This window comes from Triticum aestivum, chromosome 2A, assembly GCF_018294505.1.
Source record: "Triticum aestivum cultivar Chinese Spring chromosome 2A, IWGSC CS RefSeq v2.1, whole genome shotgun sequence".
Lineage (NCBI taxonomy): Eukaryota > Viridiplantae > Streptophyta > Magnoliopsida > Poales > Poaceae > Triticum > Triticum aestivum.
The window spans coordinates 171,417,532-171,489,620 of NC_057797.1; positions in this window are offsets into that span (position 1 = coordinate 171,417,532).

The window sequence follows — 72,089 nt, forward strand, 5'->3', positions numbered from 1 at the left end:
GACTCTTGGTCATCCGGCCCATAACATAGCCTTCGAGTCCTTTGAGCTTGCCCTCCAAGATCGTCAAACCATCGTGCGATAGCCCCACAGTGGGCGCCACTGTCGTGGATTTGTCACGGCAGATGTCCTAGCGAAAGGACTTAGTCGTGGAGCCATCGCTACGAGTTTACTTGAAGGGGTTAAAGCGGACACAAAGACACGTGGGGTTTATACTAGTTCGGCCCCTTCGATGAAGGTAAAAGCCTACGTCTAGTTGTGATGGAATTGATGTGGTCTCGATGGCTAGGGAGCAAACAAGCTTCGCCTAGGCCCGAGTTGTGGTTGTCCCCCTTGAACCGCCGCCGGGCCGTCCCCTTATATACACGGGTGACGCCCGTCGGTCCATAGAGTCCCAGCCGGTTCATATTCGTATCCCGGTCGGTATCTCTCTATTCCTAACTTACAATACAAGTTATACATCAGGTCGGTTTTATAGCTACAGATTCTAAACCGACTATAGGCCTTGGGCCTTCACCTGCTTATACCACTATGAAGTTAACCCGGCCCAAGTAGGCCGGTTTTACACCCAGTGGTAATATCCCCAACACTTACAGTTACGACGCTCGGGCGGGTGACGACGCTACCTCTTTGAATTTGTTTTTCGGGCTCTGATCCCTCTTGAGTTTGTCCATCTGAATATAGTCGATGGAGATCTGGTGTAGAATCTTGATGTCTCCTTGTGTGTGCATGATGACGAAATTTGATGTCAGTTGCTTCGGGTATTCAGGGGTTCAACAATTACGTTGGTCCTCACGGGCACTGGCGAAGGACCCTAGTGGGCAAGGTGTGGCGGCTGCCATAACTTGATTGGGTGCAAATAATTTTTTAGACCTAGCATAATGTGTGATCGGTTGGGTAGGCTCGCTGCAATCGTTTGCAAATGTCTGTTGCTGAAGAGGCCGTTTGCTTACAAATAAGTCACGGTGCCACACAAATGTAGGCTCATGAACCAATTAGAAGAACCGATCACCCCAGACCCATGACGCATGAAACTATCCAGCTAGCCAGACCCATACGCACAATGCACACGCACATAGTGAGCCTATCCAGCCGTGCCATCTTTCAGGACGACTTAGCAGTACGTGTGAAAGGATCGATATAGTTGACTAGAGGGGAGAAGGGTTGAGGGTGAATAGGCAACTAGCAAATTTTAGCTTTTCTTTAACAATTTAAATTTTGCATCAAAGTAGGTTGTCTAGATATGCAACTAGGTGAGCAACCTATATGATGCAACAACAATAAGCACACAAGCAAGCAAGGGATGCAACACAAAGTAAACTTACACAAGTAAATGTACGAGATAACCAAGAGTGTGTAACATCCCAAATTTTCAATTTAGAATGTTATACATAGATCATTCTTGCATATCATATTTTATTGCATTTTGTCTCGCAATCCTCGAAATCCTAAGTAACTAAAGGACCCTCGGAGAGAGTTGGGGATTTCCACGATTTTCAAAATTGATTTTATCAAATTTTGAAACGAGGATTTTGGTTTTAATTATTTTTCTCTCTGAAAATATTTCATAATAAAAAATATAAGAGGAAATAATATGACTTCTCCAAGATAATTGAAATATTGGAGGAAAAAAATTAAAATCAAATATTTGTCTTTATTTGGATTTTATTGCAATTTTGTTTGCATTAGAAAAATTGCATTTTAGGGCCAAGAAAATGTTCATCTCGTTCTAAATATTTCATTTAGACGGTGAAAATTTATTTTGGCATTTTTAGATTTTTATTTTATTTTCTAGGATTTTTTTCTGTTCGGCGAAATTATTTAATAAAAAAAATGTTGCGCAGTGGCTAACTCGGCCGAAGCCCAGCCGCCGGCCCGCCTCCCCCGCGACGCCGTCTCCCTCCAGGAGACCGACGCCGCCACGCCGCCTCGGACCGGGAGTCCGGCCAGGACTCCGCCTCCGCCGCCCCTCGCCCCCTCCGCAAGTCACCCCCTCCCCTCTTAAATACCCAGCCCCCCCACCGCCACCACCACCCGCCACCGCCGCCCGCAGCCCCGTCCGCTGTCGTGCCCCACCTCGCCGCTGCCGCGCCTCGCCATCGCCTTGCCCCGCCGTCGCCGCCCTGTCTCGCCGGACCGACAAGGTAGCCGTTGCCGCCAGTTTTTTAAAAGAAAACCGATTTGTTTTTTTTAAGAAAACCCTAGTTCGTTTTTTTTCGGTTCACCGGTTTTTTTCCTAGTTTTTCTTAGCGGATGTTCGTCTGTACGCCATTTTAATGAACGGTTTTCGCTCGTTAGTAACAGACAATGGATGCTCGTTCATTAGCCTGTTTGTCAGTCTTCTTTTATCGGATTTTTCTGCGGTTATTTCTGATCGTGATTTCTGATCCGATTTTCGTTCTAGCTTATCTTTTTGCTCGTTTGTCGGAATCAGGCGATTCAAGCGCCTAGATCTTCGTCTCGAGACCCTCTTTTTGTTTAATCAACTTAAACAAGATTTTTCTACTGTAAAATTTGACCTAGGTCCAGATTAGTAAACATATCTTGTTTCTTTAGCCGTTTGAGTTTCGTTGCTCCGTTCGATTTGATTCTTTTTGCAAACCGGTTCTTAAGTTGAACTTTCTGGTTAGATCTTCTTATTTGAGATTTACCCGTGCTTCTTTGCTTGATTGCTTATGTATGCTATTGTTTGTTTGCGATAGAATTCCCGGAGTGCGAAGCGTGTTATTTGGAGTCCTAGTCCCTAGGTTTTGCGGATCATCAGCAAGGCAAGTAACCTTTGATCATACCCCTTTATCACCCAGTTTTTATGCATTAGTTCCAATCCTCAAACATTGCATGGTTAGGATGCGATTAACATGTAGGTTGGGAAGTAGTTGATGAGGTAGAACCTATTGCCCTGTTACATTCAAACCCTTGGGAGTTACTTCTATGTATTGCTTATATTGCTATGCTATGCTCGTAGACGTGGTTTGGGAGAGTGAAATCCATGACAGATGTGAGATTGTTAAATAATGGTTTAACTTAAGGTGGCAACTTAAATACACATCTGGGTGGATTGAGGCACCTGGAGTACCCAGTCTTGCCTGTATTTTTTGGAAATCCTGGGGTTCCGTGTGATTTTCCTATGGACCGCCACCCAGGCTCAAAGGGAACTGAGATGATTCATGCTAGAAACTTCCGTGTGCAGCCACAAGCTATTATGGGCTCTAGCATAGTTGAGTAAGTTACGTGAAGCTCTTGAAGAGGTGGATCAGCAGGTAGTGGGTTGTAGGTTTGGTATGGTCTGCCCGGAGTAGAGAGTTAATGTTTCCGAAAGACCGTGTCTCGCTCATCCATTTCTCAAACATCATGCAGTGCGAGAAATCCAACGGAGGCGATCGAGTCTTGTGGGGAAAAGTGCGCAAACCTCTGCAGAGTGTACAAACTAATCATGGTTAGCCGTGTCCCCAGTTATGGACATCTTGAGTATCTAGTACTTGGAGTATCTTAAGTATCTCATCACTCTAAATTAAATGTTGTTGGGTTGTTAATTACTTTAATTGGGATTGAGTTGGAGGAACCTTCTCAATGATGTTTCAACTACCATGATAGTTAAATAAAATCTATTCCTTTGTTGTAGGGAAAAATTGGCTTCTCGCAAAAACTATAACCATAGAGCTTTCCACCAGCCAAATATGCATGTAGTGATAGCATTATTCTGTTCTTGCTCTACTGTGTTACTTTGCTAGCATATTCCATGTGCTGACCCGTTTTTGGGCTGCAACGTATTATGTTACAGACTTTTCAGACGAGGAGTAAGGTTCGTTAGGTCGTTGTCGTGCAGCTCAGCTATGCCGTTGGAGTTGATGGACTCTGTTGGGGATATTACTACTGGACATAAACCGGCTAGGAGTGGCCGGGTTAAATCTATAAAGGCTAGGAGCCCAGGAAGATGTGAGGATGGAGGCGCTTTAAGAAGGCCCAAGGCCCAAAGGCGAGTTAAGGCCTGTAGAGGTAAACAGACTTTATCATGTAACTTGTATTGTAAGTAGAAGGAATAGAGAGCGAGCCGAACACGTTTATGATCTGGCCTCGGGACTCTGTAAACCGGCGGGCGTCAACCTGTGTATATAAAGGGATGACCCGGCAGCAGTTTAGGGACGGACAACAACCCGAGAGCCAGGCAAAGCGGATTTGCTCCCTGGTCATTGAAACCCTAGCAATACCAATCACAACTAGATGTAGGCTTTTACCTTCATCAAAGGGGCCGAACTAGTATAAAAACCCTCGTGTCCTCTTGTCCAGTTTAATCCCTTTAAGCTAACCCGTAGCGATGGCTCCACGACTAAGTCCTTTCACGAGGACATCTGCCGTGACAAACCCACGCCAGTTGGCGCCCACCGTGGGGCTATCGCATGATGGTTTCAAGTTCTTGAAGGGCAGCTTTGATGGACTCAAGGGATACGCCGTGGGCCGGATGACGAAGAGTCGTCGCGGCAAGCTCTACATCGACAATGCAGGATGGGGCCCCGAGGCCGATTCAATCGAATACGGGTACCGGGTCCCCTTTGGTGGGATTCACGTCTTCATCGGCAAGATTGGCGAACCGGGCCCTGAGCCGGACACCTGCACTGACATCATCGAGACGGCTCAGCGTGCAAGCCCTTCCCCGGTTCAGCCCGTGGCAAGGCATGTTTTTGTAGGTGTCATCCATGGAGCAGAATCTGAGGACGGACTGGCATCCGATGGAGAAACCGTTGTATGCTCCGACGACGAGTCTTCTGGAGAAACCGAATCGCTATATCAGGATGGCCGGATTAATGGAGGTTCCGAGGGTAACAGTATTCCGGACTCCCTTGATCTGCCAAGCCGGGTCGCTATCTTCATGGCCGGTACACAATCAGCGCCCCGCTCATCAACCGCCGCAGCAATGCTCTCCGGTTCAGCAACAGCCACGCCGGCGGGGGCAGGGGGCTCTGCGCCGCCTCCGGCTCAAGTTCTGTCTGACTTGTTTGATGCTTTGGCAACATTGATGGCCGCGGAGGTGGACGCGGCAGCCCGGGGTCAGCATAACGCGGAGATCGCAAAGGTGAAAGATCAGATAACTCAGGCTAAAGCGGACCTAGCGGCAGAGAACGCTACGATGGCTACAGAACGGGTCGAGTTGGACACTCAGGCCTACCGGCTTAGGCTGGATCAGAATGCCTCAGAGGAAGTCATGAGAAGAAGACACCAATCACATCTCCCGCCGAGTTATGAGCCAAGAAATCTCTTCAACACGCCAGGAGCAGGAACTAGTAACCAGCCAGTATTAAACCGGACGGAGGCACCGGGGATAGGAGCTCCGGTTCAGCCGCGCACGATGGACCAGCCTCGTCAGAACAACATTGTGCCACAGTATGTTCCAACACCCCCAGGGCATTACTCCAACCCATTGGACAACATTGTGGCTGCCACTTCACGATTGGCAGCCCTCCCAACCGACGGCGAATCACCAGTTGCGATCGAAGCACGACGGGCCAGAGAGCTCCTTCAAATAGTGTTAAACCAGCAGCAGGCTTATTCACATAGTCGTGAGAGGATTCATTCGACCCCCCGACCAAGCCGGAGCTACAGCAGGCACGTTGAGGATGAACCGGCCATATCAAGCAGTGCACGTCGCCGTAACTCACCGCGAGGGCACAACCCGGCCGGGGGAGGTGCTAATGCGCAGGATGTGGTGGATCATGGTCGCGCACGTCAAGAGGCCGAGTTAGCAGGTCTGCACGGAGCCCGTCAACCTACTACGGTTCACCCTACCGCTTCAGTAGAGCCAAGCGTGGTATCCAGTTCCTTAGGGGTGCCATGTCTCACCCCCGCTTTGCGTAATGTACGACTGCCCAAGGATTTTAAAGGCCCTCGTAAGGTATCCAATTACACCACCGATCTGTAGCCGGAGGCATGGGTTGAAAGCTACGAGATGGCAATGGAGATGTTAGATGTGGATGAAGCAGTATGTGCTAAATACTTCACCATGATGTTGGAAGGTACAACTCGTACTTGGTTGAAGAGATTACCAACTAACTCTGTCGGATCATGGGCCGAGTTGAAGCACCGGTTTATCCAGAACTTCAAAGATACCTGTAAGCAGCCTATGTCAATTGTGGATCTGGCCGCTTGTGTCCAAGAGGATGGGGAGTCCACGACCCATTGGGTAAAGCGGGTCTCAGCTATTTTGCATTCATTGGATCGTATCAATGCAGATACCGCAGTGCTAACGTTGGAGGGCAATTGCCGTTTTCTGCCGCTCAAACAGAAGTTAGGAAGGCTCAAACGTCACTGCAATGATATGTCAACACTTATGGCCGCTTTGGTTAAGTATGCCGATTCAGATAATACCAAAGACCCTGATTCAGAGGAGGACAAACCGGGGAAAGGGAAAAAGAACGACAACACCAAGGGTCAACAGCATAATCCGGCAGGCCATGAGAATAATGGTAAGCGCAAGGCCGACAACAGTTTGGACTTTGTGGCTAACACCAATGCTCAGGAGAATGGTCAGCGCCGTAAGGGCAAGCAGCCCCAGAGGGGCGGAGGTTCAGGCCCCAATTTAGAGCGTCTGTTAAATCAACCCTGTCCAAAGCATGGATCAAAGGAGAAGCCATCATCACATCTTTGGAAGGATTGTTACATCATGTGAGATTTCAAGAACTCCAATATGTTTACGATAATGGCCCGCCCGGCGGTTCAGGAGGTGGTTTCCACGGGCCGGGTTACGAGGGTGGCAGCTCCGGTTCAGGATTTCAGGGCAATCAAACCGGACACAGTAATCAAGGGAACCAGGGCAACCAGGGAGGTTATAACCATCAAGGGAACCAACAACAGCAGCAACAGTCGGGTTATCAGAGCAATCCGAAGCAGTTAAATAGTGGGCAGTATCATGTCTTCACCACTAGATTGTGTAAGCATGATCAGAAGCTTCACAACAGGGTTGTGAACTCTGTTGAACCGGCTGTGCCTCAGTACTCGCGCTGGTCTGAGCAGCCTATTTTATGGAGTAGAGAGGATCACCCGCCCCGGGTTGACAATCCGGGTCATCTGGCCTTAGTGGTGGCTCCTCAAGTTGGGGGGTATAAGTTCACCAAGGTACTCATGGATGGGGGAAGCAGTATCAACATTCTGTATTATGATACCTTCCGTCGTATGGGGTTGACAGACAAGAATCTTAAACCGTCAAACACCGTTTTCCATGGTGTGGTGCCCGATAAGTCTGCATATCCAGTGGGCAAGATAGCCTTAGAGGTGGCTTATGGAGATGATCATGATTCAAGGTCAGAAACATTGACTTTTGAGGTGGTAAAAATCAAAAGTCCATATCATGCTCTGTTTGGGAGACCAGCTTACGCTAAGTTCATGGCGAGGCCGTGTTATGTTTATCTGCAGCTTAAAATGCCAGGTCATAAGGGGACCATCACAGTACATGGGAGCAAGAAGATCACATTGGAATGTGAAGAAGGTGATGCGGCTTATGCTGAGTCGGTTTGTGCCACAGAAGAGCTAAAGGTTTACAAAGACAAGGTTGATCCGACATATATGACTTCTTTGAAAAAGCCAACTACGGAACACGATCCGACGTTGAAGTTTAAGTCGGCCACAGATACTAAGATGGTTGATTTTGTTCCTGGTGATTCATCCAAGCAGTTCAGCATCAGCGCTAACCTGGATCCCAAATAGGAAAGCGCGCTCATCGAGTTCATCCATGAGAACCGGGACATCTTTGCATGGAAGCCTTCTGACATGCCAGGTGTACCAAGGGAACTCGCTGAGCACACACTTAACATTGATCCTAAGTTTAAACCGGTACGACAATTCCTCCGCCGCTTCAATGAAGAAAGGCGTAAGGCTATTGGTGAAGAGGTAGCTCGGTTGTTGGCCGCAAGATTTATCGTGGAGGTCTTTCACCCAGAGTGGTTGGCTAATCCGGTGCTGGTTCTCAAGAAAAATGACACTTGGCGTATGTGTGTAGATTACACAGACTTGAACAAAGCTTGCCCAGCAGATCCCTTTGCCCTCCCTCGTATTGATCAGATTATTGATGCTACGGCGGGTTGTGACCGTTTGTGTTTTTTGGACGCTTATTATGGTTAGCATTAGATCAAAATGGCAGTTAAGGACCAGGAGAAGACAGCTTTTATAACTCCTTTTGGAGCCTTCTGCTATGTATCCATGCCCTTTGGGCTCAAGAGTGCCCAGGCGACTTATCAACGCTGTGTTTAGAATTGTCTTCATAAGCAGATTGGGCGCAATGTTCATGCATGTGTGGATGATATTGTGATAAAGTCCAGGAAGGAGGAAACATTGATAGATGACCTGAGAGAAACCTTTGACAACCTCCGGGTTTACAAGATGATGCTCAATCCAGACAAATGTGTTTTTGGTGTCCCGGCAGGCAAACTCCTGGGTTTTCTGGTATCAAACCGGGGCATTGAGGCTAATCCAGAAAAAAATTCAGCAATTACATCTTTGGCTAAACCGGCGTGTATCAATGACGTACAACGTTTGGCCGGCCGAATTGCGGCTTTGAGCCGGTTTATTAGTCGTCTTGGGGAGAAGGCTATCCCTTTATATTAGATGCTAAAGAAAACAGATAATTTTGTCTGGAGCGAGGCGACTGACAAAGCATTTGAGGATCTGAAGAGGCAGTTAGCTGAACCGCTTGTGCTTGCAGCTCCGATCGATAAAGAGCCCTTATTGCTGTATGTGGCTGCTAATGCTCGAGCTGTTAGCGTGGCTATTATGGTGGAGCACAAGGAAGCTGGAAAAGAATATCCGGTTCAACGGCCGGTTTATTATATTAGTGTGGTGCTCATTGAATCAAAGCAGAGGTATCCACATTGGCAGAAACTGGTGTATGGAGTGTTCATGGCAAGCCGGAAGCTCAAACATTATTTCCAGGGTCATCCTATCACAGTGGTCAGTTCAGCCCCTCTGGGAGATATCATTCAAAACAGAGAAGCAACTGGCTGGATTGCCAAGTGGGCTATTGAGCTTGGACCCCACGGGCTCAAATACACACCTCACACGGCAATTAAATCCCAAGCACTTGTGGACTTCATCAACGATTGGACAGAGTTGCAGGCACCAGAGGAAAAGCCAGATAACACGTATTGGACTATTCACTTTGATGGATCCAGACGGTTGGAGGGCTCGTGGGCTGGAGTCATACTAACTTCCCCACGAGGTGATAAGTTTTGTTATGTCCTCCGTTTAATGTTCCCTTGTACTAACAATGCAGCTGAGTACGAGGCCTTGCTCCACGGTCTTCGGATGGCAAAGGAGATGAACTTAAGCTGGGTTAAGTGTTTTGGTGACTCGGATCTGGTGGCTCAACAGGTGTCTGGCACTTGGGATTCTAAAGACCCACTCATGGCTGCATATCGATGAGAGGTGGACACGGTAGCTGGTCATTTTAAGGGTTATCAAGTTGACCATATAGACCGGCGAAAGAATGAAGCGGCGGACGCTTTAAGACGCCTTGGTTCTCAGCGTAAACCGGTCCCACCAAATGTCTTCCTTGATGTACTGCATAATCTGTTGGTTAAGATACCAACAGAGGAGTTGGCTATTCCTGACCCGGAGGCTCAATTGGTGGCAGCTTTGCATATCATACCGGATTGGACAATCCGTACTTGGCTTACATGAACCGGGGCGAGTTACCTGAGGATGAAACCTTGGCCCGACAGGTAATCCGGCGTTCCAAGTCAATGACCATAATCAACGGGGAGTTGCATTGTTACAGCGTCACAAGGGCAATTTAGCGTTGTGTCTCTCCTCAGGAGGGTTGTGAGATTTTGCGAGAAATCCATGAAGGGGATTGTGGTCACCACGCCGGTTCAAAGTCTTTGGTGGCTAAAGCTTTTCGTCATGGTTTTTATTGGTTAACAGCTCACGCTGATGCTGAGGATTTAGTTAAACGATGTGATGGTTGTCAAAAATTCGCACGCCGTGCTCATATTCTGGCTCAGGAGTTGAGGATGATTCCAATAACTTGGCCGTTTGCGACTTAGGGGCTTGATATGGTTGGACCTTTTAAGCGGTCCAAGGACAAAATGACCCACTTATTAGTGGCAGTTAACAAGTTTACCAAATGGGCGGAAGCAGAGCCAGTCAGTAAGTGTGATGCGGCCACGACGGTTCAATTCATCAAAAAGGTGATATTTCGGTTTTGTTTTCCACACAATATTATAACTGATAATGGTACTAATTTGTCAAAGGGAGAGATGGAGGAGTTTTGCCAACATGAGCACATCCGGCTTGATATAGCATCGGTGGCTCACCCCCAATCTAATGGCCAAGCGGAGAGGGCAAATCAAGAAATTTTGAGAGGTATTAAACCCCGGCTCATGGTTCCTTTGAAGCGGACACCGGGGTGTTGGGTTGAGGAGTTGCCTTCTGTGTTATGGAGCATTAACACCACACCTAGCAGATCTACGGGCTACCCGCCTTTCTTCATGGTTTATGGAGCAGAGGCAGTTCCTCCGAGTGACATCCGTCACGACTCGCCCCATGTGCCAGCTTATATTGAAGCTGATAATGGGACAGCACGTCAGGACTCACTGGACCTGTTAGATGAGGAGCGTGATCTCGCAGCAGCACGTTCGGCGATTTATCAACAAGATCTCCGGCGTTATCACAGCCGCCGGGTTAAGACCAGAACATTTCAAGAGGGCGATCTGGTGCTCCGGCTCATCTAGGATCAGACTGATATGCATAAGTTATCCCCACCTTGGGAAGGACCCTTTGTGGTCAGCAAGAATCTGCACAACGGGTCATACTACCTCATTGATGTTCGAGAGCACAAAGACTCACGTAAATCAGAGAAGGAGACCAAGCAGCCGTGGAATATAGCTCTTCTTCGGCCTTACTATACTTGAGCCACGGGCTCTTCTTATGTACATATTTATGACAATGTATATATTATATAATAAACCGGAGTCTCGAATAAAGCGAGGTCTCTGTTCTTTTTACATAATGTGTGAGCCTACAAGAGCTTCTATTGTCAAAATGGAGTTTTGTTAAACCGGCCTATACGGCCGCACAGAGAGAAAGAAAATCACTAGGGGGCTTGGTCGTATCCGAACCATAGCTACACCTCTTGATCGGTTTACAACCACAAAGGGATATCACTAGGGGGCTTGGTTGTCTTCACACCATAGCTACACCTCTTGATAGGCTTTAAGCCAAAATGAAATTATATGGAGCCAAAGAGAGTCTGTTGCATTAAAGCACAGCTCAAACATAGGTAACCATCGAGCACAGCTCACATATTACCTGGGGGCTCTTTGCTTCTCAAAGAACAATGAGTTGGAACCCTTGTAATAGGCTATCAAGCCAGGCTTGGAAGCCAGGTGTATTCACCTAAAACCCCGGGTTATCCTGCCTCTCTAAGTAAGCCACTCCGTCCAGGTAAACGTGGTATGACCCATCGAACGTTTGACAAGTCAATCCCATGGACCCTGAACTTGTCAAAGTTAAATCGGTGATTGGTTAAAGATTGAGGTCCATCTTAAAAGGCTTTGCAAAATGGTTTAACTCAGCGGCCTGGCAGCCCATGAAAAGCCTTGATTTAGGGCCTGGCAGGCCATGAAAAGCCTTGCATATTTCTTTTGTTTTTGCTATTTTTATGATAAGGGATTTATAAATATTCTTCTGACAAACCGGTGTTCATTACAACCCGGCTTGACTTTCAGCGCTTAGTTATCAGTACATGATGAGATTCTAAAACCGGTAGCAAACTGCTCTGGTCTGGTTGTGACTAGATGTCAACAGCCTTATACGAACAACTCAACGGTTTTTAGCCCAATGTGATTTATACATGAAACGGCAAGAGGGCCAGGAGTTATCAATACTCTGGATTGGTGTTTTCACCTCTACCATACAAGCAGTTGGTCAACCAACGAGGTATGTCGCAGATATTATTTATTTTATCTGATTGATACAAACTTTGATTATGCATCCAAGTCTTGTATATTTTTTGGGCATCATGACCCGTCTAGTGGTAAACCACTAGGACACTTTCAAGTTCTTGTATCCAGGAGCACAAATCATCATGGACTATGCATAAATAGATCCCAAAAGTGAAACAAGTTTTCCCAATATCAAGCAACATAAACATGCTCGATGGCATGACAGATAAGGGTGTTTTTTCTATCCTATTACAAGAAGCTTCAAAACGGCTCCACTGGAATAAATTGTTTCAAGCAGTAGCACACAGTAGCTGGTAACCCGGCTGCCGGTTTAGGATGCTTCGTCGGGACGACTTGACGATTGAGGGTCATTTGGTGCAATCACCTCTTCTTCATCCCTCCCCAGCCGTTGGAAATCAACCGTTGACCAATCGATTCCGGTTAAAGCTTGGAACACGACTTCTTAATGGATAAGGCTGGAGGGGTTAATGTCAGGAGCGTAAGTATGCTTATGGATTGGAGGCACAAGTTCTTCGACTTCATGGATTTCAGTAGGCTGTCTCTTGCCTTCAGCATCATAAATCGGCTGGAAATGAGATAAGTCTGTATCCTCTGCCAGTTTGCTGGCTATTGGCCGCATCTCTTTGGTCAGCCTTCGGAGATCATCATTGTTGAAGTTTGAACCGTCCTCTTTCACTCTTGGATAACCTTTAATGATGTCATCCGCTTCAAGATCTGGAATCCATGCCTTGGCCCGGATTAGTGCGGTTAGTGCTCCCGCTCTTGCGGCTGCCTTCTTCAGTTCGGTAATCCGGGCTGGTAGCATGGCCAGCTTCTCAAGGGTTTCTTTTATTAGTGATGGCGCCGACTTGTTGTAAGCTGCAGTACAAATAGCACGCTGGGATCCAGAATACAACTATTCAATTAAGGTGTAAGCCGCTTTAAGCTTCATCCGCATATCCATGCCCAGATGAGCAATACGAGTGCCTGCCATGGTTTAATATCAGCAAACTGGTAAATGTTAAGATCTCATGACTCGGATAAATAGCATTAGGAGATACTTATCGAACACGGTGGAAGTCATAGCATTGATCTGTCGCGTCAAACTGGTCAGTTCATCTACAACTGGTTTCAGAGCTGCTTCTGCGTCTTCGTCTTTCTTGGTTAAACCGGCTTTTTCAGCCTCCCAGTCTGCACGCTCCTTGTTAAAAGTTTCTTTTAATTTCTCCATAGCTGCCAGGGCTTTGGTCAGCTCCTATTTCGCTTTCGAAGCCTCTGCTTGTTGGGACTTCACATTTTCATGCAGATCAGTGGTTCGAGCATCTCTATTATTTAGCTCGGCCTGCAAAGCGAAGCTATGTCAACAACAGGATATGTATTTTTAAGTACCAAGCGTATAACACGTTATGCACTTCGTACTTGGGGGCTAATGCCTATTTGCTCTATTATCAACAAGTCCCAAGTACAATGCAAGTATTATCCTTAACACTTGGGGGCTAATGTACATCTGTTCAAAACGGATGCATGGATTCAAGACCCGGGTTACCTCACAAAGCTAAACCGTCCCTTAGGGGCTACACCGATGAAAGCAACATAACTACATTGATGAAGTATCAGTTTTTCTTGTGGATTTGACGTGTTGACAATCAACATGTAAGGATTAAGGTATTACAAAGTCCCGGTTTAAGATTGGTATCATAAAACGGCCCTTGGGGGCTACTTGGGCTGATGTTGAGATTTTGGAATCAAGAAAAGAAAGAAGATGAAAATACCTCATAGCGTTCCTTCATCAGGTTCACCAAACCGGCTTCATAGTCACGGTTTGAGTGCAGACAGTTTAAAAACCCGGAGTGAAGTTCTTCAACACTGAGATGAGCATAACTTGATAAATCAGTGCTCCAATTACCCTTTTCCCTGGCAGCATGTTCTTCTTTGGCACTATGTTGGGCCAAGATTACAGGATGGCCAGGAGAGTTGTGGCCCATACCAGTAATGATAACATCATCTCCTTGGCCTTCAGTAGTTTTTATGGGTGATGATGGAGTGTTAGTAGCTCTCACCGGACTAGCCCAGATTGGAGCTGCCGGTTCAGTGTCAGGCACAGTAGTGTCAGCTTCTGGTTGTTCATCAATATTCCGGTCTTGAAGGGGTGGCTCATCAAAGGTAGCTTCAGGGTGGGGACCCTCCGGTTCACGAGTTTGGTCCGGATCACCTGTTTGCTCTTGTTCAAGAACCACCTGGTCTTCCAACGGATTGTTAACCCGAGCTTTCTTACTGGTTCTGGCTTTGGCTCTGCCAACAGAAGTAAAAGAGGTTTAGCGTTTTATTCAAGATTTGCAACACATTTGAAGAAAGGGTTTGAATACTTACCCAGCTACAGTTTTGAGAGGAGGGATTTGAGTCGCGGTTGAGTCACCAGAGGATGAGGGGGGTGTCACCTGATAATTTGAATCGGACGGATTAAGAGGTTGTCGGAAATACCCTGCCTTGGGATAAGAATTGTCAGAAGTGGGGGAGACCTCAGATCGGCGCTTCTGAACCGGAGTGTTAGGTAAACCGGCTGAAGTAACCTGTTGACCGCTGTGCCGGGTTGTCCAGCGAGCCTCGTGCTACTGTGTCTTCAAAATAAATGTTGGATCCAAGTAAGCAAGAGGATGAGAAAAGCTTACTTTCCGGGCCGCTTGACGGGTTTTTTGTGTTGGCATAGAGCCTGAACTGTAGGAAAGGATAATTACCTCTACATCATCAGCCTGACTGCCTTCCACATCCTCCTGATAAAGGTCATTGTTAATGAGGTGCATGAAAAGGGAGCCAAGGGAGTCAAGTTCTACCTCAACTTCCGGTTCATCTGCATCTTCATCAAGTTCCATGTTGATACGTTCGGCTATTTTCCGCTTTGAGGTTCGCTTGACGGCTTTGGTTTTGGGACGGGATGGCTTTGCCGCTTTATCTGCGGATTTCCGCTTCCAGAAGGGATCATCACCCTGTTTATAAACAAATAGAAGAAGGTTTACGGGCTGAACAACTTAAAAGATATTGAAGGTAAAAGGGAAGCATAGTACTTACAACAGGCGGTCTATTTTGAGTGTAGAAGGGGTTCAAGCTGGTTTGGCGACAGATAGATTCCGATTCATTCAAAATTTTCTTAACGCTTTTAGTGGCCTCTTCATCAGTTAACTGAATGTTGATGTGGCGTTGGGGGTCTTCTAATTCACCGGTGTACTCACACATTAAACCGGAGCGGCGGCTTAGTGGCAAGATGCTCCAAGATATCCAGCAACGCACAAAATTAACGCCCGATAAACCATTGGCCATAAAGGACCGGAGCTTGGCGAGTTGAGGGGCATATGTGGCCCGTTCTGCAGAACTTAAACGTTGCAGCAATGGATGAGTATTGCAAAGCCGGTGGTCATGATAGCCTGGTAGAGGGTTCTCATTTTCAGGAGGGGTATCTATACAGTAGAACCAAGTCTGGTTCCAGTCCTTAGGATGACTGTGCAGTTTGACATGAGGGAATTCAACTTCTTTCCGCTTTTGAATAGAGACACCACCAAGTTCAGTGTTGGGACCATTTACAAATTCTGTACGCCGGTTCAGATGAAAAAGGTCCCGAAACAGTTCAGCAGTTGGTTCTTCTTGTAAGTACGCTTCACAGAAGACTTGGAAGTTGCATAGATTGGACACCGAGTTGGGTCCAATATCTTGAGGATGGAGTTGGAAACTGGCAAGAACATCTCGGAAAAACTTTGACCCGTGCGGTTTGAAGCCACGACCTATGTGGTCGACAAAGACCACTACCTCACCTTGCCTCGGGGTAGGAGGATTCTCTGTTCCCGGAACTCGCCATCGAATCTCTGTTTTCTTGGGCAAGGTGCCGATATTGACCATTCCGTTCAACTGTCCTTCAGTAACCCGGGAAGGAGCCCAGTTGCAAGCGTAAAACTGTTTGTCCATTGTGAAATGAAAAAGCTGAAAAAGAAATACCGGTTTACAAATCATTCATGGTGGTACGCACGGTGCAACGGAATAAAGATATACAACTATGAAAAATGGCGTAAACCGGAGGCTGATACAATATTAAAATGACAAGGTCATATCCAAACAAAGGTAACACAAGTTGTTAAACCGGATTATAACATCAGATGTGAGGGGGTTTGCCGGTTTACCAGAGGACTAATGCTATGTGATAGGTTGTTTTTACAAAGGTAAACTGCCTATGTGGTAAAAAGGGACAGATATAAAGCCAGAACGACTAAAGTAAGGTAAAACAGGTTTCACAAGACTGCATTGAAAATTTTGGATCTACCAAACATCAGGAAAAGGAAAAATATTGAGATTCGAAAGCATGGTCCCGAAGCAGTTCACGAAAAGTCCAGGTCAAATTACAGTGTGTCTAAAGATTGGATCAAATGGTTGAAATACGGAGTTTTGTAGCTACTATGCGGAACATGTCAAGATAAAGTTCTGTCATCTGTGAGTTGGCGAAGAACAAGAAGAGCCTGCATGAACCCTAATGGATCTATAGAAGAAGGGGGGAGAGCTTACAAGCAGCAGATCAGGAAGCAGAGATGCGCCGCGTCTTGCTGAGGCAATCAGGTTGATGCAGCGGCTGTCGATGATGCAAAGGCGAAGCTTGGCGATGGCAGCGGCGCTCGGAGGCAGGGGCGTTGCGAGGAGGAAGAAGAGGCAAAGGGACGGAGGGGAAAAAGGGAAATGACCCTTGGCCCTATTTATAAGGTAAAGGGAGAGGTGACAGGCGCGAGAATTGAGGAGCCGGAATATTAAATACCTAACTGGAGCGGTCGCCTCGATTGTTGGAGGTTCATTAACTGGAGGAGAGATGTATCATTTTTAATAACAAGGTGACGTCATGGCGATTTATTATGATCCTAGAATGATGTCACGACGGTTTACAAGATCAAGGTAAAGATGCAAAGGAGGAATTTTTCTAAGTATCGAAGATTGACATAAACAAGTTCAAATCAATCCGGGGCCTAATGTTGGGGATATTACTACTGGACATAAACCGGCCAGGAGTGGCCGGGTTAACTCTATAAAGGCTAGGAGCCCGGGAAGACGTGAGGATGGAGGCGCTTTAAGAAGGCCCAAGGCCCAAAGGCGAGTTAAGGCCTGTAGAGGTAAACCGACTTCATCCTGTAACTTGTATTGTAAGTAGAAGGAATAGAGACCGAGCCAGACACGTTTATGATCTGGCCTCGGGACTCTGTAAACCGGCGGGCGTGAACCTGTGTATATAAAGGGATGACCCGACAGCGGTTTAGGGACGGACAACAACTCGAGAGCCAGGCAAAGCGGATTTACTCCCTGGTCATCGAAACCCTAGCAATACCAATCACAACTAGACGTAGGCTTTTACCTTCATCAAAGGGGCTGAACTAGTATAAAAACCCTTGTGTCCCCTTGTCCGGTTTAACCCCTTTAAGCTAACCCGTAGAGATGGCTCCACGACTAAGTCCTTTCACGAGGACATCTGCCGTGACAAACCCACAACAGACTCACTTTGTCTTCCAAGCCTTCCGCCGTTATCATCTTAGATGGCCTTAAGCCATATTTATTGTAATAAGTTCTCTTTGGAGACATTCGATGTAATAAGTGTGTGATTGCTACTCTGTTATAAATCCTCGAGTACTGTGTGTGTCAGCACTACTGATCTAGGGATGACACTGAAGCACAAAGACTTGACCGTTTGAGGTCGGGTCGCTACAGAGTGGAGCCGGTGGAGACGAGGATGTGTTATCGAAGTTCCTTCCCTTTGAGAGGAAGTATGTCTCCGTTGGAGCGGTGTGTAGGCACAATGCTCCCCAAGAAGCCACTAGGGCCACCGTATTCTCCTCATGCCCTCACACAATACGAGATGCCGTGATTCCACTATTGGTGCCCTTGGAGGCGGCAACCGGACCTTTACAAACAAGGTTGGGGCAATCTCCACAACTTAATTGGAGGCTCCCAACGACACCACGAAGCTTCACCATAATGGAATATGGCTCCGCGGTGGCCTCAACCGTCTAGGGTGCTCAAACACCCAAGAGTAACAAGATCCGCAAGGGATTAGTGGGGGGAATCAAATTTCTCTTGGTGGAAGTGTAGATCGGAGCCTTCTCAACCAATCCCTAGAAAATCAACAAGTTTGATTGGCTAGGGAGAGAGATCGGGCGATGTCGTGGTTCTAAGTCTGACAGTAGTGTAGGGGGGTAAGTATGGAGAGGCAAGATCTTAGCTATGGAGAAGTTTTAAGCACGCAAGGTTTACGAGTTCAGGCCCTTCTCGGAGGAAGTAATAGCCCTACGTCTCGGAGCCCGGAGGCGGTCGACTGGATTATATGAATATGGGTTACAGAGGTGCGAACCCTTGTCTCGGAGGAGGGGGGTGGCTTATATAGAGTGCGCCAGGACCCCGGCCAGCCCACGTTACAAAGGGTTCAATGTACATTAAGGCAAGGCGTTACTGGTAACGCTAGTTAATAAAGTGCTATGATGACCATAAAAGCTACTTAATGACTGACCGTTAGCATGCGGAGTGACTTCAGGTCTCCTGGCCGTCGAGTGGTTGGATCTTGGTCGAGTGATTGCTTCTTGGTCGAGCGTCTTCGATTCTGTCGAGTGGAACGCCTCCAAGTCGATTGAAAGGTGGTTTCTTCTAGAGATGTCCTTGGGTAGGGCAGTTAGGACAGGTCCATGATCCTACCCTAGGTACATAGCTTCATCAGGCGAAAATGGAGCTTAGGGATGGAAGAGGTAGTCAACTCGGAGAAGAAGACTCCCCTTTTAGAGTGATAGGACAAATCCAACTGTTTTCCACTTATTCAGCCCGCGACGTGCGGCACTACCACACCAGACTGGCGGTACTACCGCAAGGGCATGCGGTACTACTACGGGGCACTGCGGTACTACCGCATGGGCGGCAGGAGCTAGACCATCCCTGATGCGTTGAAGCAAAGAGCAGTAGAACCACCGGAACGGTACTACCGCTCCTCCTTGCTGTACTACCGCAAGGCAGGGTTTGTCTGGGCTGGGAAGGCACAGACGAGTAAAAATACATCCATGGCTACTTCCGCTGAGTAATGATCTGTGCAAAACTCTAACACAGTACTACCGCATACAGGGAACGGTACTACCGCGTAGGACGCGGATGTAAAAAATTACATCCGCCCCTACTTCCGCTCGTGCTGCTATGCCCGGCCCGAGGACACGGTACTACCACGCCCGGGGAGTGGTACTACAGCACGGGCCTGCGGTACTACCGCGACCCTGGGCGGTACTACCGTGGGCCTCTGCGGTACTACTGCTCCCATGAGCAGTACTACCGCATGCCACAGCACAACAAACACTAGGAGTCCTTCATTTTGCAGAGACACGGAAAAACGATGATTGCTCCAAAGGTGCAAAGGAAAGGGGGTGCAAAAGGAACATACGTGTACATGATGATTCCACCCAAACCTTTCCAATGCGGACCCCCTCTTAATAGTACGGCTTTCCTATGACTCAAATCCACCGAAAAGAAACGTAGGGAAAACTCCGCCTTCATTAGACTCCGAGGGGCAACGAATCATCTTGTGCCTAAATCATGAGATATCTGAAATGCTCAATGCGCACGATTAGTCCACAAATGCATTGTCATCAATCACCAAAACCACTTAGGGATAAATATGCCCTTACAATCTCCCCCTTTTTGGTGGACTGATGACAATACGGGATTTGTGCATAGGGATATAAAATGAAACATAGGCAAACCCAACATTTATAAAATATAGACAGGCTCCCCCCTAGATGTGTGCTCTTTGGAGAAACGCTTTGGACTGCACGACACACATACTAGGATCAACACTCCCCCTATATTTTATAGACGAGGCATATCTTGCAAATATAACTTACACTAAGCAAGGTGGCAAGGTAATGAATATGAGCATAAAGTAAAGGGCACAATATAGCATAGGCTCACGGGCTACTAAGCATGAAAGACAATAAAATACGCTAGAGTGCATATGTCTTACACCATATGATAGGGAACCTAGACTCACGAGCACAAACCAAACCAAATCAAACGAGGTTCAATAGAACGAAAGCAAAGCGACAAAGCGAAATAAGACACGACACAAGAATTGCAAATCCTACACTCTCTCCCCCTTTGGCATCGAGACACCAACGAGACAGGTGGTAGCTCAACTGCAGCGATCACTCATCACGCTCCTCGTCGGTCTCGGCAGCGGGAATGGGCTCCTCCTATGACTCAGTCCACTAGTAACCCTGCTTCGCCATCCAGGCAGCCTTAGGAGTGATGACCCTTTCGGACCCACTCGACACATGCTTGCTGAATGTCCTCAAGATCCTCCTGTCGTGTTGGCGACTCTCCTTCTGAGCAACATGGGACTTGTACCGTCCCTTGGCCTGCATGCAGAACAGAGCCTTCATCTTGTTCTTCAGCTTCTTAGCCCAAGTGGGCTCAGACGAGGGAGGAGTGTATCCATCAGAACTGTCCTCATCCTCCTCCTCCTCCTCGAGCTCATCCTCATCCACATCCATCCTAGCAGCCTCTGCCTCAGCCCGGGTAGTGGTGTTAGCCCACTTGTTCTTGATGCACAACTTGATAGGCTCATGACGAATCCCGTTGGGGGCTTCAAACTCTTCATTGGGAAAGAGTTGCTCCCAAGTCTTTGAGATCAAGAGATGCAGGTAAGGTCCATAGATGGGCACCTTACGGTTGAGCACAACAAACTGCAGCTCACACCACATGATATGTGAGACATCAAGTGGTTCCGTCTGATGGAGACGCGCCTTCTCACAGATGAGCATCATATCCACAAGATAATCATGCACCTTGTCCTTGTCACCAATGCGTGGAAAGAGGGAGTTGCGGAAGATCCGGTGCATGATGTCAAGGAATGGATTTAGCACCCATGTCTTCTTGTCAGTGCCAAGCTTCTTCTCAACAAGATATGGCTAAAGCTTGTCCTTGCTGGCCGACTCGGGGTTGGCATGAGGGCAGACACCAACGGGCGTATTGAGCCCCTCATCATGAACATGCAGCAACGCCATGAACTCCTTCCACTTAGCAGTCATCCTTTGCCCATTGGTCATCCACGTCAAGGTCCGTTCCTCATCAGTATGGAAGTGGACCGACGCAAAGAACTAAGCCATAATCTCTGGGTCATAGTCCAAGTGAAACGTGAGCAAGTCCTCAATGCCAAATTGCTCCACCAGGTCCAAAGCCTCACAAAAATATTCCCGGTGATTATCCTTCCTCATATGAACCATGTCAATCCAGTGCACGTCCACGTAGATGTTCTGCTTGGCCTTGATCACATCCAGGAAGATAAGGTTCTGTTGCTTGGTCCAAAACAAATCATTCCCTTTGAAATTCTCACGGGGCTTCACATAGGGGTTGATCCTCCTGCGAGTGTTAAACTCGGCTAGAGGAATTTCATCCATGCCCATTGTTGGCTCCTTAGTCTTGGTGGCCGTTGACTTGGTCCTGTGTTGGGGGGCACTAGAGCCCTTTGGAACCTCATCTTGGTTGCGCAGGCGCTTCGATCCCGTGTCACGGCTGGGATTCAAACGACGAACATTGGAACCGAAGCCACCACCTATGACACACAAAACAAACACGAGAGAAACCGAGAAGGATTATTGCAAAGACGAGGGCCAAAACCAAATAAAACAAGCAAACACGAGATTTGGAAGTACAAAACAGCAAAGTTTGCAAATCGACGGTAGTAACGGACATGCTCACGGAAGTAAAAAATTACAGCCGCTCCAGCCGCAGTAGTACTGTGCCGGAGTGGCACGGTAGTACCGCGCCTGGAGTGGAAGTAATTTTTTACTTCTGCGCCCCGGGCGGTAGTACCGCTTCTGGAAGCAGTAGTACCGCGCCGAGGTCAATTAATGGGTGAGGGTGCGTTAGTACCGCTCGAGGAGGAGCGGTAGTACCACACGGATTTGACAGCCACATGAACAACGGATTTGGATATGGATCCGGATCTAGAAACAACCGCAACACTAGATCGGTACTACCGTTGATCAAACTATACTATTATATCATTTCAAATAACATGTCTACTGCAGTAGCAATCTCCTACAATCCTCTCTTGCAAAGATTTAGCCAAAAATCACACAAACTCCACATGCATCTCCCCAAGACCTAGAAGCACAAGAACGGAACAAAAGGGGAAGGACTTGGGGAAATACCGGGGTCCATGGCAAGAGGGCGAGGTGGGGAATGATCCCACCGGTCGGAATGCGAGGAGAGCGGCCGGAGACGGAGATCCGGCGAGGTCCTCTGGCACCGTTCTTGGGCAGGAGAGAGAGATGGGGTGGGGAAAAGAGATGAATGGGTATGGGGGAGTTGGAACTCCCCCTGCCCCGCTCTTAACCCCCACCCGCTCGTGACGGCGTGGTAGTACCGCAGGTCCTTGCGGTAGTACCGCCCGGGTGGAAGTACCGCTCGCTGGGCGGTCCTGCGGCAGTAAAAAATTACTGCCGCGATGGAAGAGGTAGTACCGTGCCTAGGATGCATATGTGCATGCACAAAGCAGCCCACCTCCTGTGGTAGTACCGTGGCTTGCCACGGTAGTACCGTACCCCCAAGGAAGTGCAAGTTTCGCAAAAAAGAGAGGGACACGCCCTTTTCAATGCAGCCTTCAAGCAACCAAACACACAAAAGAAGCTAACACAAGAGGCAACTCAAACACAAACTCAGCTCGAACAAAATAAAGGCAAAAGACAACAAGGACCAAACACGAGACACAACCTCTCCAAAGAGAGGGTGGTGGCCGGAGCCACCTATGTTTGAGTCAATTGGTATGGTACCGCGAAGAATTATCCTTGGGCCCATGAGCAAAACTCGTCTTTGAAGCACAAGTACCATAAAAATGGATAATGTGAAAGAGTTGATCAATGTATGCATAATGGGGGGAGGGAAAGTTCATTGAGATAACAACACTCCTCCTATGTCCATGCCTACACCTAAACAAGATATCAAGATGAGTATGCACTATCGTGGTTCTAAGTCTGACAGTAGAATGGGGGGATAGGAATGTAGAGGCAAGATCCTAGCTATGGAGGAGTTGTACACGCAAGTTTTACGAGTTCAGGCCCTTCTCAGAGGAAGTAATAGCCCTACGTCTCGGAGCCCGGAGGCGGTCGACTGGATTATGAGCGTGTGAGTTACAGGGGGTGCGAACCCTTGTCCCAGAGGAGGGGGGTGGCTTATATAGAGTGCGCCAGGACCCCAGCTCCCCTCCGTTACATAGGATTCAATGTACATAAAGAGGTGGCGTTACAGGTAACGCCTGTATTGAAGTGCTACAAATGATCATTAAATATATGAGTAAATACCCGACCGTTGCTGCGTAGAGAGGCTTTAGGTCTTCTTATATGTCGAGTGGTTTCATGGTCAAGTAACCTGGATAAAGAGAGGTCTCCGAGTGAATGGTAGGTCGAGTGGACTTCACTCGACACCTTTGCTGCATCCCGTCTTCTGATTCTTGAACTTCTTTGTTCTTGGGACAAGGACCTTAGGTAGGATGTATAGGTCAGGCCTATTACCCTACCCCAGGTTCATGTCCTCATCATTAGCCCCCGAATGGATCGAGGTTTGAGTGAAAAAGAAGGATGGAGTTGACCTTGCTTTTTCTCTTGCTTTGTCTTGTCTTTATCTCCCAGTGGAGGCCAGTTGTTAGAACTCCAGCTTCGTTTTAGTTGCCTTGATCGATTCAGAATTTGCCGACTGGTTTATACAATGACATCCGTCGAGTGACATCTCTGACATGAAATCTTTGGCGTGATCGGTTGTAGAGGATCACGGATTTCACGGGATTCGAAATTTTGGTGGAAGCGTGCCAGGCGGAGCGCTCCGCGGTAAGTGGAGTAGAGAAATAGGACGTTTCAATTTCCGCGCCACCTTTTTTGCCACGTATCCCGTGTGCGACTGTTGGGGGGATTTGACGGGATTGCTTAACCCCACGCGTTAGCCACTCGGAAGCAGGCCTTTAAAAGCGGCGAGGCCGAGGCATTTGCACTGTGCGCGTCCATTTCCCTTCTTCTTCCCCTCGCATCTCCACTCCGTCCAGCCCAACCACTCTCGATGCCGCTGCTCCGCCGCTATGGGGAAGGACAAAACGGCGGCGCTAGAGCGTGCGAAGAAGGCGACGGGGGCGGCGAAGAACAAGAAGATGAATCGGGGGTCTTCATTGCGCTCGGGGCTGCCGTCGGGTTGGATCCAAGGAGACTGGATCCGATCTTTGCTTCGGCAGGAGGACTTGGATGATATGGCCAAGTTAGGGCTGATCGTCCATAAGTCCGCGCGTTCGTCGAGGGGGGAAACGGAGCCGCAGCCGCGACCAGGTGAGTGTGTTCTGGTCGCCACTCATGTCGACCGCGGCTTCTCGCTTCCACGACACCCCTTCTTTCGAGGTTTCCTGAATTTCTTTGGTGCCCAACTCCACCATTTTACTCCCAATACCATCACATATCTTGCTGCATTCGTCTCCATGTGTGAGAATTTCCTGGGGTGCCGACCGCACTGGGGTCTTTTCAAGCACATTTTTACCATCCGATCCCAAACTGTGAAGAAAGCGAACTCGAACAACGAGAAGACCCATGTTATCCAGATGTGTGGGGGTCTGGGCATTCAGAAGAGGAAGAGGAGTTCTTTTCCCCCGATGACTCTTCCGGAGTCGGTCAGGGGCTGGCAGTCGACCTGGTTCTACTACCAGGATATCGCGACCCCAGGCAAGTCGACTGGGCTCCCCCCTTTCTCTTTTGACCGCGTTCAAACTCCATCTTCATTGAAAGTGACTGCTGCGGAGAAGGCGGAGACATGCATGCTAGTCGAGAAAGTAGTCCAACTGATCAACCAAGGTGTCGCCGGTATGGACCTGCTCGAGGTGTTCCTCAGTCGGCGGATCCAACCTCTCCAAGCTCATGACCACCCCATGTGGATGTACTCCGGGGCTGGTGACACTGCTCGGGTTCATCCGGAGGAGGTGGAGGCCAAAACAGTGGCCGAGTGGTTGATGGGTATCACCGGGAACAAGGACAACCCCAGGGGTGCTAGGAGAGTCGACCCTTTCAGCGACAACAACCTGCCAGACAGGGTCTGGTCATCATAACTGAGTTTTTGAACGTATTTTCCGACTGATTGCTGATCCGACTGACTTATGATCGGTCCCTTGTTTTGTAGATCTACACGGAGATGTATTCAATGCCCAATGGTGAACAAGCTCTGGAGCAAGACCAAGAGGGCGAGGACAGTGCCGAGGAGAGCGACGAGTGGGAGTCCCCAGCTGACGATGATGAAGATGAGAGCGACGAGGCAGACGATGAGGAAGTGGCCGACTCACTGCCTCGTTCTAAACGTCGATCCAAGCTGCGCCATGATCCCGCGAGCAAGCGCGGCAAAGCTGTGGCGTCGAATGCTCCATCTCACAAGCGCGCTCGGTCCTCGACTCCAGAATTGACTGAGAAGGTCACCAAACAGCCCAAAATTAATCCTTCGAAGGCTCGAAAGACCTTGCCTAGAATCAAGATGGACGTCCATGTTGCCTCCGGGTAAACGTTCTTCTCGTATTTTCTTGTTCCGACCGATATCTTGTTCTGACTGGTTTTATTGTTCTGACCGAGTGGATGATGAACCTGTATAGCCCGACCTCTGTTGCGACTGATATGGATATTGACAAGACTCCAGCCGACGAGGAAGCTGACGACGCCGTCACCTCCAAAGCCAGTAAGTCTGCCTGATTCGAATTCATTAGGTCGACCGGATGGTTTGTTAGTTATCCTTATGGCTTTCTCTGTTTATTACAGTTCCACGAGACGTTGTTGTGCTCCCGGACGATGAATAAGAAGTACCATTGAGAGGGAGGAGGAGGAAGGACAAGGAACTGGGCAGGAAGGCGCCTGAAGTCCAGGTTCTTTGGTCGACTGTGATGCCTGGGACGACGGTCGAGCGATCGACAGATCCGACTCGAACCAACGTCACCTTCGCTGTTCCGCTGTCGACTGATTGCTCCTCAGGATTAGCTGCTCAGACTTCTGCTGCGCTGATACAACTCTCTGCTTCAGATCCGGCGACTGCTTCGATTGCTCCGCCTTCATCACTTTTTACTGCATATCAAACTCCGAACGATCCACCGGCTGCTACCAAGGAAGCTCTTCTTCAGTTGAATCTTGTGATGGGGCAAATGAAAGTGGTGCATGAGGCTAGTCAGGTAGCCTTTAACGCCGGAGCTGCTCTGCAAGCCAATGTCCAGGTTAGTTGATTTTCCGATCGACCGTATTTCTTGTTTGATCACCCACTGGGGTGTGGCTGTTTTGAAATTGTATGTCTCTTTGTGTCGATTCAAGCTGAATCTTTGCACTAGTGGGGGCACGCGGAGTGCACCCACTGGGTGTAGTCCCTGAGACCATAGTTGACTGCGGGCAATCGACTATGGTCTGAGAATAGGAACTTTTTTTTGCAACTCGAACTGGGCAGGCCACGCCGAGTGGAACCAAAACCAGTGGGGGCACGCTGAGTGCACCCACTGGGTGTAGTCCCCGAGACCATAGTTGGCTGCGGGCAGTCGACTGTGGTCTGAGAATCTGAATCAGTGGGGGCACGCTAAGTGCACCCACTGGGTGTAGTCCCCGAGACTGCCATTGAATGTTTGATTCGGTGGTAGTCTTAGAGTAGCTATCATTGTGATGTCTTTTTATCTCTGTCGACTGATATGGCTTTAACTGCAGAAATCTTGTGATCTTGGGGCTCAGCTTTCTGCAATGAACAAACAGCAAATCAGCCTCAACCTTGATCTGGAATTGGCTAAGAAGAATCTCAAGACCGCTCGTGACGAAGTAGCTGCCATGGGAGGTAACCAATCGCTAACTGTATATCCCACTGCTGGCACTTTTCCTTTCCATTTTTTGAACCGAGTGACTCCACTCGAGCAGATGTATGTAGTGAAAACCGCCAACTCCAAGCCCATCTGAAGAATGTTATTTCTTTAGAGAAAATGAAGTAGGCTTTGGAGAAGAAGGATCTGGATCTTGCTGCAGCACAGAAGGAGGCACGCGATAAAACAACACTCGCTGACAAGAAGCTTGCTTCAGTCGGCAAGTTAGAAGAAGAAAACTCCAAGCTGAAGACTGCTGTTTCCGACGCCAATCGGGAGGTCGAGCAACTGAAGAAGGACAAGGAGAAACTGACCGATGAGCTTGGGAGTCTCAAGGCCAAGAATGGCGAGCTGGAGTCTTATCTAGGCCAGCTTGCTACAAATCTGGTTTCGAAACTTGAAGGTACTGATTAATCTGTCTTATTTCTGTCGACTGCCAAGTCTAATTATACCATCGACTCACCATTCACTCGACTGTGCAGAATTTTGCCAAGACTTTGAAGCAGAAACTGGGCGGGTCGAGACAGGTCTTGATCCCATAAACTGTTTAGTCAAGGATGATGTTGCGATGAACGTGCTGTGGTTGGAATCTCGTATGGACAGCGCAGTTGCTTATCTTGCCCGCCTGAAAGCTGCGATGACTCGGGTTGATGCCGAACTCTAGCCTCAGGCGGAACTGTCTCAAGATCTTGAGTCCCCGATGGCTCGACTGAATCAAATCCCCGAGCGAGTGCAAGAATGGAAGAAGTCATCCGCTCGCTGTAGTGCTGATGTCGCGTTGTCTTTGGTCCGAGTGCACTGCAAGGACGTCAAAGAAGACAAGCTGGCGGAACTCAAGGTTGCTAACACGACGAGGCACACTTTCCAGTCTTTCATGGACACCTTCCTTGATGCCACCACTCGCATTGCAGATAGCATTGACCTTGACAGTTTCTGTGACCTAGCCAGTCCTTCTCTCACCGAAAAAACATTATGCGTCACCTTTATTTGCCTCTTAATGCCGAGTGATTGTGTAACCGTTAAACTTCTTCGAGCTTGATGCTCGAATACTTTTGATCCATCGTTCGGTACTTTAGGATTTATCCGAACTTGGTTTATTTCCGAATATGCTTGCGTTTTCCTTCGAGTGGACTTTGTTCTTCACCCGGAATAATCTTTGTGCTTGAGATGCAGCTCTGAGGTGGTGACTCCAGTCGACCAGTGCTTCATCGTCCTTGCGGATAGGGACGGAGCACGCATTGCAGTCGACCTGCACCTCGTCGTCCTTGCGGATAGGGATGGAGCACACGTTGTATTTGTGGCGTAGTTCTGAAGGGGAAGGTTGCAGTCGACCTGCACCTCCTCGTCCTTGCGGATAGGGATGGAGCGCACATTGTACTTGTGGCGCAGCTCCAAAGGAGAAGGTTGCAGTCGACCTGCACCTCCTCGTCCTTGCGGATAGGGATGTGTTTCAAATTTAGGCGAGTACTGGACTGCAGCTAAGCCCCCGAGTGGGAGGGTTGCTCTCCACTCGGTAGGATTTTTCAAACTTAGGCGAGTACTGGACTGCAGCTAAGCCCCCGAGTGGGAGGGTTACTCTCCACTCGGTAGCATTTTTCAAACTTAGGCGAGTACTAGACTGCAGCTAAGCCCCCGAGTGGGAGGGTTGCTCTCCACTCGGTAGGATTTTTCAAACTTAGGCAAGTACTGGACTGGAGCTAAGCCCCCGAGTGGGAGGGTTGCTCTCCACCCGGTGGGATATTTCAAACTTAGGCGAGTACTAGACTGCAGCTAAGCCCCCGAGTGGTAGGGTTGCTCTCCACTCGGTAGGATTTTTCAAACTTAGGCGAGTACTGGACTGCAGCTAAGCCTTCGAGTGGGAGGGTTGCTCTCCACTCGGTAGGATTTTTCAAACTTAGGCGAGTACTAGACTGCAGCTAAGCCCCCGAGTGGGAGGGTTGCTCTCCACTCGGTAGGATTTTTCAAACTTAGGCGAGTACTGGACTGCAGCTAAGCCTCCGAGTGGGAGGGTTGCTCTCCACTCAGTAGGATTTTTCAAACTTAGGCGAGTACTGGACTGCAGCTAAGCCCCCGAGTGAGAGGGTTGCTCTCCACTTGGTAGGATGTGTTTCAAACTTAGGCGAGTACTGGACTGCAGCTAAGCTCCCGAGTGGGACGGTTGCTCTCCACTTGGTAGGATTTTTCAAACTTAGTCGAGTACTGGACTGCAGCTAAGCCTTCGAGTGGGAGGGTTGCTCTCCACTCGGTAGGATTTTTCAAACTTAGGCGAGTACTGGACGGCAGCTAAGCCCCCGAGTGGGAGGGTTGCTCTCCACTCGGTAGGATTTTTCAAACTTAGGCGAGTACTGGACTGCAGCTAAGCCCCCGAGTGGGAGGGTTGCTCTCCACTCGGTAGGATTTTTCAAACTTAGGCGAGTACTGGACTGCAGCTAAGCCCCCGAGTGAGAGGGTTGCTCTCCACTCGGTAGGATTTTTCAAACTTAGGCGAGTACTGGACTGCAGCTAAGCCTCCGAGTGGGAGGGTTGCTCTCCACTCGGTAGGATTTTTCAAACTTAGGCGAGTACTGGACTGCAGCTAAGCCCCCGAGTGGGAGGGTTGCTCTCCACTCGGTAGGATTTTTCAAACTTAGGCGAGTACTGGACTGCAGCTAAGCCCTCGAGTGGGAGGGTTGCTCTCCACTCGGTAGGATTTTTCAAACTTAGGCGAGTACTGGACTGCAACTAAGCCCCCGAGTGAGAGGGTTGCTCTCCACTCAGTAGGATGTGTTTCAAACTTAGGCGAGTACTGGACTGCAACTAAGCCCCCGAGTGAGAGGGTTGCTCTCCACTTAGTAGGATGTGTTTCAAACTTAGGCGAGTACTGGACTGCAGCTAAGCCCCCGAGTGGGAGGGTTGCTCTCCACTCGGTAGGATTTTTCAAACTTAGGCGAGTACTGGACTGCAGCTAAGCCCCCGAGTGAGAGGCTTGCTCACCACTTGGTAGGATTTTTTCAAACTTAGGCGAAACGGATTCGCAGCTAAGCCTCCGAGTGAGAGGGTTGCTCTCCACTCGATAGGATTTTTCAAACTTAGGCGAGTACTGGACTGCAGCTAAGCCCCCGAGTGGGAGGCTTGCTCACCACTCGGTAGGATTTTTCAAACTTAGGCGAAATGGATTCGTAGCTAAGCCCCCGAGTGAGAGGCTGCTTGATTTTTCAGTCGGGGTATATGATGGAGCTCTAACCCCTCAAACTTCTTTTCCAACTTCCTCACCGCATTGTAGTAACCAGTCATAGCTGGGCTTCTAACGTCCCATTCTTTCATCACTTGATTGACCACCAAATCTGAGTCGCCATAAACCATGAGGCGACGGACGCCGAGTGAAATGGCCATACGTAACCCATATAAGAGTGGGGTAGGATAAAGGAGCATGATCTATCGAGATGCAAATAGGTGACACGATGGTTTTAGCGAGTTCGGGCCTCTCATGGCGGAGATAACAACCCTACGTCTCGTGCTCCGGAGAGGCTTTGTTTTATCTGAGTATGTATCCGGAGATTACAATGTGTGTTTGAGAGAGAGAGAGAGAGGGGAGAGCGGATCTCCATGCCTGAGCTATGTCCTGAGACTAGTGGTGAGAAAGAGAGAAGAATGAAGCCCCCTGGTCTAGTGGTGGGGGTGGCTTATATAGAGTGCGCCACCCCCTCACCCCTTATGTTACACGGTGGAGCATCAATGCCATAATGCCTGCCCACTACAAAACAGTCATGCTAACTATTGGTCTTTGCATATCTGAGTGAGTTATACGGCCGAGTGGAACGAGCTCGTCGAGTGAAGTGCCGTGCTCCGAGTGGTTGTTGCCGTCCGAGTGAATTTCAAGTTGCGGTACATTTGGACGACGATCTGGCCCAGGGGCCCGGTACAAAGTATACGGTGTCCATGGGTAGGGCCTTTAGGTTAGGCCTGTTACCCTACCCCCAATACATGTCATCGTCATTAGCCCCCGAATCGGTCGAGGTTGAGCGGGTCGAGTCGAGGTGAATTCCCAGATGAGTCGAGTGCTACGAAGGCACTTATGAACTCCCTCTAGTCACCCAGCGATCTTATCTCTTCGTGTTGCCTTGACGGATTCCAGACTGCATGGTGTCCGAGTGAAATGAGTTCAAATGGGTCCGCGGAGGAGCGTTAAACTCAGCTTATAGCAATTTTTTTGGAGTGATTTGGAGCTGGTCCTGCATCGAGTAACTGATTACTCGGAATTTCTTCACGCCTAGAACGTGTACTTTTTTGTTGTCTAGCCGTCACTCGGAACGGGCGGACCGTTCCGAGTTGATACCATTCCAGTGGGGGCACACTGAGTGCACCCACTAGGTGTAGTCCCCGAGACTGTCGTCGACTGCGGGCAGTCGGCGGGAGTCTTAGAGCCTGTCCTTTTTGTTGGTGTTCATCACTCGGACTGGTTAGGCCGTACCGAGTGGAGATTACTCCAGTGGGGGCACGCTGAGTGCACCCAATGGGTGTAGTCCCCGAGACCGCCGTCGACTGCGGGCAGTCGGCGGGGGTCTGAGAGAATTAAAAATCTTCTTAGCTGGTACTGATCGAACTTGTTCTTCTCTAACTCGGAGGTCGAGTAATTCTGGAGCTGGTTTTGCATCAAGCAAAATGTTTCTTTCCGAGTTCTCTTCCAGTGGGGGAATGCTGAGTGCACCCACTGGGTGTAGTCCCCGAGCCTCTGTCGGACTAGATGAGCCTGGCAGAGGGTTTAAGTATCCTGGTAAACCTCCACGCAGTCGATACGATAAATATATTTTTAGTCTGAAATTGAGTCAATCGGATGCATCTTTAGGCGCTTGACGTGGTAAGTAAGCTCAGCCTGGAGCTAAGTCAGTCGGACTGATCTTCATGCACTCGGCATGGAATAAATTCAGCCTGGAACTCGGTCAAGCAGCTGAATCTTCGTGCTCTCAGCATAGTGAATGAATTCGGCTTTGAAACTGACGACTGTAGAAAAAAGCTGGACACTCCAGGGAGTAATCGTTCCAGTAGTACTTCTTATATTGACCGTTAGATTTTGCGTGAAAGGGGTATTTGTCCGAGTGGACGTGCTTCCCAACTGACCGGGGTATGTTGACTGCAAGGAAAAACTTGGTGGCACTCGTATGTCTCCCGAAGGAGATAGACTAGTGGTCTGACATGGACGTGCCATGAAACCTGAGTGGCGAGGCTAGTGTGTGGGCTAACTCTCCGGAGAGATGCCACTCATTATCCCAGGGGAACACCAGCACATGCCATCTCTGAGTCCAAGTTTGTGAAACTAACACCTTGGAGCCTAGGATAAGGGCCAAGTGTATCCGTAGAGGAGCGTCATTTTCACCCTTTTGCAGTCTCAAAGATGACTTCAAGAGATGATTTGGGCGATCGTCCGAGTGGACAGTACTACCCTTATAGATTTTCGGCAGAATGAGCATGTATGGTCAGAAAGATATTCCTGATGTGATCAATGGGTTGATCGAATGGGCATAACCCCTAAGGGCAGCATGGCCAACGGCTGTGTGTAGCCCCTGAGTGATGCTCAAAAGAGGTAAGCTTGCTACAGAGTGTGATATGAGGTTTGATCATATGAGTAACTTAGTCGTTCCTGTGCTGGGGATGTAGAGGTAAAGACATGTCCAAATGATGGTGACGCGCGAGGTGGCCGAGGGGCGATGATGTGTACAACCGAGTGACGACGCGCGGGGCGGTCGAGTGGTGAAGACGTGCAGAACCGAGTGGCGACGCGCGGAGCGGCCAAGTCATGATGTGCGAGGTGGTCGAATGATGAAGACGTGCACAACTGAGTGGCAACGCGCAGGGCGGCCAAGTGGTGAAGACGTGCACAACCAAGTGGCGACGCGCGGGGCGGTCGAGTGAGGATGCGCGAGGTGGCCGAGTGAAGGACTACATGTCTAGCCAAGTGGTGACGCGCGGGGCGGCCATGTGGTGAAGGCATGCACAACCGAGAGAGGACGGACAGAGCGGCCAAGTGGTGAAGACATGCACAACCGAGTGGCGACGTGCGGGACGGCCGAGTGAGGATGCGCGGGGTGGTCGAGTGAAGGACTACGTGTCCAGCCAAGTGGTGACGCGCGGAGTGGCCGAGTGGCGACGCACAGAGCGGCCGAGTCATGATGTGCGAGGTGGTCGAATGATGAAGACGTGCACAACTGAGTGGCAACACGCAGGGAGGCCGAGTGGTGAAGACGTGCACAACCGAGTGGCGACGCGCGGGGCGGTCGAGTGAGGATGTGCGAGGTTGCCGAGTGAAGGACTACGTGTCTAGCCAAGTGGTGACGCGCGGGACGTCCATGTGGTGAAGGCATGCACAACCAAGAGGGGGCGCGCAGAGCGGCCAAGTGGTGAAGACGTGCACAACCGAGTGGCGACGTGCGGGGCGGCCGAGCGAGGATGCGCGGGGTGGCCGAGTGAAGGACTACGTGTCCAGCCAAGTGGTGACGCGCGGAGTGGTCGAGTGACGATGTGCGGCGTGGCCAAGTGACGACGCGCAGGGCAGCCGAGTGAAAGATTGCGTGTCCAGCCAAGTGGCTGAAATGGTCTTCGAAGGAGTTAGCCAGATGCTTTCGAAGCTAATGTAGCGACGAGGTCGGTGTAGTGTGGTTGCGACACAACAAGACCGGCGTGCCAACTGAGTCTGAGTAGGAATGAAGATGGCGTGCAGAGCGTTTGGGTGATTATAAAACTTGTCAAAGTGGCGGATCGAATGTACTTGTTGAAGTGAAGGATCTGACTAGTGATGAAGTACTTGACTACTCAGGAGAGTGTCATTCCAAATGAGATGCAGCCCCCGAGTGCGGCGTAGCCCTCGAGCATACTACAGGCTTCGACAACGGACATGTCAGAATACGAGAAATATAGTTTTGAATGGGTGATTTGCAATTCATCAAGTCGGACTCGGGTAAAGATGAGGAGAAGCTTCCGAGTGAGGCTCGAAAGAGGCAAACTCGCAAAAGAGTGAAGTGTGAAGCTTAATTATAAAAGGGACTTATCTGTCTCATGCCTGATGAGGTCTATATCATTGATACGATGAAGAGGATTCCACAGAGGGGTTGGCCGGATGCGTTTGAAGTCAACAGAGCGACAAGTTCGGTGTTGTGGTGCGCTAGGACCGGTACGGTGACCGAGTCCGGGTAGCGATGAAGTTGGCGCATAGGGCGGTCAAGTGATCGCGTAACTTGTTTAAAAAATGGCACAGGCCAACGAAATAATTTCTCGAGGAAATTTGATGTGTGCTGAAATGATTTGTGTGAATAACACCCATAGACACCCGCTGGGAGTGCAAGGGGTTTGCTGGTTGACCAGCAAGTGTCTAAAAGAGCGAAGGATCCGTTCGAACTTGTTGAAGCGACGGATCCGACTGAACTCATTGGAATACTGGCTCAAATAAAATAGTAGTGTAGTGTTTCGACTGAGTTACAGCCCCAGAGGACCGATGAAAACTCAAAATGAAGAACGACACATGGTGTTCATGAATGATGTATGCGAAAAAATGGAAGTTGGACTCAGGAGTCACATAACCAATACTAAGCAAGTATGTGAAAATAAGCAGCCGAGCGTAGAGGTACACTCGGTGGCGTGGCCTCCGAGTGAACATGATGTGTGAATTACGGGATACTCGGGAAGAAGGAAATAACAGAATGTAAAACGACTTAACTGTCTGAAGGCGCGCGAGTGGCCGAGTGGTGAAGATGTGTTCAACCGGTAGCAATGAGCGGGACAGCTGATTGATGTAGATGTGTCCAACTGAGTGGCGACGCACGGGGCAGCTGATTGATGTAGATGTGTCCAACCGAGTGGCGACGCACGGGGCAGCAGAGTGGTGAGGATGTGACCAACCGATAGGCGACGCGCGGAGCGGCCGAGTGGTGATGAGGTGACCAACCGAGAGGCGACGCGCGGAGTGGCCGAGTGGTGATGAGGTGACCAACCGAGAGGTGATGCGTGGAGCGTCCGAGTGGTGATGAGGCGACCAACCGAAAGGCGACGCGCGGAGCGGCCGAGTGGTGATGAGGTAACCAACCGAGAGGCGATGCGCGGAGCGGCCGAGTGGTGATGATGTGACCAACCCAGAGGCGAGGCGCGGGGCGGCCGAGTGCTGATGAGGTGACCAACCGAGTGGCGACGCGCGGGGCGGCCGAGTGGTGATGAGGTGACCAACCGATGGCGACGCGCAGGGCGGCCGAGTGGTGACGAGGTGACCAACCGATGGCGACGCGTGGGGCGGCCGAGTGGTGGTGAGGAGACCAACCGATGGCAAAGCGCGGGGCGGCCGAGTGGTGATGAGGTGACCAACCGATGGCGACGCGCGGGGCGGCCGAGTGGTGATGAGGTGACCAACCGATGGCGACGCGCGGGGCGGCCGAGTGGTGATGAGGTGACCAACCGATGGCGACGCGCAGGGTGGCCGAGTGGTGATGAGGTGACCAACCGATGGCGACGCGCGGGGCAGCCGAGTGGTGATGAGGTGACCAACTGATGGCGACGCGTGGGGCGGCCGAGTGGTGATGAGGTGACCAACCGATGGCGACGCGCGAGGCGGCCGAGTGGTGATGAGGTGACCAACAGATGGCGGCGCACGGGGCGGCCGAGTGGTGATGAGGTGACCAACTGATGGCGACGCGCGGGGCGGCCGATTGGTGATGAGGTGACCAACCGATGACGACGCACGGGGCGGCCGAGTGAAGTTGACGCGTCCTGCGGAGCGACGATGCGTGGGGCGTCCGAGTGAAGTAGACGCGTCCTGCGGAGTGGCGACGCGCAGAGCTGCCAAGTGATGGGGATGCGTGCCGCAGAGTGACGATATGCGAGGCATCCGAGTGGCACGTATCCAGCTGAATGATGACGAAGCACGGAGCGACCGAGTGATTGCTGGACCAAAATGTTTATGTCTGAGTGTCGCCGTGGTTTGTTAACCATCCGAGTCAATTCGTCCGAGCATGCGTGCGAATCGTTCGAGTGGATGGTCATTCCAGTGAGCTTTAGTCCTGTCCGAGTGAACCTGGGTTCGAACAGAAAAAGAACTGTTAAGCAGTTGTACAGTAATTTAAGAACTAAACTGTAAATGATCGGAGAGGACAAAGTCCTTAATCCTCTATCTCGAGTGGCTGGGGACTATGACAAGCAAGGTGGCTATGCGTGGAGGTTCGACGATGGCCTTGCAGACGAAGCCGGACACGATGACAAGGCGGATGGCGCCGGTGGCTGTTCATTGGCCGGCCGAGTGAAAAGGTGAATCGGTCGAGTGAACCTCAGTTGGGCTGCGATCCGGTCGCCACGCAATCAGCCAAGTGGAATAAATGATGAATCGGTCGGGCCGCGTTGTTCGTCTCAGTAAGCCTGCAAGTTAGCAAGTACTCGTACATCCACAAATATTTTTTGCTGTACCAGCATTTCCCTGAAAGTTAGCAAGTATAGCTAGCACATGGACTAAGTATAGCCAGCACAGCCACGAAGTTAACGGCCCGGTCGTTGCACACGCATGCATGCACCAATTAATTAGCGCTGAAGCAGCGGGCTTGTTATGGCTGCAGTAATTAGGTAACGGATGTTGGAAATCCTCACCAATTATTGGCCGCTTAATAAGGCGATTATACCTTGACGAAGCGGAGCCAGCGGAGTGGCGTACTGGTGGGAGCTAGTCCTTCCGTTTCTTTTTTCCTGCATGCAGTTATTCCTCGAGGAGGTTGATTTGGTGCAGAGCCCGGTCTATTGGTCATGGAGCAATAAATCACAAGTAATTAGGTGTGATTGCTTGGCCGACCAACACATTGAAGGAGTTGCCCATGTTCTGGACTTGTACGCAGAATCTGCATGCAAGAGAGCACTAGTTAAGTGAGAGTTAGAGCCATTCATGTACGTAATGAACGTTTCTCACGGTCATTTATTCCTGCATGCAGGACATAAATGGAAAGGAATTAGATTAGGAGAGTTGAGGGGCGCAGAGCTCCTTGGTCGGCCATGGCGGCGACGGCGGCGGCTTTGAGTCGGACCCAGCGCAAGGTGAGGCGGCTCGTCACAAGTCCGAGTGCGGGACGGCGTTCTCCTGAGAGTTTGCGTGCGGGCGGAGCTCGAGGTGGTGCCGACTGCCAAGTCGACCCGGCGGCTCCCGTCTTGTTGAGGTAGACAGCCACGGCGTTGGTGCCGCGTCAGGTCCATGAATCAGTCGCGGGGGTTGCTCCCGCGCGGTTGACGAAGGACGCTGCTGCAACGCACCATGTCAGGCCGTCGTAGAGATGAGGTGGCCGTTGCAGCGCCAGGCCTGCGCCCACGTCGCCTCGACCACAGCCGAGCACCCACGCCGCCAGAGGGACTGCCGAGCGCCTGCGGTCGCTGCAGCCGGCTGATGGGCGAGCTGTAGTCGGCGGAGAAGATGAAGTGGGTGGCGCGGGCCAGCACGCTGGTCGAGCGCCTGTGGTTGTTGCAGCCGGCTGATGGGCGGACCGAGTTCTATGAAGAGGAGGAAGCAGGAGGATCGGGTCGGCGCACTGGCGGCAGTGCGTGAGGACGAGGGCTACAACCCTTGGCGCAGCGCGTCGGTGCCATATTCCCCTCCTCGTCTCTTGTCTGATCTATTCATCGCAACATTTCATTGTTGATTCCAATGGGTGCCTGCTCGTACAGGGAAGACAACAACGGACTTGTTTAGATCCACGACGATTGTTAGATCATAAGAGGATAGCATAGAAAGAAATCTCTTGATTGATCCGTTTGTGAACGGTCATGCACGCCTGTAGCATCAGGTGAAGATGTATCTTCTCCCCTTCCTTTGAGATGCTTCAATTACTTACTGCAAAGACGAACAATATGATCAGCATGAACATAAAATTAAACATAGATGGATGAAAAAACCATCGACATCATGGTTCGATAGACGCCATGCCCCACGGTGGGCGCCAACTGTCGTGGTTCTAAGTCTGATAGTAGAATGGGGGATAGGAATGTAGAGGCAAGATCCTAGCTATGGAGGAGTTGTACATGCAAGTTTTACGAGTTCAGGCCCTTCTCAGAGAAAGTAATAGCCGTACGTCTCGGAGCCCGGAGGCGGTCGACTGGATTATGAGCGTCTGAGTTACAGGGGGTGCGAACCCTTGTCCCAGAGGAGGGGTGAGGGAGTCCTGAATTGGGGGGGGGGTGTTCGGATAGCCGGACTATACTTTCAGCCGGATTCCTGGACTATGAAGATATAAGATTAAAGACTCCGTCCCGTGTCCGGAAGGGACTTTCCTTGGCGTGGAAGGTAAGCTTGGCGATACGGATATGAAGATCTCCTACCATTGTAACCGACTTTGTGTAACCCTAACCCCCTCCGGTGTCTATATAAACCGGAGGGTTTTAGTCCGTAGGACAACATACATATCAACAATCATACCATAGGCTAGCTTCTAGGGTTTAGCCTCTCCGATCTCGTGGTAGATCTACTCTTGTACTACCCATATCATCAATATTAATCAAGCAGGACGTAGGGTTTTACCTCCATCGAGAGGGCCCGAACCTGGGTAAAACTTCGTGTCCCTTGCCTCCTGTTACCATCCGGCCTAGACGCACAGTTCGGGACCCCCTACCCGAGATCCGCCAGTTTTGACACCGAAATTGGTGCTTTCATTGAGAGTTCCTCTGTGTCGTCGCCGTCAGGCTCGATGGCTCCTACGATCATCAATGGCGATGCAGTCCAGGGTGAGACCTTCCTCCCCGGACAGATCTTCGTCTTCGGCGGCTTCGCACTGCGGGCCAATTCACTTGGCCGTCTGGAGCAGATAGAAAGCTACGCCCCTGGCCGTCAGGTCAGATTTGGAAGTTTAAACTACACGGCTGACATCCGCAGGGACTTGATCTTCGACGGATTCAAGCCACTGCCGAGCGCGCGCACTGTCCCGACGAGCATGATCTAGCTCTGCCGCCGAACAGTGCCCTGGAGGCCGCACCCGCATCAGCTTCGACCCTTAATTCGGAGCCAACTGCGCCGATCGAGGATGGGCGGTTGGACGCCACCTCGGGGGCTGCGATCCCAACGGCGATTGAGCCGAACACCAGCCCCGTACTCTGCGAGACTCGTGACTCCAAGGAGACGGACTCCTCTCTGGACTCCGAACCCTCCGCGCCCCTGCCAATCGAATCCGATTGGGCGCCGATTATGGAGTTTACTGCCGCGGACATCTTTCAGCACTTGCCTTTCGGCGACATTCTGAAGACACTGAAGTCTCTCTCTTTATCAGGAGAGCCCTTCTCGGACTACAGTCAGCAAGGTTGGAATTCGGACGATGAAGAAATTCAAAGCCCACCCACCACCCACTTTGTAGCCACTGTCGACGATTTAACCGACATGCTCGACTTCGACTCCGAAGACATCAACGGTATGGACGCTGATGAAGGAGATGATGAAGAACCAGCGCCTATTGGGCCCTGGAACGCCACCTCATCATATGACGTATACATGGTGGACGCACCAAAAGATGACGACGAGGAGCGGAAGGACACACCGAAAGCTTGTTCCCTCGAAAAGCAGTCAAAGCGGCGATGCAAGCGCCGCCCCAAATCCCGCCTCGACAGAAATAGCGATCATACAGACCCAACGCTGGAGTGGGGTGAACCGCTGCCGGACAACGGCAATCCGGATAATCAAACCGAACAAACAAATCCTATCAAGGCTAATGGTCCGGACGACATAACGCCGGACAGGCACCCGGAGCAGTAGACTGTCCGTAAAAGGCTTGTTGCCACCGCAAGGAGTTTGAAAAAGCAGAAGCAAAGGCTCAAAGCCGCGCAAGACACACTCCAAATCAGATGGAGTAAAATACTCAACACTGCAGCAAGGTACGGCGTCAATCGCCCCTCCAAGAGCTACCCAAAGCGGAAGCTGCTACCCGAATTCGATGAGGAGGCCTCAGAACCCCCACAACCAAATATCAAAGCAGCCACCTGGTCGGATAGACGACCCCTCTACCAACACAGAGCGGCATACAACGCCGCTCACAATACAATACGCGACCCATGCGAGGGCTCGCACCCAAAGGACGGCGCAACAAGATCCATCTATGGACCACGCAAGCGCGCCCTAGCATACAATGCAACACAACAAACATCCGAACAACGCGGTACACCCAGCTACAGGGGTGCCACACCCCCCCTATGTTTCACCGATGAGGTGCTGGACCACGAATTTCCAGAGGGATTCAAGCCCGTAAACATAGAGGCATACGACGGAACAACAGACCCTGGGGTCTGGATTGAGGACTACATCCTTCATATCCATATGGCTCGAGGAGATGATCTCCACGCCATCAAGTACCTACCCCTCAAGCTCAAAGGGCCAGCTTGTCACTGGCTCAAAGGCCTCCCCGAAAGCTCCATTGGAAGTTGGGAAGAGCTCGAAGACGCCTTTCGGGCAAATTTTCAAGGGACTTATGTCCGACCTCCGGATGCGGACGATTTGAGTCATATAACTCAACAGCCCGGAGAGTCAGCCCGAAAGCTTTGGAACAGGTTTCTTACTAAAAAGAACCAGATTGTCGACTGTCCGGACGCCGAAGCCTTGGCAGCTTTCAAGCATAGCGTCCGTGACGAATGGCTCGCCAGACACCTCGGCCAAAATAAGCCGAGAACGATGGCCGCATTAACAAACCTCATGACCCGCTTTTGCGCGGGTGAGGACAGCTGGCTAGCCAGATGCAGCACCAGCGACCCCAGTACATCTGAAGTTAGAGATGGAAACGGGAAATCACGGCGCAACAGCAATAACAAACGCCGGAATAAAGAAGACAACACGAAGGGCACGGCAGTAAATGCCGGATTCAAAAGCTCTCGGCCAGGTCAAAAGCCGCCCCCTAAAGGCACCAGGGATGAATTGTCCAGCCTCAACAAAATTCTGGACCAAGTATGTCAGATTCATAGTACCCCTGGCAAACCTGCTAATCATATCCACAGAGAATTTTGGGTCTTCAAGCAGTCCGGCAAGCTCAACACCGTACACAAGGGGGAGGATACACCAAGTGAAGACGAGGACGAGCCCCCCAAGCAAGACACGGGGGAACAAAAGAAATTTCCACCAGAAGTCAAACAGTAAACGTGTTACACGTAATCAAGGGAAAAAACAACGCGGCACTCCCAGGAAAATATACCGAAGTGCCCGTCACCACGAAGTCCTGCCACTGGTCATCTCAACCGATCACTTTCGACCATTACGATTACTCAGCAAGTATCCGACACGCAGGATGGGCTGCCCTGGTATTAGACCCAGTAATTGGCGGATATCACTTCACAAGAGTCTTGATGGACGGCGGTAGTAGCCTAAACCTAATATATCAGGATACAATCCGCGGGATGGGGTTAGACCCAACACAAATTCGCCATAGCAATACTACCTTTAAAGGAGTAATGCCAGGCCCAGGGGCTCATTGTACGGGCTCCCTCCTACTACAAGTTATATTCGGCTCCCCCGATAACTTCCGTCGCGAGCATTTAACTTTCCACATCGCTCCGTTTCAAAGTGGCTATCAAGAACTGCTCGGACGCGAAGCTTTCACTCGCTTTAATGCAATACCACACTACGCCTCCCTCACACTCAAGATGCCCAGTCCACGTGGCATCATTACAGTGCACGGAAATATCAAGCGATCTCTGCGCGCCGAAGAGGGTGAGGCTGCCTTGGCAGCCGCACGCTAAAGGCGCCCGGACAAGCGAAAGCATCCAATAGGTCGTCAAGACCTCAGATACAACTAATCAAGTCCGGTGCCGCTATTTATACGGAATAAGTGGTCACACCCTCCATTTGTCAATACAAGGGGCTCAACGCGCGCAGACAAGTGGCAACTTCTTATCATCTTGAAATATACATGGTTTCTTTAAAAACTATCTTTTTGCACGACAACTTTTTCACTTAACTTCCTCTCTTTTACAGACGATCATCATGCCACACCCGTCCAGGATATGGCACAACGGAGACACAGGCGTGCAGCAGGGACCCGCTCCAAGGATTCTTTTTAGATTAAGACCCTGCTTAAACCTTTTTTACTGTCTCTTGTTGATACATATCCACCGTTGAGAAGGATGCTGGCATCTTGGCATGTGGCCATGCCAGAACAATGCGCGTACCTAGACACAAGGGGCTTCTTACAAAGGCCACTATTTAGGCTTGACTTATACCACAAAGACCGAATACCTTAGGGAGTGTTCGGCGTCGCGAGTTTGGCCCTATATGCATCAGCTCCGAATCATTGTCTTTGGTCAAATGTTGGGTTTGCCCGGCTCCTGTGTTTTGGTGCCTTACGTTCCGCCTTGCCGGCTAAGGTAGCACCAGGAGAACTATTGCGATTGTGCCCTGGTTCATCCGGACGAGCACCTCAGTAGAGAAAGCCAAAAACTGACTGTCATGATATAGCGTGAGACTGGTCAACCACTCGATGAACTGTGTGAATGTTAGAATTCCTCCGCCTTAACGAAGGGCCGTTTTCCGGCCAGGCATGTACGCACCCCGGAATCGGGAGAGTGCGGAGCCACCAGGGGCTATCTAGTAGCCCCACTGTCAAACTCCTATGGCTAAGTGAAAGTGCTAAAGCATTATAGTCCGGTTGCCTCGCTCGCTCCGCTATCACCTCCTTAATAGGACCAAGATGTTGGGTTAAGTGTGAACGTGTGTTTTTGTGAGCACCTCCGCATTATATGCGTGGGAGTTGAAGCCGACGACCGTAATTTTTCAGGTTATACGCATGTATACATAAACGGCTACCCAGGAGGCATCATATTACTTTCAGGCAAACGTATAAAAATAGCCTTATAAAAATTCATAAAAGCATTTCGCTTACAATGAGATTACATATCACTCAAACATAATATTTTTTGAGCACTGGGTCTCTATCAAATGGGCACCCTCAAGAACTTCTTCAAAGTAGTGCTCAGCAGCCTTTCGACCTATAGCCGAATCCCGCGCTGCAACATTGGTAGCATCCATCTCCGCCCAGTATGCCTTAACACGGGCAAAGGCCATCCGTGCGCCCTCTATGCACGCCGACCTCCTCATCGCATCAATGCGCGTCACCACGTCAAGGACCTGCTGCACCAAGCCGAAATAGCTGCTCGGTTTTGACCTTTCCGGCCATAGCTAATCCACAACAGACCTCATGGAGAGTACGGACAACCTATTTAGTTCGGCCCATTCGGCTAATTGGTCAGTCAATGAAAGTGGACGCTCGGGAGAATGGAATTGTCTCCAAAACAGCTGGTCTACTTCACGGTCCGTCTGACCCTGGAAGTACTTGGCCGCATCGACAGCGCTTGCTGCCAAATCCATATACACATCCTCCGAACTCCACAGCCGACCCAGAGGGGCATACCGTGGATCTCCGAATTTCCTCCGCAACATAAAGGATTTCCCAGCTACAATATCCCCGGCTTCCCGCAGCTCCTCCTTCTTTGCCCTCATAGCAGAGCGGAGATCCTTTTTCATCGCAGCAGACTTCTCAAGGTCTGATGCCTTTGCTTGGTTTTCCTTTTCAAGAACCCGGCAACGGTCCGCGGCGGCTTTTAATCCTATAGCCATCTTGGCCATCTTGTCTCGGGTCTCGCCATGCGCGGCCTTCTCGGCTTGCAACTCTTCAGCCGCCTTCACAGCAGCCGCATTACCCAATCTCGCTTGTTCCTTGGCTCGGGCAAGTTCTGCCCGTAAGGCTTCAACAATGGCAGCTCCATCTGCAGTCACAACATATTAAAGATACTGGCATCATGCTGCTCTTCCTATGTGACATTTACTAGATAATGACTCTTACCCTGCACCTCGTCAAGCCTTTTGTTAACAAGCTCGATGTCGGCGTTTGCTGCATCCAACTGCCGTTCTAAATGGGCAAACTCGCTAGTCCGGCTAGCCACCGGAGCTTCCATCACCTGCACATAGAGGCAGTATGGTTATTACCTGGGAATATGATCCTCTGTTCGTCGTCATTTCCGATGACAACCAGAGTCTCACGGGCTACTATCTACACAGGGCACACCTAGCATGTGCAGGACTATCATACATTCTTTTACGTACCTCAAAGCCTGTTAGTAGACTCATAAAAGGTTCATGCAATCCGCTTTCGGCGGACGATATTCTCTCCATCACTGTGTTCATCAACACACAGTGTTCATCTGAGATGGCCGCTCGCCCCACCAACTCCCTCAGAACATCTGATCGCACACCAGATGGTGCCGGACTCTTTTGTCTGCTCTCTTTGGGAGCCGGACACTGGGAGCTTCGGGGGTCAATGGGATTATCTTCTGGCCTCACCGGACTCGGAGAGGCCCTCCGCGACGACACTTCAGGGTCGCCCGCTTCTGGAGCGGAGGAGTCCGGAGGAGGCATTTCGCTCTCCATCATCTTTGGAAGAAGATCCCTCGAAGACGAGCTCATTTGAGAGGGGCTAAGGCCCGAACTGCAAAAATATATGCGGTGGTTATTTTCTCAGAAGAAAAAGATGGCATATCTGTACTATTAAAAGTATTTCGGGTCACTTACGACTCGCGGGAGAATTGATCCCGCGTACTTTGTGCGGCAACGGCGCCCCCCGAGGTAGGACCCTCTATGGGAGACTTCTTCTCCCGTTTGGAAGCTTCGGCTTCTGAATCCCCGGGTGCAGTCCTTTTCCTCTTCTGGTCGTCTTCCTTCATGGAGACGCTCGCTCCCTCGGCTAGAATGGGTAGCGTTGGGGGCCCGCGTCCACCCGCATTATCCTCCACAATGTCTTCCTGCAAGGGCTCAGGGCAAGGTGCGGTCTGGAGCATCTTTTCCAATACCGGATTTTCCAAACCCTCAGGGAGGGGGGCCGAACACCGAATCAACTTCGCCTTTGTTAGCCAGTCCTGGTCAAAAAGTGAACTTTCAGAAATAACTTCGTAACAAAGAGAGATAGTATGTTCGGCCGGAAGATGCCTTACCTGTTCGGCGGCGCGGTTACTACTCAGGCCCATGTCCTCGGTGATTTCCAGACACTCCACTTGAGGTCCGAAGAATGACTTGTACATCTCCTCGTGCGTCAGGCCGAGGAAATTTTGAATGGCACGCGGTCCCTCGGGATCGAACTCCCACAGGTGAAGAGGCCGGCGTTTGCAAGGCTGGACTTGACGAACCAGCATAACCTGTATTACCGCAACCAAACTGAAATCTCCATTGAAGAGATCTTGAATGCGGCTTTGCAGTATAGGCACGTCCTTGGCTGGCCCCCAGCTCAGACCTCTGCTGATCCATGACATCAGCTGTGGTGGGGGACCCGAGCAGAAAATAGGGGGGCGGCCCACTTGGCACTTCTAGGAGCCGTGATGTAGAACCACTCTTGTTGCCACAATTCAGACACCTCTAGGATGGAACCTTTGGGCCATGGAGCTCCTGTCATCTTGCGTATTGAGGGACCTCCACACGCTGCATGTTGCCCCGCGATCATCTTCGGCTTCACTTCAAAGGTCTTGAGCCATAGGCCAAAGTGAGGGGTAACCCGGAGGAAGGCCTCGCACACGACAATAAATGTCGTGATATGAACAAAGGAATCCAGAGCTAGATCATGAAAGTCTAGCCCATAGTAAAACATCAAACCCCTTACGAAAGGATCCAGAGCAAGGCCTAGACCTCGGAGGAAGTGGGAGACGAACATGACGTTTTCGTTAGGTTCGGGGGTGGGGACGGCCTGCCCTCGGGGAGGCAGCCGATGCAAAATCTCGGCGGTCAGATATTTGGCCTCCCTCAACTTTTTGATGTCTTCTTCCATGACGGAGGAAGGGACCCATCGGCCTTGAAGGCTAGATCCGGACATGACTGAAGGTTTGGAGCACCTGACCTGAACTTCGGGCATTTGAGCTTGAGGTGGAGGAAGGATTCGATTGAGTACGGGAGGGAAAACTAAAGGCCTTGTCCCCTTTATAAAGAGGGTGAATATCAAGCGTCCTCTCCATGTCCGTTTGGACTTGCCTATAATCTAGGAGTCCTAGAAGCGGTTGGGTTACCCATGCCCGTATTGATGAGAATCCCGGAATAAGGGGGCACGATCTCTGCTTTAACAAGACGTGCCAAGGAAACTGCCTCGCATGACGCGCTGAGGTGGGATAATAACACGACTCGGATAAAGGCTTGGCCGTGGTGTGACACGCTACGGAATACATTAGCAGATTAGATTGGTGTAAATATTATTCTCTCTATGGCAATATGTGGAAACTTATTTTGCAGAGCCGGACACTATCTTTGTGTTCAAAATCTTCTATGAAGTACTTGGAGGAGGAACCCGCCTTGCAATGCCAAAGACAATCTGCGCGCCGGACTCGTCGTCATTGAAGCCTGGTTCAGGGGCTACTGAGGGAGTCATGGATTGGGGGGTGTTCGGATAGCCAGACTATACCTTCAACCGGACTCCTGGACTATGAAGATACAAGAATAAAGACTCCGTCCCATGTCCGGAAGGGACTTTCCTTGCCGTGGAAGGCAAGCTTGGCGATATGGATATGAAGATCTCCTACCATTGTAACCGACTTTGTGTAACCCTAACCCTCTCCGGTGTCTATATAAACCGGAGGGTTTTAGTCCGTAGGACAACATACATATCAACAATCATACCATAGGCTAGCTTCTAGGGTTTAGCCTCTCTGATCTCGTGGTAGATCTACTCTTGTACTACCCATATCATCAATATTAATCAAGCAGGACGTAGGGTTTTACCTCCATCGAGAGGGCCCGAACCTGGGTAAAACTTCGTGTCCCTTGCCTCCTGTTACCATCCGGCCTAGACGCACAGTTCGGGACCCCCTACCCGAGATCCACCGGTTTTGACACCGACAAGGGGGGTGGCTTATATAGAGTGCGCCAGGACCCCAGCTCCACTCCGTTACATATGATTCAATGTACATAAAGAGGTGGCGTTACAGGTAACACTTGTATTGAAGTGCTACAAATGATCATTAAATATATGAGTAAATACCCGACCGTTGCTGCGTAGAGCGGCTTTAGGTCTTCTTATATGTCGAGTGGTTTCATGGTCGAGTAACCTGGATAAAGAGAGGTCTCTGAGTGAATGGTAGGTCGAGTGGACTTCACTCGACACCTTTGCTGGATCCCTTCTTCTGATTCTTGAACTTCTTTGTTCTTGGGACAAGGACCTTAGGTAGGACTTATAGGTCAGGCCTATTACCCTACCCCAGGTTCGTGTCCTCATCATGCACTACAAAAAAAGACACATCCGTGACATTTTGGCCCGAACGAATTTTTTTGTCATGCTTATGACACTTCTATGACGATAATTGTGACAAAACCCGGTATCATCATAGATGTGGTGGGGTCCTACTTCTATGACAAAAAATCATGATAGAAAATGGGCTTTTCGTCCTGGGTGGGCCGGAGACGCAGCTGCATGACATTCTTTGGGCCGTCCATGACGGAAAAAATCGTGGTAGAAGCGAGGGCGAGGAAAATATCGGGGAGTTCCCGGTTACGGTGGGTGGCCGGGGGACGAGCGATGCACGTTTCTCTCATACATACGCGCGTGTGTGCGGACATTGGGCTCTAACTGAACCCAAGCGATTGCACTGCAGGCTACGTGTTACTGAACCCGAGCGACCGATCGATCCCTTGCTGTTAACTGAACCCGAGCGATTCCTTCGCTACTACTGCTAATTGAAGTCGATCGATGCTACCTCTGGATGAACAGTGAGCATTGTTGGGGGGGTTTGGATGAATAGTTCCCAGTGGGGGTTGGATGAACAGGACCCCGTGGTAGTAGAGGCCGTTGCCGCTGGATGAACAGTACCCCGATCGATCGAGCCGGTGGATGAACAGTACCCCGTGGAGGGTTGGATGAACAGGACCCCGTGGAGGGCTGGTTGAACAGTAGCCAGTGGAGGGCTGGATGAACAGTAGCCCGTGGAGGGGTGGTTGAGCAGGACCCCGTGAAGAGGGCTGGTTGAACAGTAGCCGGTGGAGGAGCGCGCGGTGGAGGCTGGATGAACAGGAGCCCATGGATGAACAGTCATAGGTGGAGGCTGGAGGAGGTCGGCGGTGGATGAACAGTAGCCCCGTGGAGGCAGTCGTGGAGATGAACAGTATCCCGTGGATTCCCGTTTTGTGGTACGCCACACCCCTCCTGATGAACAGGACCCTGTTTCGACCGTAGTGCTCCAACACAAGTTCGTTTCCTCCGGTTTGCGGTACGCCACACCCCTCCCGATCAACAGGACCCCGTTTCGACCGTAGAAGGTCCATTTCCTCTGTTTTGCGGTACGCCAGACCCCTCCCAATGAATAGAATCCCGTTTCGACCGTCACCGGTCGAACACAAGGCCATTTCCTCCATTACGTGGCACGCCAGGCCTCATTTCCATCGGTTGTTCTGTCCAAGCTGGTTGGCTCCCGATGAACAACACGTGTTCCGTTGCCTCCCGATGAACATGACGCATTCCGTTGCCTCCCCATGAACACGACGACAATGATGTTTATCTGTTCCGACACAGCCATGTACAGGAGCCCTGGCCGTACGTATGCATGGGTAGGCGTTCGAGACCCCGCCCGTATGTACGTACGTGGTCGTATTTACTTTCTTGCACCCTGGCCGCTTTACGTACGTGTACATGCTACGTGCGTGCCTCTACTATGACACTTGCCCTTCCTTACACGGCCACGGTTCATCGCTGCAGCATGCAGACAGACCAATCATATGTATGTACACGTTCGCGACCAGAGTGACAACGCTACGTACGCTTCGACTAGGTGGGTCCCGACTGGCAGGCACTTCCTTGCGTGCGTAGATGTAGCTGGTGGGTCCCAACAGTCAGGGGGCGAATCATTATTTTTTTGCCCGTAATATGGACGCACTTCCTTGCATGCGAAGATATAGCTATGGGTCCCAGCAGTCAAGGAGGAAACATTTTTTTTGTGAAATACGGTGGCCCGTCCGGTGGGTCCCTGCTGCCAGGTGGAGGAATCATTATTTTCCGCGTAATAAGGAGGCACTTCCTTGCTGCGGACGTGGACTCAACTGTCAGCCTCTCCACATACACTACTCTTCTGACGGAAGTCGTTCCTTGACCACGTTGACTGCGCTGCGCCGAGAGCACCAAGGCGGTGGATGACGGCGAGGCCTAGGAAGGGGACGACGCGGAGCCGGGGAAGACGTGGCCGTGGAAGCCCACGCAGACAAGATACGAGGGTTCACTGGTTCGGCTGCGGTGTGAGCCTGCCATCGCCACAGGGCCTGGCCAGCGGTGGGAGTAGTAGGGGCGGTGAGGCCTCCGCGGCAGCATAGCTGGCCACGGGAAGCAGGAGCAGGCGGCACGACCGGTGCTGCTTTCGACAGCTGGAGCAAGAAGACCAGAGGTTGAAGAAGCACCACGGCTATTGCATGGACATCGTACGGTCACTGGAGATAGAATCGTTCATATTGACTAATTTGACAAAGCCCTCCATCCCCGTCAACTTAGTAGGCCCACAAGTCAGCCTCCCATTATGCTGGGTCCCAGCTAGTAGGTGGAGTATTCATTTTTTGTGCGTAATAAGGAGGCACTTCCTTGCGTGCGAAGATATAGCTGGTGGGTCCAAGCTGTCAGCAGCGAGAACATTTTTGTCGCGAAATAGATAGGTCCTTTCGGTGGGTCCCAGATGTCAGGTGGAGGAATCATTATTTTGCGCGTAATAAGGAGGCATTTCCTTGCGTGCGCCTGTGGACCCAGCTGTCAGCCTCTCCACGTACAGTCCACTTCAGATGCATGTCGGTCGTTGACCATGTTGACCACGCCGCGCCGAGAGCACCAGGGCGGTGGACGACGGTGAGGCCTAGGAAGGGAATGACACAGAGCCAGGGAAGACTCGGCAGTTGTTTCCCATGCGGAGGGGGATACGAGGGTTTACTGGTTCGTCTGCCATCGCCGGAGAATAACAACAGGTGTGGGTGAGTAGAGGGATGGCTAGGCCAGTGATGGGAGTACGGTGGGGCGGTGAGGCCTGCGCGACAGCACAGCCGGCCGCGGGAGGAAGGAGCAAGCAGTCCCGCTGGCGCTTGTTTGAGCAGCTGGAGCAGGAAGAGCAGAGATTGAAGAAGCACGATGGTCGTCGGATGGACATCCAATAGTCACTGCTTGTGCGTCAACCTTTTTTTAGGAAAGCTTCAAATCTGTGGAAAACAACATACAACCCATCTGCCATTATTTCTAATAATTTACAGCCCATTTGCTAATTCTTTAGGTTTTTTTGGAGCCCATATTCTTTTTGTTAGCATTACTGCCCATATTGTGGCCATGGTTAAAAAATTATACAAAATTTTGCATATTTTGGTGCGGACCGAACTGTTTTTAATCCCAAAGTTTCGAGTCACATTCAAATTGATTTTAAAAATAAATGTATATCAATATAAAATCCAACAAATTGTCCACGCATAAAAATCAATGCAATTTAAAATTTCAAAATGGAAAAAAAGAAATTTGAAACTAATTGTCGGTTTGATGTGTTTTAAAAATGTACAACCCATTTCTCATTGCTAATAGGCCATTTTCTCGGCCAGCCGAATGAAGCTCTCCTCGTCTTGAAAGATTTACAGCCCAACAGGCCTGACAAAGTGACTTACTTGACAAATCACAAAAAAACTAGGCTAGCCATTTTCAGAAAGAAAGAAAAAACTACTAGGCTGGTCTGTGGTAAACATAAAAGAAAAGGCTGTCTAGACAGGCCAGAGTGCCCCGCACAGCCCAATTGAGACCCTGCTTCCGTCTCAGAAACAAATTAGATAAATGCCACTCCAGTTATGGCGATTCACAAAAATGCAACAACAATTTCCAAACTTTGAAAAATGCCACTGCAATTTTTTCCAACTTTGAAAAACGCCACTGGAATTTTTGCAAACTTTAAAAAACGCCACTCCAGACTTCAAAAAATGCCACTAGAAATGGCATGAAATGGCATTTTTCAAAGTTTGAAAATTGCAGTGGCATTTCACGGAATCACCGGATTTGGAGTGGCATTTATCAAATTAACCCAAAACAAAAATAACTGCGCGAGCTGCTGGGTCCCTAGTGTCAGCCGCTCGTTGTGCAATTCTCTCGTTTATTGACTACGTTGACAATGGCATAGGACCCAGATGTTAGAAATCCATCAGGAGGAGCCATTTTTTATTGGCTTGAAATAAGGAGGCACTTGCTTGCATATTGCCATGACCTTGGTGGGTCCCTGTTGTCATCCTCTCCACGTACAATCATCTCCTGATTGTGTACGCATCAACCTGGTAGGCCCACAAGTCAGCTTCTAAACCCGTGGCAGACAAATACAACCCATTTAAAAAAATAACAGCCCATCCATATGTTCAAACGAAAAGTTCAACATTTAGAGCAAAGTAACAGGTCTGATCCAGATATAGAGTACTGAACTTCCATGTTGACAACCATCATAGCCAAGTTAACTATCTACTCCCACTAATACTCTAGTAGTGTACGAGTACTAACTTACTCTTAGCTAACTAGACGATGCCGACCGCCATCTATGGTACACGCTAAACGCCGGCACTGGCGTCCTCTGCCTCGCCTCGGAATTGCCAGAGGTGCGATAGGGCGCATTGCTTGCACGCGTTCGCCCTTTCCATGCCGGCGTGGTCCACCGAAGCTTCGGCTTCTAAGCGGGAAACCCACTTGACGAGTTTGTAGTAAAATTCAGCGTCGCGAATGCGTGCATGCCCAACAGCCTCCAGGGCTATTTGCCGGGCGCCGGCCTCCATGTACTCGGCCCAGTTGCGGGCGCTCTGCTCGCGACTCAGAGTGTCAGTGCGCTACTGCTCCATGTCCCGCTGGCGGCGCAAATCGGCGATACGCCGCTTGTCGGTGTCAAAACCGGCGGATCTCGGGTAGGGGGTCCCGAACTGTGCGTCAAGGCCGGATGGTAACAGGAGACAAGGGACACGATTGTTTTTACCCAGGTTCGGGCCCTCTCGATGGAGGTAATACCCTACTCCTGCTTGATTAATATTGATGATATGGGTAGTACAAGAGTAGATCTACCACGAGATCAAGGAGGCTAAACCCTAGAAGCTAGCCTATGGTATGATTATTGTGTATGGAGTTGATTGCCTACGGACTACAACCCTCCAGTTTATATAGACACCGGATAGGGTTAGGGTTACATAAGTCGGTTACAATGGTAGGAGATCTTGAATATCCACATCGCCAAGCTTGCCTTCCACGCCAAGGAAAGTCCCATCCGGACACGGGACGAAGTCTTCAATCTTGTATCTTCATAGTCCAGGAGTCCGGCTGAAGGTATAGTCCGGCTACCCGAACACCCCCTAATCTAGGACTCCCTCAGTAGCCCCTGAACCAGGTTTCAATGACGACGAGTCCGGCGCGCAAATTGTCTTCAGCATTGCAAGGCGGGTTCCTCCTCCAAGTACTTCATAGAAGATTGTAAACACCAAGAGTAGTGTCCGGTTCTGCAAAATAGGCTTCCACATATTGCCATAGAAAGAATGATATAAACACAAATCAAATCTGCTGACGTATTCCGCAGTGCGCCATCACACTACGGCCAAGTCCTTTACTCGAATCGTTTTTTACTTTTCCACCTCAGCATGTTTTGCGAGGCGGTTTCCTTGGCACGTCTTGTCAAAGCAGAGATCGTGTACCCCCTTTATGGGATTCTCATCAATACGGACGTGGGTAACCCAACCGCGCCATTTGTCACGGCACTTGGGAGACAAGCAAGTTTTACTAGGCTGGTGGGGACGCACAACCGCATCCGCCCATATAAGGGGATAAGGATCCACCTTTTTACCTACGCCTTCTTCCTCCTTTGCCTATCCATCTCCATCTCCTGCGCACTCGAGCTCCAGCGCCCAAGCCCGTATTTCCCACCTTAACCTTCTCCAGCAATGTCTGGAGCGGGAGGCAAGTGGATGGTCTCCTCCATCACGGAGGGCCATGTCAAAAAGCTAAGGAAGGCCGGATACTTGTCCAAAGACATCGCGCACCGGCTTCCCGAGGAGGGGCAGCTTCTCCCCACCCCAAGGCCCCATGAGAGGGTAGTATTCCTTCCCCACTTCCTTCGCGGACTAGGTTTTCCACTCCACCCATTTGTCCGGGGGCTCATGTTTTACTATGGCCCGGATTTCCACGATATGGCCCCGAACTTCGTCCTCAACATCTCGGCATTTATCGTCATGTGCGAGGCTTTCCTCCGCATCCGCCCCCATTTCGGCCTCTGGCTCAAGACCTTCAACGTCAAGCCCAAGGTGGTGTGCGGCAGCCAGGCAGAGTGCGGAGGCGCCATGGCGGGCAAGATGGCCAACGTCCTATGGCTCGAGGGCTCCTTCGTGGAGACCCTGAAGGGGTGGCAATCGTGGTGGTTTTACATCACCGAGCCGCGCGATCCGAAATGGATCGCAACCCCTGAGTTCCGATCTGGACCCCCCACGCGGCTTATGTCCTGGAAAGAGACGGGCCTGTCGTGGGGCGACGAAAAAGAGGTGACCGGACTGCAGACATGCATCCAGTCCCTGGTGAGCAAGCCGATCAAGCTCATCAATGTAGTCCAGGTTATGCTCGTCCGCCAGATCCAGCCGTGTCAACAACGGGGCTTTAATCTGTGGGAGTTCAACCCGGCGCAGCACCAAACCCTTAACAGGCTCTTCAACACGACGTATGAAGATGTCTAGAAGGTGCTAACCAAAGGTGCCGAGGCTCCCACATCCGCTTCCGAGGACCGCGGATACAGCTCACAGCGTCACGCTAGCGAGGTAAGCTATTTTCACCTTTTACAGGATGTTAAGTTTTTTCATAGTTTGACTCTATGCGGGATCTAAACTCCCTTACCTTTGACAGGCTTGGCGGGCGAAGTCCGGATCGATTAACTGTCCGGCTCCCTTGCCCGAAGACCCAGCCCTCGCTCTACTAGCGAAGCTGCTGGTTCCGGCACCTTATGTGGTGCCGGAGAAGAAGGCCAAGAAGAAGAAGGCCACGGGGACTCGAAAGAGTTCCCGGCATATGGTGGTGTCGGACTCGTCGTCCGACGAGTCTGAGACGCACTCCTCCCGTGAAGACGAGGAGGAGGAAGAAGAAACCTCTCCCCCCCAGCGGGGGGAGGAGAGAAGAGGAAGGCCGCCCCAACGGGGGAGGCCGAGGGGTCTAGGAAAAGGAAGACCCCTTCGCCGGACTACGCCCCCAACGCCGAAGAGGGCAAAGAGGAGTGGCCAAACAGGGCCAAGCGTCCGGCGAAATCGTAAGTTCGCATATCAGAATAACTCATGATGTTCCTTTGTTGCACAGCTTTCCCTAATGTCGAATGTAATTATGCAGTCCGCCCCGGGCCGAATTCGACGAATCGTCGGGCGGCTCCCTGGACTCATCAGACGTGAACTCAGTTCTGCCCGCTGTCTCCTCCCGCACTGCAGACGACGCCGAAGTGGCATCGCGACAAGCTCCGGGGCAGGAGGAGGTGGTCCCGGAGGAGCCGCAAGGCAACCTCCCGGACTCTAGGAGTGAAGGGGATAAGGCCCCCCAGGGCTCCAAGTCTGGCTTTGTGCCGGACACCGCGCCAGAATCTTCCACAGTTCCGGACCGCGGTAGGCGAACTCCTTCCAAGAGGAGCAAGCCTTCTGAGCCGACGGCCTCCGTCCAACCGGAGGCGCCGGACAATCTGCTGGAGGTGCTTGAAGGCGCCTCCATCGACGAGGAGCACCGTACTATTATGAGTACGGTGATCCAGAAGGTTCAGTCCGCCAAGAGCGGACTGATTGAAGCTTGCGCTAGCCTTCTAACAGGCTTCAAGGTAAGTAAAAATATGTAAAAATATTACCGCATAGACAGTAGCCCCTGATGCTCTGTTTGGCGTTCGGAAAGAAAAGCCGAATAGAGGATCTAGTAAATTTTGCAGGAGTCTAACAATAAAGAGTCAATATGCGTGTGCAGGCTTCGCTGCTATCCACCGCCGCACTGACTGTGGAGGTGGGTGTCCTGAAATAGGACCTCAAGCGGACCGAGCAAGAGCTCGGCCTTGCCAAGCGGCAGCTCGAGGAAAAAGAAGGTAGGAAATACCTTACAGAAAAAGTGCCTATAGAGAGGCGTGATTGCAAAAAATAACAGGATTGCACTGCTTATTATAGGGGCCACGACTGAGGTGGCGACCCTCAAGCAGGCGCTGTCCGAGGCCGAAAAGAAAATGGCCGCGGAGCGCACCGAGCGAGAGAAACTTTGGGCTCAGGTCGGCGAGGTGCAGCAAGAGCTTCAGGCTCTCATGAAAAAACATGAGAGTTTGGAGCTTGAGTCAAAGACCCAAGCGTCCGAGCTCGCGGCGGCCCTTGAGACTGCCAAGTCTGCCAAGGCCGAAGCCCAAAAGGCCCTCCAAGAGTTGGAGGAGATTAAGAAGATAGCAGCGGGTAAGGCATTCTTTATGCAAAGCAGAAATATAAAAGTAAACTACTTGTTACTTACCCGAATCCGGAGTTCTCCAGGGGCATTCGCAGATCTTCCCCGCAGCGTATCCGACGCCGCTGCATTCTACCGAGCTGAAGAGGGTAGCTCGACGGAGAAGGTGTTCTGGTCTCAGTATGCTGAGGCCGGACACCCTGTGCCCTTGAGCGACCAGCTGAAACAGCTGGTCGAGCTCCACAAGGCAGCCGAACAGGCTATGAAGGGCTTCATAGTTCGGCTGTGGCCCGGAGAGGCCCTGCCTGGGAGCTACTTCGGGCTGGTGCGGCGGCTGGTGGAGGCCTGTCCAAGGCTCGAGGTCATCAAGCGCTCCGTCTGCATCGAAGGTGCCCGTCGGGCCCTTTCCCGTGCAAAGGTGCACTGGGGTAAGCTGGACGGTGAGAAGCTTGTGAAGGACGGGCCGCCGCCGGGGAAGGACCATCGCAAGCCCGAGAACTATTACAAGGATGTTCTTGCGGGTGCCTGCTGGCGGATGAATGTACCAAGGATGTAATTTTTGAATAAACTCGCTTGTTTTTATCCTGTGCGCTGAAAACTTGTTCATAGGCGCTTAAGCAATGCTTGTTGAATTTAAAATATTATTTTCTGTGCGGACGTTTATCAAAAAATTGAGAGATGGCCAGTCGTCGGCTTCTGCCCCCATGCCACTAGTGCTGGGGTGTTCGGGATAAACCTGAGCGCTCTTTTTCCCATAGTTGGGTCCTTCGAGGGAGGCGCTCAGCACAACGAACCAGGCAATCGGACTATAATGCTTGAACACTCTCACTTAGCCATAGAACTTTATAATTTTAAATTTCAGCGAAGCCCCTAGTTCGGAAGACCGAGTTCGGGGCGCTATCCACGCCTTGGCCGGACAAATCCGGCTCCTCGCTCGAAGCGGCATAAGTCTTTAGGGACTCGAAAAAACCTCTCGAACAGCGACCGGTCTCTCGCCTCATCATGACAGTCAATTTTAGCTTTCTCCACTGAGGTGCTTAACCCAGCTCAACCGGGGCACAATCGCAGTGGTTCTCCTAGTGCTACCTTAGCCGATATAGCGGAACATAAGGCACCAAAACATAGGAGCCGGGCAAACCCGACTATTGACCCAAATCATGATTCGAAGCCGATGCATATAGTGCTATAAGTTCGGGGTGCCGTACTTGTGAAAGTGTACGGACTTCTCACACCATATTAAAGGGTACTGAAGCCCCTGGCGTACTTGCCGTACCACAGTGTACGGGTGCAACATGTCATTAATGAACATATATAAAAGAGAGTAATGCAGAAAATAGACAAAAGCTGTGCATTGTTTATAGAGAGGCTATTTATCAAAGCCGAATGATACAAATAGTGCGGTAAGCAAAAGATATTCGACTATTCAGTATGTCCTGACCAGGGGCAGGCCGTGGAATTGTATTTAAAACAGGTATACCGCTCGTAACAGAGACCACCTGGGAGTTCCATAATGCGGCATGGCTTGTCTGCCTCCCTGGATCTTGCATCGTTTGTGCGGCAGTCGAATTGCCGAACAGGTAGTCCGAAGTATGGAGTCCTGAAAGTAAGAAAAAATTTAAAAAAAAGAATCCGGCAGCCCCTAGTATGTTTTAAGCCGTATTCTGGGCGTGCCATTATTGTGCCCCTTCCCCTGTGCCCATGGTATTTCAAGGGCGTAGTTATGTACGCGAGGTACTGGTTTCGCTATGTCGTGAAAGCTGGGGTTGGGGCCGCATTGCTACGCTTGCTCAGAGTGTGCCAGGCGGTCCTGCTGTGGGTTACTCCGGGCGCGCTTGGCAGTGTCTGGCTTTTTAATGGCCGGACTGTAGAATTGCCTGAGAAGGCTACTTTGTACCTCCACTTCGAGAGCCGCCGTATGCTCCTCCGTACGGAGGGAGCGTTCGGTGTTTCCGTTGACCGTAATTACTCCTCGAGGGCCTGGCATCTTGAGCTTGAGATATGCGTAGTGCGGCACCGCATTGAACTTTGCGAATGCGGTTTGTCCGAGCAGGGCGTGGTAGCCACTGCGAAACGGGACTATATCGAAGATTAACTCTTCGCTTCGGAGATTGTCCGGGGATCCGAAGACCACGTCAAGTGTTACTGAGCCTGTACAGTTGGCTTCTACACCTGGTATAACGCCTTTAAAGGTCGTTCTTGTGGGCTTAATCCTTGAGGGATATATGCCCATTTTCTGCACTATATCCTGATAAAGCAGGTTCAGGCTACTGCCGCCGTCCATGAGAACTCTTCTGAGATGAAATCCGTCGATGATTGGGTCGAGAACCAATGCGGCGAAGCCGCCATGACGGATGCTAGTGGGATGGTCCCTTCGATCAAAAGTGATCGGGCAGGAGGACCATGGGTTGAACTTTGGGGCGACTGCCTCTATCGCGTATACGTCCCGTAGCGCACGCTTCCGCTCCCGCTTGGGAATGTGGGTTGCGTATATCATGTTCACCGTCCGCACTTGTTGGGGAAAGCCCTTCTGTCCATTGTTGTTCGGCGGGTTGGGCTCCTCGTCGTCGCTGTGAAGCCCCTTGTCTCTGTTTTCGGCCCTTAACTTGCCTGCCTGCTTGAACACCCAACAATCCCTGTTAGTGTGATTGGCTGGCCTTTCGGGGGTGCCATGTATCTGGCATAAGCGATCGAGTATTCAGTCCAAACTGGACGGGCCCTGAGTATTCTTTTTGAATGGCTTTTTCCGCTGACCGGATTTATAGCCTTTGAATCCGACATTGACTGCCGTGTCTTCATTGCTGTCGCTATTAACGCGGCGTTTTTGCTTATTCTGACGTGTCCTACCACTTTTGTCCTTGGTATCCGAATTACCAGGGTTCTATGATAAGTTGTTACTGCGAGCTAGCCAGCTGTCTTCTCCCGCGCAAAAGCGGGTCATGAGTGTCGTGAGGGCTGCCATAGATTTCGGCTTTTCCTGTCCCAGGTGCCGGGTAAGCCATTTGTCGCGGATGTTATGCTTGAAGGCTGCTAGGGCCTCTGCGTCCGGACAATCGACTATCTGGTTTTTCTTTGTTAGGAACCGTGTCTAGAATTGTCTGGCCGATTCCTCTGGCTGCTGAATTATGTGGCTTAAGTCGTCGGCATCCGGCGGTCGCACGTAAGTGCCCTGGAAGTTGTCGAGGAATGCGGCTTCCAGGTCCTCCCAAGAACCGATTGCGTCTGTTGGCAAGCTGTTAAGCCAATGCCGGGCCGGTCCTTTAAGTTTGAGCGGGAGGTATTTGATGGCGTGTAGATCATCGCCGTGTGCCATGTGGATGTGAAGGAGATAATCCTCGATCCATACCGCCGGATCTGTTGTGCCATCGTATGATTCGATGTTTACGGGTTTGAAACCCTCTGGGATTTTATGATCCATTACTTCATTCGTGAAGCATAGCGGGTGTGCGGCGCCTCTGTACTGGGCTATATCATGACGCAGCTCGGAAGAGCTATGTCTGTTGTGTTCGGCCCGGCCGGATTTGTTGTATCCGGCGTGAAGATCATTGTCACATGCCGTAGGGCGCCTGCGCGATCCGTAGATCGATCTTGTTTGTCTTGTCTTATCCTCCAGTATGTCTCGCAGGTCGGGCGCATTTTCCCGTGCCTTAGTTGAGCGGCGTCGGGGCATGGCTTGGGTGGAGGGACGAGAGGCCTCTCTGTCGCGACCGCGAGGTGGCCGGTCTGCCATGTCATGCGCTGGTGATGTAGGTGCTTCCTCCTCTGATCGGGGTAGCGGCCTGCGCTTCGGGTAGCTCTTGGAGGGGCGTTCGAGTTCATACTCTTCGGCCGCAAGGACTTCAGTCCATCTGTCAGCTAGCAAATCTTGGGCAGCTCTAAGCTGTTGCTGCTTTTTCTTGAGGCTGCTTGCCGTGGCTAAAAGCCTGCATTTAAAACGCTCTTGTTCGGCGGGGTCTGATGGTATGACGAATTCGTCGTCATCGAGGCTTGCCTCGTCTTCGGAGGGAGGCGTATAGTTATCATCCTCGACCTCTCGGTCTGCCGCTCTCTCATGAGGGCTGGCTTCTCCATCTTCCTGTGCCGAATCTTGCTGAGGTGGGTGTTCTTCGGCGCTATCCGGGGTAGTATTATCTCCCGTGCCGGAATCACCGTTTTTGCTTTGGCGGGATTTAGAGCGGCGCCGCTGACGCCGGCGCTTTGGCTGTTTTTTGGGGGCGTCATCCCCCACTGTTCCATCGCCATCTCCATCTTTTAGAGTATCCACCATATATATGTCATATGACGAGGTGGCCTTCCAGCGCCCTACAGGTGCTGGTTCCTGTTCGTCTCCTACATCGTCGTCCATGCCGTCGATGTCTTCGGAGCTGAAGTCAAGCATGTCGGTTAGATCGTCGACAGTGGCTACAAAGTGGGTGGTGGGTGGGCTTTGAATTTCTTCATCATCCGTATCCCATCCTCGCTGACCGTAGTCCAGCCAGGGCTCTCCTGATAAAGAGAGAGACTTAAGAGGATTTAGGATGTCGCCAAAAGGCGAATGCTGAAAGATGTCTGCGGCGGTGAACTCCATTATCGGCGCCCAATCGGATTCGATTGGCAGGGGCGCGGGGGGTTCGGAGTCCGGGGAGGAGTCCGGATCCTCGGAGTCACGGGTCGTGCAGAGTGCGGGGCTAGCGTTCGGCTCGATCACTTTCGGGATCGCAGCCCCCGAGGTGACGTCCAACCGCTCATCCTCGATTGGCGCAATAGGCTCCGAGTTAGGGGTCGGAACTGATGCGTGTGCGGCCTCCAGGACACTGTCCGGAGGCAGAGCTAGATCATGCCCATCGAGATAGCGCGGCGCACTTGGCCGTGGCTTGAACCCGTCGAAGATCAAGTCTCCGCAGATGTTGGCCGTGTAGTTTAAGCTTCCAAACCTGACTCGATGGCCAGGGGTGTAGCTTTCGATCTTCTCCAGGTGGCCGAGCGAATTGGCCCGCAGAGCGAAGCTGCCGAAGACAAAGATCTATCTGGGGAGAAAAGTCTCACCCTGGACCGTATCGTTGTTGATGATCAAAGGAGCCATTGGGCCTAAAGGCGACGACACAGAGGAACTCTCGATGAAAGCACCAATGTCGGTGTCAAAACCGGCGGATCTCGGGTAGGGGGTCCCGAACTGTGCATCAAGGCCGGATGGTAATAGGAGACAAGGGACACGATGTTTTTTACCCAGGTTCGGGCCCTCTCGATGGAGGTAATACCCTACTCCTGCTTGATTAATATTGATGATATGGGTAGTACAAGAGTAGATCTACCACGAGATCAAGGAGGCTAAACCCTAGAAGCTAGCCTATGGTATGATTGTTGTGTATGGAGTTGATTGCCTATGGACTACAACCCTCCGGTTTATATAGACACCGGATAGGGTTAGGGTTACATAAAGTCGGTTACAATGGTAGGAGATCTTGAATATCCGTATCGCCAAGCTTGCCTTCCACGCCAAGGAAAGTCCCATCCGGACACGGGACGAAGTCTTCAATCTTGTATCTTCATAGTCCAGGAGTCCGGCTACCCGAACACCCCCTAATACAGGACTCCCTCACCGCTCCTCCGCCAGGCGGTTGTGCTCCAACAACTCCTCATACTCCGCATTGCCATCTAAAGACCGATAGCATGCCTCCTCCCTCCGTCTGCCTTTCGGTGAAAAACCGAACACTAGTTCCGACGGTGACCACCTCCAGTGTCGCCTATCGCGGACGGGCGGGGGCATGGCAGACATGGCGAGAGCGAGGATAAGTGGCGAGCGATGTCTGGCCGGTGGGGGCTTATGAGGATAGGGCGAGTTGGGTGATGGTGCCACCGGAGAAGCCCGGGAAACAGTAATTATAGGCGGAAGGTAGGCGAACCAGCGTGTCGCGGGAAATGCGACGGTCATCGCGGTCATCGGAATTCAATGCATAAGTAGGCATGGCTTAGCGCACCAACTTGCCATGGAAAACTAGAAAAACTGAAATTATGACTGTGTCGTCCCGTCCCGTCAGTGGTGCGTCCCGTCTGTGCTGGGTCGCATGCCGGCATGACGGTCAAAAGAGTGCACTCAAATCATCCAGATGAGGTACTCCCTCCTTGTCAAAAATTATTCCACCACTCATCATCTACCTTGGTTGGTGAGATTTTTGAATCAAGCCCTGCAAACCGGAAAGGAGGTAGTACGTGCGTGATCCTCTATTTATTCGTGTAGAATCGAGTAGGTCGTTTTTTGAATTGAGCCATGCAAACCTGAAAGGAGGTAGTACGTGCATGATCCTCTATTTATCTGTGTAGGATCGAGTAGGTCGGGTAGTGTACGTGTAGGATCGAGTAGGTCGGATACTGTACGTGTACGATCGCATTAGCTGATGAACGTTCGCTAGGAGATAGGGCATTTGCGAACATTTTTGCTGGCAGTATCTTTAGATTCGCATGGCATTTTCTTCAGAGCAGCTTGCCAGTTTCTTCGGAGGTAGGCATTTTTATTCAAAAAACTGCCACTTCGGATCTTGCGTCGCAACTAAAACTGCCAGGAGTGCATTAGTAGGCTAGCTAGTGATCGATCAGTAACTTGTAAACACTGAGCGAACATAAATAAGGAACTGTTAGTAACTTGTAAACACTGAGAACACAGAAATAAGGATCATGATGTGCACAACAGTAAGAGACGATCCGTTCGAAATGTTCACACGAGACTCACAGGCCTGACATTGTAATATGTTCACATTAGTAGCCCAAATACAAAACCAACTAGTATGATTCCCATATATAAGATCAACATGTTAATGCATCTCAATGATTCACGGATCATATACAAATATGTAGCTACAAAAGCAAAGATCTAGAAAAAACATCTGTTCTTCCACTAACGTGGATGCTTCTCTTGGCCAACATTCAGTACAGAGTGAAAGACAATTTGTTTGTGAAGTCTACAATTCCTCTTGCAAACGTAACTAGTTTCACCAACAGTTGGAACCATGAGAATGAGCCACACATGATGGAGGAACATCCACTGCAATATGATTTGGTCTTCTCTCGATCACACGGCGAGACTATTTTCAGAATACAAACTTTAACTTAGGCAAAATGATGCCCATTGTATAATCAGACCAAAGAAATGAAGCACCTAGTGTTGGCCAATAAATAGTACAATACTACTTTTCTGCAGTCCATGAAGTGACTATCCAATCTTTTTGTGTCTATTTTCAAATGGCACTGCATGGAATGACTATACTATTCTCTTGTGCAGTTCAACCAGAATTGCGGTCACTTTGTTTGTTTGCCAAATAGCAACGGGCGGACATCTTTGTCGGCACAAATATCAAGCAGCTAGTAAACATATACCCCACCTTGTATTTTCGGTTTAAACACGTCTCTTCCGCTTAGCATCTGTCATGTTTTGCACTGGACAATTTGATACAGTCATGTTTTGCCCTGGACAATTTCATACTGAATTGATTTGCTGGTTCAGAGCAAAAATATAGCGCTTATTCTTCATCAGACCAAGGATATCCATGTTTGCAGTGATGGAAGAGGTGAAATTGATACAACCGAAATTGAGCATCCAATCATTGAATCCTGTCCCGCACCTCAAATGTAGGTCCACCCTTCCAATAAATTCACATGCAAACCACTAGTATTACTATCTAATGACACTACAAAAAGACTAGAAAGATAGTAGCAAACCATGTACCTTCGTAATGAATAGCTCATAGTGCCACCAATTGGATGTAAAGGTTTGGAAGAAAACATGCTCCTAATGTTGAACCATTTGGACTTTTTGTGCAGTTCCACTAAAATCGAGCATCGTTGTTTGCATAGATATTGAAAGTGTGATTACTATAGAAGTGGCACTAGTTGAAGCATAGACTCACAAATATAAGCATTCCAATTTCATAATGGGAAAAGGTAGCAAGACTGTTTCTAACCACCTATTTGAAGGAATAAATAAGGCAACATCGGCTGATGTCAGGAAGGCATACATAGTTTTTTTCCCTAAAAATTGAGCCATTCTTGACATTTCCTCTTCTTTTAAGCATATTGTGTGCAGTTCAACTAAAATAAAATGCCATCACCGCTTTGACCATTCAATGACATTGTACAAAAGGAAATGACTTAACATTACATCATGATGTCAGGTATGTAGTCGACAGACATTAGAGACAAACATACATACCTCCTCCGATAACATAATGAGCATTAATTTTAACAAAGATGTGACTAGCTTTACCGGGATAATTTGAGTGAACTCTACACCTCTGTTCCTTAATATAAGACGTTTTCATAGTTCAATTTAAAATACCAAAACGTCTAGTATTTAAAAAAACAGGTAGTAATTTTCTTGAGCACATGTCTGGGAAAGCTTGCCACACTTTATATATGTGCATGCGCTAATGCAACACCATTCGAATATTACAAATATACACTAATCCAGTGGCTAGTGCAATAGTAGAGTAGTTATTTTATTAGAGGGTACAATACAATCATTTTACTGAACAGATTTCCAGAAGCTCTACCACTGGAAGATTTCTATAAGAATTAACAATACAAAATGTAAAGGTAACAAGTTTCAACATTGGTATACTAGTTGTGCAAGAGCCACTACTGCAGGATGTTGATAACGCGACACTACAATCAAAGACCCTTCGAGAAACTATGTACGATGCCATAATCGCAGACGGTGGTGTATGAAAACCGTCAGAAATGTATAAAACATTTGCGATGGAGGACGCATCAAACACGGTTCAGATTTTAGTTGCGTGTGCAATGAAGGGCATACGGATCAGTTCAATTAACTCTTTGCGGTGAGAAGGAACAAAAGAAACGAGCAGCCAGATGAAGGCGTGTGCGATACACAGCATACGGTTCACTCGGATGAACTGTTTGTGATTAGGCAACACAAAAGAAACAGGCAGCCAGATGAAGGTGTGTGCGATATACAGCATACGATTCACTCGGATGAACTGTTTGTGATTAGGCAACACAAAAGAAACGGTCAGCCAGATCAAGGTGTGTGCGATATACGGCATGCGGTTCACTCAGATGAACTGCTCCTCTTCGTGTACCGTGGCAACCGTCCACTGACTCTTTGCCTTTCCCTCTCGATTTGGAACTGTTGTCGCATGCTAGCTCTTCCTCCCTCCTCCATTTGCCTTCACCATTCCTTCTGCCATTGTTTGATCGTCTTCTCCATGGAGGGAATAAGCCGAAAACAACCCCGTTATTCTTGCCCCAATCTAAATGATGACGCGGTGGAGGAACTCATTGATTGGTGCAACGTCATCACCTCGACTAGCATGGCAGGTTCGTTCAAGACCATTCTCGACTCAACTAATAACATCATTACAAGGAACCCAAAGTTCCAGGAGCGGTTTGATCTCCCCTATCTTCTTCGCTGTGACCCTGCTGACTGGCGCGGGGACGAGGGAAGCCTCACCTTGTGTAAGTTGATGATGCTTGATAATGGTACGTATGATGTTAAGATGCCATCGCTTGAGGGCAAGGCTTAGGCAGGCGCAAATGGATATTGGGTTGTTTATATTGGGTACAACTGCGAGTGGGAACTTGTGAATGTGTACACTCGTCACCGGGTTCCACTTCAAAAAATCTCAGACGACTACCCAGAGGTTGAGTACACCGGTATTCTACGTGAGTTCAAATACGATCATGCTGACTGTCGTCTACGGAAGATAGCAATTTGTCGAGTTCCCAACCGCTCTTGGTGTTATAGGAATGCTTATGTTGTCGCTATTTTCGACAAGCTTCTCCTTCGATGACGAGGTCGAAGGCGGCACGGAGGGTGGCGAGGTTATCGCGCTCTCCTATGATGACGAGGTCGAAGGCCTCGACGATGGTGGCGTGGAGGGCGTCGAGGTGGGCCACGAGGATGAGGAGATCGACGTCGACGAGTGGAGGAGTGCCTTCCCCAGCGACCCCGAAATCGGTATTGTCCCAGACCCGGCTCGCGGCACACCGTACATGACCAGGAATGATTGGCTCAACCTCTACTTCGACTGAAAGTAGTTTAGCTTAGTTTAAATTTATGTTTTATGTTTGGTTATGCAAAACTATCTATGTTTATGTTTGAATGCATGCTACTTTCGGTTGAACCTGCTTTGAACTTGATCAAATTGAAGTTTACAACCGTAAGTTTAGGGGATCGACTAGAAAAGGCCAAAAATTGCTGGACAATATATATATCCACTAAGGGTTTTAGTCCTTTAACTTTTTGAGGATCGCCTAGAGATGTCCTTATGACTTGTTTATTTTAGTTCTTCACAATGTGATGCTCTATATGTGCAACTATTTGCTGTGCAGTTCAATTTCATCAATAACAGTTTCAACAATACCACTATGAATCATGATATTTGGTTGTTGTTAAGGATATTGCAGTTAGCATGGCTTTTTGTTTTTCAATTGTTGTTTAGCAACATGCATTGTACTGAATGACTAAATACGCAATCCCAGGCTACATAGCAACAAGGAAGAGTGTTACCTTAATGTTCTGATGATGTCTAGATATACATGTAATAAAATCTTATATAATGGGATGGATGGAGTGTTGTACTACATCATTTTTCAATTGTTGTTTAGCTTCTAATATGAACTTGGTGCTTTTAGGTACATATATCATTGCCAAAGATCCAAACTTCAACCCTTTCTGTGTATGGGGCAATGAGATATTCATGAACCAGCATCAAGTGAGGAAACTGATAAATATTGTTACTAAAATGGGTCAAAAGATGTCAATCGAACTATTTGTTTACACTTTATGCAAGACAACAGTGAACTGCAGGATGGTAAGTAAGAACCCTGTAGCCTTGTTTTTACTGCCCGTAATGAGTTGTGTTAGATGACAATATCTGAATCTTTTTTCTTTTGCAGTGGATCCTGAAGCAGTTTACTCAAGATTGCCTCTCAAACTACATGATTGGCGGCCGACCATCACAAGGGGTTGGACTAGAGTCATGCATGCATTCTGCATCCAGCAGAGCACAATAGGGCCATTTCGCTTCACCTTGTTCAGCAACCGGAATGTCTGTCGCCTCTTTCTTTACCATCTGTAATAGTACAAGTATAGAACCCTGGTACATCATTCTTTATTTGGTGCTTCTGTAATTCTTAAACATATGTACCTGTGAATCGAATAATGCATTGGTTGTTTGAACCTGATGGATATGGATAAAGCTATAGCCTACTTTCAAGTTTAAATTAGGTACAATTTTAAATAGCAACAATTAAATTAGGGTGAAATTATGTTGTGCAGGTCATTACGGCACACAAGGTTGGTAAACACAAATGTTTGCGATATACACCATAATCCGAGATGGTTCACAGAGAGGAAACATGTGCAAGCATGCACACAGTTGTCTTTCGCACAATGTGTGTGATGTCAGACACTATCACATATGGTGCTAGAAAACTAAATGTGTGTGATTGTCCACCTATTAAACACGGTTTATAATCATGAACTATTTGTGATGTGTGAGGCATCGTAAATCTCTTGTGCCTGGAATCTGCCTAGAATCTACCTGGAAAGCTCCCGTGCCTAGAATCTGCCTGGTATTAGGCAGAACCACAAAACTCCGACTGCGATGGCAATGCAAGCACAAACGAGTAGCAAGAATGAAGCGTTTGGTATATTCGAGATATCAGAAACGGTTATACAGGGACAACTGTATGCATCAAGGCTCCCTATCCCCGACACTCACTTGGAGACGGTTCCATATGCCGTCGCGGAAAGGGGTTAAAAACCGTTTGTTAAGGACCGACACGCACCAGTGAGCATTAAACCAAATACAAAAGTTTGAAGGTAACTAGCATTATTAACTAATGACATTATAAAAAAATTGCAAACCATGTACCTTCAAGGTAAATATCATTTCGAACTCGAGGGGACCCAAAAATTGCTATCCCAATTTTGATAATTGATTAAATATAAAAACTTGATCGAACGAATCAAGAGAACAGTCAGAGGAGGAGGTGCCCACTCTTGACCTTTCCTCTTGACACTGTACAAAAAAATTGAGTTATCTCATAAAAGTGAGGTATGTAATCTATAAGCATTAATAGTGCAAAAATTTGAAGGTAGTAACAAGATTCATCGTTGGTATACTGGCTGTGCAACAGCATTAGAATGCCTTAGCTGAAAAATCTTTAATACATCCACAATCAACAGCTAACCCTAAAATAATCCAGTTACATTAAATGGCATTGCTTAAATTTATCAGTGGCATTAGACTGAGTGTGGCATTAGTTAAATGTGGCATCACTTTAGCAGTAGCATTGCTTGACTTGATCGCTGGCGTTATACTAACAGCAAAAAAGTGGCAATAAGAGCATGGGAGGCCCATTCGGACAGTGGGCGCACTAGTACGATGTACCTCCACGGACGCATAGAGTGGTGAGGGAGGTATGGTTGCCCAGAGCAACAAATATCCAGGCAACACATGTGGATTACGTCCCATTTTTGTTCTCTTTAGCTACTGATTTCCCCTTTTCAACCTAGATGCGGGTTCGATGCCTAGTCTCTTGGACAGTACAGTCTCCCTTCCTTTCCTTATTCAACCCAGACATGGATTAGTCTGCATGAAGTAGGCTTTCCTTTAATAGTGCAAGTTAAGGTTTTCGTCTGTGTGACCAGCAGAGTAGAGGATAGCAAATTGGGAAGATGATGGAGTGGAACAAGATCCACATGCAACAACATGGCAGATGGGGCAATCGAACAAGGGTATGGTTCGAAAAGTGGTAGCATACCTGAGGGTCGGTGGGAAGTGGCTTCGCTCGTGGTCGTCGTCCTTTGCACACACTACGGCAGCGAGCTTGGGGACGGAGGCCATCCCGCGCGGGCGCTTGGTATGAGAGGACGACCTTGTCTTCAATGCGTGACCTCGCTCGCCGACGACGAGTGCGTCAATGCTGAACATCCTTTTCTTCCCCAGCGGATCTGTGACCACCGGCGAGGAGGGAGAGAGAGGCCGTCTTTTTTAGATCTGGAGAGAGGGTGATAGTGTGAGAAGCAAGTGGGCATCCCTTAGTAAGAAAGCACTGAAGCTCCAGCCTATATATCTTTTTTATACTACTAGTACTAGAGGTGGAGTAGTGGTAGAGTAATTTATATTTTCTTTGCATACAATACCAGTTAGTCGTGCTTCAAAACTGAACGGCACGCCATTAAAAAAATAAAGGTCGATAACTAGTGCGGCACCTCGGCCAACGTGGCCAGATCGCATTTTGCACAAGAAATTACACACCATGTTTCGTTGACATGTGGTCCCGTTCCCACATGTCAGTGAGACGACGGCGAGTCCTTTTGTACAATTTCCGAACGGATGTCTATGTAGGCTGGGGCACCTCTTCGTGTACCGTGGCAACCATCCACCGACTCTTCGCCTTTCCCTCTCAAATTGGAACTGCTATCGCATGCTATTCCTCCCTCCTCCATTTGCCTTCACCCTTCCTTCTACCATTGTTCGATCATCTTCTCCATGGAGGGAACAGGCCGGAAACGACCCCGTTATTCTTGCCCCGATCTGAATGATGATGCAGTGGAGGAACTCATTGATCGGTGTGACGTCATCACCTTGGCTAGCATGGCAGGTTCGTTCAAGACCATTCTCGACTGAACTAATAACATCATTACAAGCAACCCAAGGGTCCAGGAGTGGTTTGATCTCCCCTATCTTGTTCGCCGTGACCCTGCTGACTGGCGCGGGGATGACAGAAGCCTCGCCATGTGCATGTTGATTTCACTTGATAATGATACGTGTGATGTTAAGATGTCATCGCTTGAGGGCAAGGCTTGGGCAGGCGCAAATGAAGATTGGGTTGTTTATATTGGGTACAACTGCGAGTGGGAACTTGTGAATGTGCACACTCGTCACCGGGTTCCACTTCCAAAAATCTCAGACTGCCCAGAGGTTGAGCACACAGATGATCTACGTGAGTTCAAATACGATCATGGTAACCGTCGTCTACGGAAGATAGCAATTTGTCGAGTTCCCAACCGCTCTTGGGATTACACGAACTATGAAGTTGTTCCTATCTTCGACAAGCTTGTTGCCTTCCTTACTTCCACGCCTCGATGGATATTGCTCAAAAATCAAGTTCTGTACACGGATGAGTACTGTGATGCAATTCAATACGAGGGTCTTGTGTTTGCTGCCACCACTTGTGGCACTGTTTTTGCATGGAATCATCATGCTTTCCGTACGTTTGTCTTCCACCATAATTATAGTTCTTTCATCTGAAGAAAATATGCCCTAGAGGCAATAATAAAGTTATTATTTATTTCCTTATATCATGATAAATGTTTATTATTCATGCTAGAATTGTATTAACCAGAAACATGATACATGTGTGAATACATAGACAAACAGAGTGTCACTAGTATGCCTCTACTTGACTAGCTCGTTGATCAAAGATGGTTATGTTTCCTAGCCATGGACATGAGTAGTCATTTGATTAACGGGATCACATCATTAGGAGAATGATGTGATTGACTCGACCCATTCCGTTAGCTTAGCACTTGATCATTTAGTATGTTGCTATTGCTTTCTTCATGACTTATACATGTTCCTATGACTATTAGATTATGCAACTCCCGTTTACCGGAGGAACACTTTGTGTGCTACCAAACGTCACAAAATAACTAGGTGATTATAAAGGTGCTCTACAGGTGTCTCCGAAGGTACTTGTTGAGTTGGCCTATTTCGAGATTAGAATTTGTCTCTCCGATTGTCGGAGAGGTATCTCTGGGCCCACTCGGTAATGCACATCACTATAAGCCTTGCAAGCATTGTAACTAATGAGTTAGTTGCGGGATGATGTATTACAAAATGAGTAAAGAGACTTGCCAGTAACGAGATTGAACTAGGTATTGAGATACCGATGATCGAATCTCGGGCAAGTAACATACCGATGACAAAGGGCACAACGTATGTTGTTATGCGGTTTGACTGATAAAGATCTTCGTAGAATATGTGGGAGCCAATATGAGCATCCAGGTTCCGCTATTGGTTATTGACCGGAGACGTGTCTCGGTCATGTCTACATAGTTCTCGAACCCGTAGGGTCCGGACGCTTAAAGTTCGGTGACGATCGGTATTATGAGTTTTTGTGTTTTGATGTACCGAAGGTAGTTCGGAGTCCCGGATATGATCACGAACATGAAGAGGAGTCTAGAAATGGTCGAGATGTAAAGATCGATATATTGGACGACTATGTTCGGACACCAGAAAGGTTCCGGAAGGTTTCGGACATATACCGGAGTACCAGGGGGTTACCGGAACCCCCCCGGGGGGCTTAATGTGCCTATATGGGCCTTAGTGGAAATAGAGGGCAGCAAGGGGAGTGTGGGTCACACCCCCCAAGGCCCAAACCGAATTGGTTTAGGGCAAAGGGGGCCGGCCCCCTCTTTCCTTCTCCTCCTCTCCCTTTCCTTCCCCCTCTCCTACTCCTACTAGGAAAAGGAGGAATCCTGCTCCTAGAGGGAGTAGGACTCCCTTGGCGCGCCTCTCCCTGGCCAGCCGTCTCCTCCCGTTTGCTCCTTTATATACGAGGGCAGGGGGACACCCCATAGACACAACAATTGATCATTGATCTCTTAGCCATGTGCAGTGCCCCCCTCCACCATAATCCACCTCGATCATATTGTAGCGGTGCTTAGGCGAAGCCCTACATCAGTAGCATCATCATCACCATCACCACGCCATCGTGCTGATGAAACTCTCCTTTGAAGCTTTGCTGGATCAGAGCTCGCGGGACGTCATCGAGATGAACGTGTGTAGAACTCGGAGGTGCCGTACGTTCGGTACTTGGATTGGTCGGACCGTGAAGACGTATGACTACATCAACCGCATTGTGCTAACTCTTCCACATTCGGTCTACGAGGGTACATGGACACACTCTCCCCTCTCGTTGCTATGCATCACCATGATCCTGTGTGTGCGTAGGAATTTTTTTGAAATTACTACATTCCCCAATAGTGGTATCAGAGCCAGCTTTATGTGTAGATGTTATATGCACGAGTAGAACACAAATGAGTTGTGGGTGATACAAGTCATACTGCTTACCAGCATGTCATACTTTGGTTTGACGGTATTATTGGATGAAACGGCCTGGACCGACATTACGTGTACGCTTACGCGGGACTGGTTCTACTGACGTGCTTTGCACACAGGTGGCTGGTGGGTGTCAGTTTCTCCAACTTTAGTTGAACCGAGTGTGGCTACGCCTGGTCCATGAGAAGGTTAAAACAACACTAACTTGACGAACTATCGTTGTGGTTTTGATACGTAGGTAAGAACGGTTCTTGCTTAGCCATTAACAGCCACGTAAAACCTGCAACAACAAAGTTGAGGACGTCTAACTTGTTTTTGGAGGGCATGTTGTGATGTGATATGGTCAAGACATGATGAGATATAAATTGTTGTATGAGATGATGTTGTTTTGTTAAAGTTATCGGCAACTGGCAGGAGCCTTATGATTGTCTCTTTATTGCATAAGATGCAAGCGCCATACAATTGCTTTACTTTATCGCTATGCGGTAGCAATAGTTGGCGAGACGACTGTCGGTGTCAAAACCGGCGGATCTCGGGTAGGGGGTCCTGAACTATGCGTCTGAGGCGGATGGTAACAGGAGGCAGGGGACACGATGTTTTACCCAGGTTCGGGCCCTCTTGATGGAGGTAAAACCCTACGTCCTGCTTGATTATTCTTGATAATATGAGTAGTACAAGAGTTGATCTACCACGAGATCAGAGAGGCTAAACCCTAGAAGCTAGCCTATGGTATGATTGTATGTTGTCCTATGGACTAAAACCCTCCGGTTTATATAGACACCGGAGGGGGCTAGGGTTACACAAGGTCGGTTACAAAGGAGGAGATATCCATATCCGTATTTCCTAGCTT